Source organism: Ranitomeya variabilis, chromosome 1 (assembly GCF_051348905.1).
Source record: "Ranitomeya variabilis isolate aRanVar5 chromosome 1, aRanVar5.hap1, whole genome shotgun sequence".
Lineage (NCBI taxonomy): Eukaryota > Metazoa > Chordata > Amphibia > Anura > Dendrobatidae > Ranitomeya > Ranitomeya variabilis.
The window spans coordinates 1,058,247,536-1,058,319,624 of NC_135232.1; positions in this window are offsets into that span (position 1 = coordinate 1,058,247,536).

Consider the following 72,089-nt stretch of genomic DNA (forward strand, 5'->3'; position numbering starts at 1 on the left):
GCGCTGCCCATCTTCTGACATCATTTAATGTCGGCCGGTGCGTTTCGCGATGACCATGAATCCCAGCCCCGCAGTGTCTTAACATTGTCAAAACACTGCGGGGCTGGGATTCAGGGCCTGGCGCAGCACATATGTTGGCCTCTCACACTCGGGTCCTTACACCCGCTTCAGACTGTGCGGCGTCATCTGATCCCTTATCGCATGCCACGGCCATGAAGCCGCACAGTCCGAAGAAGGCGGAAGGAGAGGAGGGACAGGCGAACTGATGCACTGATCCTGCCCATCAATCACACCCTCGCAGTCCCAATAAATAAGACACCGAGGGGCGTTGTGTGGGTCAGGGCGGCCGCAGAGGCGCAGCCAGCCAAACAATGATGCCAGAAGACGGGCAGCGCTACCAAGGGGGTTGCAGCGTGTCATTACAAAGGAAAGTCACACCACCGGGACGGTTAAATGGTCACACAGAGGACACATTGCAGACGTGTTTTCAGTTCCACATGTGCGAGGAGAATACGTTTCTGAGCCACCTTGCACACATGCAGCATTACCGCTGTACAAGGTGGCTGGATAACGTAAAAACGCCTGGGGGAGGGGGGACAGGTTCCCTTCAATTTCAGTTCTTGTGTCTGCGTGGCTTTTGCAGGACACGTTGCCGGCTGCACAGCAGGGGAACAGCTGGCGGTGCTGGACCCCACTGACACATTGGCTGGTGTTTTTCTCTGTGCAGCTAGCACATCTGGGCCCCAACTGGCGGTTTGTTAGAGCCCAGGGTCAGCAGGAGGAGGAGGAGCAGGAGCAGGGGGAGGGGAGTGTAGGCCGAAGCCTGCACTGGCGGCAGCTTTGGGTCTGTTGTGTCTGCGTGGCGGTCGCAGGACACGTTGCCGGCTACACAGCAGGGGAACAGCTGGCGGTGCTGGACCCCACTGACACATTGGCGAGGTGTTTGGCTCTGTGCAGCCAGCACTTCCGGACAGCAACTAGCGGTGTTGGAGCCCGGGCTCTGCAGGGGGAGCAGAGTGTAGGCCGAAGCCTACTTGAACCAATTTCAAAGGTAACCTTTAACCCCCCCTCAGGGGTTAGAAAGTAGAAGAGCCACAGCTTATGCAGCAGTAGTGCTGCACAAGTCAAAGGTTGCTCTTTTAATTTCGCTCCTTGCACACGCTGAATGAAACACGTATAACATTTAGCCCTTTATACAGTCAAACTGTGTTGGAGGCGCGAGTTCCCTTTGTAATGAGACGCAGCACAGATGTCAAGAATCCCACCTTGGTGCTGGGTGCAGCCTCCTGAGCGTTGTTATTTGCTGTACAGGAGTCTGCGCTGTCGTGTTATCCCCTGGCCTAGCGCTGTTAGCGCTGCCCATCTTCTGACATCATTTAATGTCGGCCGGTGCGTTTCGCGATGACCATGAATCCCAGCCCCGCAGTGTCTTAACATTGTCAAAACACTGCGGGGCTGGGATTCAGGGCCTGGCGCAGCACATATGTTGGCCTCTCACACTCGGGTCCTTACACCCGCTTCAGACTGTGCGGCGTCATCTGATCCCTTATCGCATGCCACGGCCATGAAGCCGCACAGTCCGAAGAAGGCGGAAGGAGAGGAGGGACAGGCGAACTGATGCACTGATCCTGCCCATCAATCACACCCTCGCAGTCCCAATAAATAAGACACCGAGGGGCGTTGTGTGGGTCAGGGCGGCCGCAGAGGCGCAGCCAGCCAAACAATGATGCCAGAAGACGGGCAGCGCTACCAAGGGGGTTGCAGCGTGTCATTACAAAGGAAAGTCACACCACCGGGACGGTTAAATGGTCACACAGAGGACACATTGCAGACGTGTTTTCAGTTCCACATGTGCGAGGAGAATACGTTTCTGAGCCACCTTGCACACATGCAGCATTACCGCTGTACAAGGTGGCTGGATAACGTAAAAACGCCTGGGGGAGGGGGGACAGGTTCCCTTCAATTTCAGTTCTTGTGTCTGCGTGGCTTTTGCAGGACACGATGCCGGCTGCACAGCAGGGGAACAGCTGGCGGTGCTGAACCCCACTGACACATTGGCTGGTGTTTTTCTCTGTGCAGCTAGCAGTACCGGGCCCCAACTGGCGGTGTTAGAGCCCAGGGTCAGCAGGAGGAGCAGGGGGAGCGGAGTGTAGGCCGAAGCCTGCACTCGAGCAAGTTGAAAGGAAACCTTTAACCCCCCCCCCCCAGGCGTTTGTAGCTGAAAGAGCCATTGTGTACAGCACTAATGCTGGAAAAGGTAAACTTAGCTCTTTTAATTATGGTCCTTGCACATGCGGAACCTAACAGTTATGAAATGTGTCCCCTCACAGCGTTAAACCGTCCGGTAGGTGGAACTTTCCTTTGTCGTGTGACGCAGCACAGCCATCATTTTTACCCCCTTGGCGCCGTGCGCCGCCTCCTCAGCGTTGTTTGAATCTGTCCCGGAGCCTGCGCTGTTAGGTTAGCCCTTGGCCATGCACACATTTTGCGCTGCCCGTCTTCTGACATCATTTGGTGTCAGGCTGGCTGCGCCTGTGCGGGTGCGCTGGCCGAGATCCCGCCTCGCAGTGTCGTCTAATGTAATCCCACCGCGGGCCTGTGATCCGTGCCCGTGCGCAGTGCATATCCTCGCCTCTCACTCCCCTCCCTACGGCTTTTTCAGACTGTGCGGTGTCACGGCCGTGGCATGCTATTAGGGACCAGCTGACATCGCACAGTCTGAAGAAGCCGTAGGGAGGGGAGTGAGAGGCGAGGATATGCACTGCGCACGGGCACGGATCACAGGCCCGCGGTGGGATTACATTAGACGACACTGCGAGGCGGGATCTCGGCCAGCGCACCCGCACAGGCGCAGCCAGCCTGACACCAAATGATGTCAGAAGACGGGCAGCGCAAAATGTGTGCATGGCCAAGGGCTAACCTAACAGCGCAGGCTCCGGGACAGATTCAAACAACGCTGAGGAGGCGGCGCACGGCGCCAAGGGGGTAAAAATGATGGCTGTGCTGCGTCACACAACAAAGGAAAGTTCCACCTACCGGACGGTTTAACGCTGTGATGGGACACATTTCATAACTGTTAGGTTCCGCATGTGCAAGGAGCACCACGAAAAGAGGCACTTTTTCCCTTTGCATCATTGCTGCTGCACAAGGTGGCTCCTTCAGTAACAAACGCCTGGGGGGGGGGGGGACAGGTTCCCTTAAAGTAAACTTGTTGTGACTGCGTGGCGGTCGCAGTACACGTTGCCGTATACACAGCAGGGGAACAGCTGGCGGTGCTGAACCCCAATAACACATTGGCGAGGTGTTTGGCTCTGTGCGTACAGCACTTCTGGACGGCAACTGGCGGTGTTGGAGCCCAGGGACAGGTGGAGGAGGAGGAGGAGGTTGGAGGAGGTAGGAGGGATTGCCACACACACAGCAGGGGAACAGCTGACGTTACTGAACCCCAATAACAGAGGAGGGACTGTTGACTGTGCGTACAGCACTTCTGGACGGCAACTGGCGGTGTTGGAGCCCAGGGACAGGTGGAGGAGGAGGAGGAGGTTGGAGGAGGTAGGAGGGATTGCCACACACACAGCAGGGGAACAGCTGACGTTACTGAACCCCAATAACAGAGGAGGGACTGTTGACTGTGCGTACAGCACTTCTGGACGGCAACTGGCGGTGTTGGAGCCCAGGGACAGGTGGAGGAGGAGGAGGAGGTTGGAGGAGGTAGGAGGGATTGCCACACACACAGCAGGGGAACAGCTGACGTTACTGAACCCCAATAACAGAGGAGGGACTGTTGACTGTGCGTACAGCACTTCTGGACGGCAACTGGCGGTGTTGGAGCCCAGGGACAGGTGGAGGAGGAGGAGGAGGTTGGAGGAGGTAGGAGGGATTGCCACACACACAGCAGGGGAACAGCTGACGTTACTGAACCCCAATAACAGAGGAGGGACTGTTGACTGTGCGTACAGCACTTCTGGACGGCAACTGGCGGTGTTGGAGCCCAGGGACAGGTGGAGGAGGAGGAGGAGGTTGGAGGAGGTAGGAGGGATTGCCACACACACAGCAGGGGAACAGCTGACGTTACTGAACCCCAATAACAGAGGAGGGACTGTTGACTGTGCGTACAGCACTTCTGGACGGCAACTGGCGGTGTTGGAGCCCAGGGACAGGTGGAGGAGGAGGAGGAGGTTGGAGGAGGTAGGAGGGATTGCCACACACACAGCAGGGGAACAGCTGACGTTACTGAACCCCAATAACAGAGGAGGGACTGTTGACTGTGCGTACAGCACTTCTGGACGGCAACTGGCGGTGTTGGAGCCCAGGGACAGGTGGAGGAGGAGGTTGGAGGAGGTAGGAGGGATTGCCACACACACAGCAGGGGAACAGCTGACGTTACTGAACCCCAATAACAGAGGAGGGACTGTTGACTGTGCGTACAGCACTTCTGGACGGCAACTGGCGGTGTTGGAGCCCAGGGACAGGTGGAGGAGGAGGAGGAGGTTGGAGGAGGTAGGAGGGATTGCCACACACACAGCAGGGGAACAGCTGACGTTACTGAACCCCAATAACAGAGGAGGGACTGTTGACTGTGCGTACAGCACTTCTGGACGGCAACTGGCGGTGTTGGAGCCCAGGGACAGGTGGAGGAGGAGGAGGAGGTTGGAGGAGGTAGGAGGGATTGCCACACACACAGCAGGGGAACAGCTGACGTTACTGAACCCCAATAACAGAGGAGGGACTGTTGACTGTGCATACAGCACTTCTGGACGGCAACTGGCGGTGTTGGAGCCCAGGGACAGGTGGAGGAGGAGGAGGAGGTTGGAGGAGGTAGGAGGGATTGCCACACACACAGCAGGGGAACAGCTGACGTTACTGAACCCCAATAACAGAGGAGGGACTGTTGACTGTGCGTACAGCACTTCTGGACGGCAACTGGCGGTGTTGGAGCCCAGGGACAGGTGGAGGAGGAGGAGGAGGTTGGAGGAGGTAGGAGGGATTGCCACACACACAGCAGGGGAACAGCTGACGTTACTGAACCCCAATAACAGAGGAGGGACTGTTGACTGTGCGTACAGCACTTCTGGACGGCAACTGGCGGTGTTGGAGCCCAGGGACAGGTGGAGGAGGAGGAGGAGGTTGGAGGAGGTAGGAGGGATTGCCACACACACAGCAGGGGAACAGCTGACGTTACTGAACCCCAATAACAGAGGAGGGACTGTTGACTGTGCGTACAGCACTTCTGGACGGCAACTGGCGGTGTTGGAGCCCAGGGACAGGTGGAGGAGGAGGAGGAGGTTGGAGGAGGTAGGAGGGATTGCCACACACACAGCAGGGGAACAGCTGACGTTACTGAACCCCAATAACAGAGGAGGGACTGTTGACTGTGCGTACAGCACTTCTGGACGGCAACTGGCGGTGTTGGAGCCCAGGGACAGGTGGAGGAGGAGGAGGAGGTTGGAGGAGGTAGGAGGGATTGCCACACACACAGCAGGGGAACAGCTGACGTTACTGAACCCCAATAACAGAGGAGGGACTGTTGACTGTGCGTACAGCACTTCTGGACGGCAACTGGCGGTGTTGGAGCCCAGGGACAGGTGGAAAAGCAGAGGAACACAATGTAGGCCGAAGCCTGAGAAAGTCGAAAGGGAACCTTTAACCCCCCCCCAAGGCGTTTGTAGCTGAAAGAGCCAGCTTGTGCAGCACAAAAGATGCAAAAGGAAAAGGTGGCTCTTTTCATCATGCTCCTTGCACACGCAGAACTAAACACTTATAAAATGTGTCCCCTGCAACCGTAAAACCGTCCCGGAGGTGGGACTTTCCTTCGTAATGTGACGCAGCACAGCCGTCATTCCTACCCCCCCGGCGCCGCGCACCGGCTCCTCAGCGTTGTTTTATTCCGTCCCGGAGCCTGCGCTGTTATGTTATCCCGTGGCCAGGCACACTTAGCGCTGCCCATCTTCTGACATCATTTGGTGTCAGGCTGGCTGCGCCTGTGCGGCCGCGCTGGCAGAGAGCCCGCCTCGCAGTGTCTTCTGATTTAATCCCACTGGGGGCCTGGGATCCATGGACATGCGCAGTGCATATCCTCGCCTCTCACTCCCCTCCCTACGGCTTCTTAAGACTGTGCGGTGTCACGGCCGTGGCATGCTATTAGGGACCAGCTGACACCGAACAGTCTGAAGAAGCCATAGGGAAATGAGTGAGAGGTGGAGGTTCAGATATGCACTGCGCATGTCCATGGATCCCAGGCCCCCAGTGGGATTAAATCAGAAGACACTGCGAGGCGGGCTCTCTGCCAGCGCGGCCGCACAGGCGCAGCCATCCTGACACCAAATGATGCCAGAAGACGGGCAGCGCTAAGTGTGCCTGGCCACGGGATAACATAACAGCGCAGGCTCCGGGACGGAATAAAACAACGCTGAGGAGCCGGTGCGCGGCGCCGGGGGGGTAGGAATGACGGCTGTGCTGCGTCACATTACGAAGGAAAGTCCCACCTCCGGGACGGTTTTACGGTTGCAGGGGACAAATTTTATAAGTGTTAAGTTCTGCGTGTGCAAGGAGCTAAACAAAAATAGCTACCTTTTCCTTGTGCAGCATTACTGCTGCACAAGGTGGCTCTTTCAGTAACAAACGCCTTGGGGGGGGGGGGACAGATTCCCTTACATTTCAGTTGTTGTGTCAGCGTGGCGGTCGCATGACACATTGCCGGCTACACAGCTGGGGATCAGCTGACGTTACTGAAACCCAATAACACTGGGTCGTATGTTTTGACTGTGCAGACGGCACTTCTGAGCCTCAACTGGCGGTGTTGGAGCACAGGAATTTAAGTTCAGGTGGTAGAAAGATGAACACAACAGGAGACCTGGATAACGTATACAGTGACCTAATTATTTAATCAGGAGGAGGAGTGGCAAATTCCTGCGAGATCCAGGCCTTGTTCATTTTCAGGAAAGTAAGCCGGTCAACGTTATCGGAGGATAGTCGCATGCGACGGTCAGTTAGTACACCACCTGCAGCACTAAAGACACGTTCCGATAATACACTGGCCGCAGGGCAAGACAGCACCTCCAATGCATACTGGCTTAGCTCTGGCCATGTATCCAGCTTTGAGACCCAAAACTTGAAAGGGGAAGAGCCGTCTGGGAGTACAGCAAGAGGGCAAGACATGTAGTCTGTCACCATCTGACGGAACCGTTGCCTCCTGCTGACTGGAGCCGTCTGTGATGGTGTAGACTTTTGTGGGGGGCACAGAAAACTGTGCCACAGTTGGGCCATACTGGTCTTGCCTTGGGCAGAGGCACTGCTTCTGCTCCCTCTTTGTGCAGAGCCTCCACCACTGCCTGGACGCACTGAGCTGCTTTGGAATGCACTAGCAGCACTTCTCTCAGTTGGAATGGAGAAGATGATGGAATTGACCAGTGTGTCTTGGTACTCCCGCATTTTTCGCTCACGGTTCAACGGTGTGATGAGGCTTTCTACGTTGTCCCGGTAGCGAGGATCGAGGAGGGTGAACACCCAATAATCAGACATGTTGAGAATGTGGGCGATGCGGCGGTCGTTTCTCAGGCACTGCAGCATGTAATCCACCATGTGCTGCAGACTGCCAACTGCCCAAGAAACGCTGTCCCCTGCTGGAGGCGTGATCTCTGCCCGCTCGTCATCACCCCACCCTCGCTGTACACACTGAGTACTGGACAATTCGGTAACTCCCTCCTCTGGACGGACGTCTTCCTCCTCCATTGACTCCTCCTCATCCTCCTCACAAACTGTCCCCTGCCTAAGCGTTTGTGAGGAACCACGTGGCGCTGACTGTCCAGAAGATGATGGAAATGGTGAATCCTCATCCTCCACCTCTTCCACAACATCATCCCTTAGCGCTTGCAGTGATTTTTCAAGCAGGCAGATAAGGGGGACAGTCATGCTGACTAGTGCATCATCTGCACTCGCCATCCGCGTGGAATAATCAAAGGGACGCAAAACCTGGCAGACGTCATTCATAGTGGCCCACTCTGTGGTTGTGAAGTCTGTACGGCGCTGAGTGCGACTTCTTTGCGCCTGAAGCAGCTGGTACTCCATTACAGCTTGCTGCTGCTCACACAACCGCTCCAACATATGTAACGTGGAATTCCACCTGGTAGGTAGGTCACATATGATGCGATGTTCCGGCAGGCGGTGTCGGCGCTGCAGAGCCGCAATGCGCGCTTTTGCCGTGCTGGAACGCCGCAAGTGAGCACACTCTAGGCGGACCTTGTGCAGCAGTGCATCAAGATCCGGATAGTCCCTCAAAAAGCTCTGCACGACCAAATTGAGCACATGTGCCAGACATGGGATGTGAGTGAGGTTGCCGAGGCCCAGAGCTGCCACCAGATTTCGGCCATTATCACACACTACCATGCCTGGCTGGAGATTCGCTGGCACAAACCACACATCGCTCTCCTGCTTGATGGCATTCCAGAGCTCCTGCGCTGTGTGGCTACGATTCCCCAAAAAAATTAATTTCAACACGGCCTGTTGACGTTTGGCCACGGCTGTGCTCATGTCGGTCGTAACAGGTACACGTTCATCACGGGTCCATGTGGAGGTGGACTGTGACGGCTCCTGCAGCGATGATTCTGAGGAACTGGTGTAAGAGGAGGAGTCAATGCGTACAGAATGGATTCCTGCAATCCTTGGAGTGGGCAGGACACGTCCTGCGCCACTCGCACGGTCTGTACCCGGCTCAATGACATTAACCCAATGGGCAGTGAGGGAAAGGTATCGCCCCTGTCCATGTTGACTGGTCCACGCATCGGTGGTGAGGTGGACCTTGCTACTGACGGCGTTCAGTAGCGCGTGTTTTATGTGTCCCTCCACATGCTTGTGCAGGGCAGGGACGGCTTGTCTGCTGAAGTAAAAGCGGCTGGGCACATTGTACTGTGGGACTGCCAATGACATCAAGTCACGGAAGCTGTCAGTCTCCACCAGCCTGAATGACAGCATTTCCAGTGACAGAAGTTTGGCAATGCCTGCAGTCAGAGCCTGTGCTCGTGGGTGGTTTGACGAGAAAGGCCGCCTTTTCTCCCATGCCTGTACTACCGATGGCTGTAGACTGGGCTGGGAGTGTGTGGATGACTGGGAAAGTGGTGCTGCGGGTGGAATTACAGCGGGTCTCTGGACAACAGGGCCAGAGGTTCTTCCACGGCGATCCTGGGAGGAAGCCGAACCAGCTGCGTGTGAGCTAGAGGAAGAGGCAACACGAGCTGAAGAGGTGGTAGCTGCCGCTGTTGGTTGGCCTACCTCTTCAGTGTGTTTTTCTAACAACGCCGGGTGCCTGGTGCGCACATGTTTCCACATGTTGGAGGTATTGAGGCTGCTGACATTTCGACCTCTTTTGACTTTGTGATGACACACGTTGCATCTGACATAGCAAATGTCATCTGCAACTGTGTCAAAAAAGGACCAGGCACTGCAAGTCTTGGGAGCGCCCTTTTTGGCTTTTGGAAGAGACATGCTCCTAACGGGTGCCAAAGCGGAGGCTGCAGGATCCGCAGTCTTCCCCCTCCCTCTCCCTCTTTGGGCCATACGGGGAATCTCTTCCTCAGAGCTGCTCCCACCACCTTCCTGTCCCTCACGCCAAGATGGGTCGAGGACCTCATCATCTACACTACCCTCTGCCCCCAACTGCTCCTCCTGGGTAGTCTCAGCAGCAGAGCACGCACCAGTAAGTGGCACCTGAGTGTCATCATCAGCTGATGCGGCCTGCGATGTGGTGACCGGAGCCACTGGCCCACCCGCCTCTTCAGAGGAAGACAGAAAAAGCTGTTGGGCATCACTGCACCCTGCCTCTTCTTCCATTTCTCCAATGCTGCTTGGCTGGCCCCCTGTTTCCAAGCCAAGAGATTCAGAGAACAGAAGTAGAGACGGCTCCTGTCCTGGGCTCTCTGTCTGCCTGGGCAATTTGGCAGGTGGTGAAGAGACAGATGGCTGCTCTCCAGTGCTCTGTGTCTGAGAGGATGTGGCACTAATGGAAGTTGATGCATTAGCTGCCATCCATCCGACAACGGCTTCAATTTGGTCTTCACGCAGCAGCGGTGTACGGCGCTCTGACACAAAGCTGCGCATGAACGACTGTTGCCTGGTGAAAGTGGGTGCTGATGAGTCACCGGTGCCCGCAGCAGGCACAGAATCCCCACGTCCCCTCCCTGCTCCGCGCCCACGCCCACGTGCCTTACTCACTGCCTTCTTCATCTTGGTTGACTGATAAAGATAAGCAGAAAAGTACTAACGGATTTGTGTGCTTATTCCTGAGCAACTCCTCCTAACAGGTATAAGAAACACTAATTTTCTAAAGTGTGGACTAGACTTTAATATGAGCTAATGTGGCCTACACAAATGTAAAGTGGTGTAACTGGTGTGTTTGGTGAACTTTATTATTTATTTCTTTTTTGGGGGCTGAACTGACAACAGATAGAGCTGCAGTCACACAGAGACCGTGCAGACAGACGTAAACGGCGCTGCAAGGCCCAAAAACCCTCCTCTACTTTATCCTATGTAGTGTTTTTCCACAAATTAGCTGGAGACGGGTGGAAAGACACTAATAGGATTTTTTTAAATTAATTAGCAGCAGACTACACTACTTGAAAAAAAATTAAAATTGATTTGGCGGTATGACGCAGTGAACAACCCTGAGCTGGAGACAACCAGGCTACGGCTGCTCACAGACTACAGGGCGAGCTGCAGTCACACGGAGACCATGCAGACAGCCGTAAACGGCGCTGCAAGGCCCAAAAACCCTCCTCTACTTTATCCTATGTAGTGTTTTTCCACAAATTAGCTGGAGACGGGTGGAAAGACACTAATAGGATTTTTTTAAATTAATTAGCAGCAGACTACACTACTTGAAAAAAAATTAAAATTGATTTGGCGGTATGACGCAGTGAACAACCCTGAGCTGCAGACAACCAGGCTACGGCTGCTCACAGACTACAGGGCGAGCTGCAGTCACACGGAGACCGTGCAGACAGCCGTAAACGGCGCTGCAAGGCCCAAAAACCCTCCTCTACTTTATCCTATGTAGTGTTTTTCCACAAATTAGCTGGAGACGGGTGGAAAGACACTAATAGGATTTTTTTAAATTAATTAGCAGCAGACTACACTACTTGAAAAAAAATAAAAATTGATTTGGCGGTATGACGCAGTGAACAACCCTGAGCTGCAGACAACCAGGCTACGGCTGCTCACAGACTACAGGGCGAGCTGCAGTCACACGGAGACCGTGCAGACAGCCGTAAACGGCGCTGCAAGGCCCAAAAACCCTCCTCTACTTTATCCTATGTAGTGTTTTTCCACAAATTAGCTGGAGACGGGTGGAAAGACACTAATAGGATTTTTTTAAATTAATTAGCAGCAGACTACACTACTTGAAAAAAAATAAAAATTGATTTGGCGGTATGACGCAGTGAACAACCCTGAGCTGCAGACAACCAGGCTACGGCTGCTCACAGACTACAGGGCGAGCTGCAGTCACACGGAGACCGTGCAGACAGCCGTAAACGGCGCTGCAAGGCCCAAAAACCCTCCTCTACTTTATCCTATGTAGTGTTTTTCCACAAATTAGCTGGAGACGGGTGGAAAGACACTAATAGGATTTTTTTGAATAAATTAGCAGCAGACTACACTACTTGAAAAAAAAAAAAAAAAAAGAACAGTATGAGGCAATGAACCACCCTCCCTGAACTGAATACAACCAGCTATGGATGGCCTATGTGGCTGCACTCAGACTAGAGAGTGGGCTGCACTCACACACACACACACATACCTTGCAGATCGCTGTGAAAACAGCGCTACAAGGCAAAAGCAAGGTGAATAGTAGGTGAACACAGCGGTTGCTAAATTAGCCTTTGGAAAGCACAAAGAAGCAAATCGCTATCTCTAAACTGTCCCTCAGTCAGCAAACAGCGTCCTGTCACTAACTGAATTCACAGCAGAGTGATCGGAAAATGGCGCCAGCGACTTTTAAACTGCATCATGACATCATTTCAGCAGCCAATCACAGCCTTGCCAGTAGTTTCATGCCCTCCATGCTAAACAGGATGTGCCCACACTTGGAATCATTCTCATTGGCTGAATTTCTGAATTTTGAATCTTGGAACTTCCGATTCCGGTATCCGATACGCGGCAAGTATCGGAATACCGGTATCGGAATTCCGATACCGCAAGTATCGGCCGATACCCGATACTTGCGGTATCGGAATGCTCAACACTAATTACCGCGCATGCGTGGCATCTCATAGCAACGTTACATGTAGCTGCCACCAGGAGCAGACATATCATTAGTGCAACAGGGGCCCAAGAGGTAAGCGGACCCATTTCTACCTCCAAAATAGGAGCAATTTTGCATTTTTAGGAGCTGTTGGGCTGCAAAGGTCCCATATTTTGTTCTTGCACAGGGGCCCTTTTCTGTGTCCGCCAGTGGATTGCAACCTTGTTACCATGACATTTAGCAGGATTACTAAGGTAATGATTTAAGCAATAAGAAAAAGTTACATTTTATTATATATGTAATGTTGTCAATAAGGTTAATAAACTATTCCTTCTTCATAGACAAACTATAGTAGGGCATTATGGATATTTGGGATAGTGGCAATTCACCCATACCATATTTCGAACACTTCCAAAAACCAATGGCTTTAATGGGGGCAAAAAGACACCCCTCCAGGTATCCATGCCCTTACCAAAAAACCATAAAGGTAATTCTGGCTGTGTATAATGCCCATCTATGTCCTAATCTAGCCCCCTGTTGTAAATCACGCCAAAACATTTTTTATAAAAATAATTTTGGGTTATTGGCTGACAGGCTGTAGCAGCAGAAAAATATTTTTTTCATAAGAAAAATATTTTTACAGAAAAAGTTTCTTCAGGAACTTTTTTCTAAATATAGCAATGCAGCTTCCTGAATGAGTAAATTTCCTCAAAGTGATTTTTCATATATAGGTGATTCATACATAGGTGATTCATCTGTGAAGATAAAATATTTGCATTTTAAAATTATTTTTAAGAAAACGAAAGAAAGGAAAACATAGTTATCTTATAAAGGATGCTACCAACATTCTTAGGTGGTCTCATGATCCCCACTACACCTCTGAGGATCAAATACATCATTCTATTAATTCACAAATCCCTAGAGAATCCCCCGAGAAGTCCTATAGTTTCAGGGGTTGATTCAGTATTCAGCAGAATAGGAGTATTTTTAGACAAGATCCTCAACCCTATAGCAAAAAATACTACATCATTCATGCAAGACCCTACAAAACTTTAAAAAATAAACCTGGAAAAGTAATAATGGCGTCTTTTGACGTCTCATTATATATATTGATAGATCATGAGAGAGGTATCAAAGCTGCGGAGAAAAAGTTATCTCAAATTATGACAGAAAAGGTTAGAACATTTATAATAAATATTCTAGAGATTATATTGAGACAAAATTATTTTTTATTCGATGACAAATTTTATTTACAGCAACGTGGTACTGCCATGGGTACCAACATGGCACCTGTGTACGCAAGCATAGTAATGAGTACCCTAGAGGAGGACCTAGTCTGTGTGTCCCATTACTACCAATATCTATTGGGGTGGTGGAGATACATAGATGACGTCTTCTTCCTGTGGACAGAAACTCAGGAAGAACTAATTGCCTTCCATTAAAATCTAAACATGATAGCTCAAACCATAAAATTTATTCTGGTATCTTCTACATCAAGTATACAATTCTTGAATGTTTTAATAACACAAGAGAATAATAGGCTCAACACATCTCTCGATGTGAGAGATAGATAGGAATGATTTATTACTGTACAATGGTCATCATCCACAAAAAATTAACAAATCGATACCATTGAGCCTATTCTTTGGAGAAAGACGAATAACAAATGAAGAAAAATTCTAGATGGAGCTTTAGATCTGTTGGTAAAAAAAAATTAGGGACAGGGGATACCCCAAGAAATTACTGACAGTACATAAAAATAAGGTAAAAATCTAGATAGAAATTCACTACTACACCTTAAACAAAAAAAAGGATTGTTGAGAATACGGATAGTAACTACTTATATGGAAGAGAGTAGAAGCATAGCGGAGGTAATAAGAAAGCACTGGAATATGCTAACTAAATGCCTTCCAAAAGTTGAGGAGTTTAAATATCCCCCAATGTTCTTATACAGATGGAGTTGAAATCTAAATGACCAATTGATACAATCAGATATAGGATTCTTTAAGAAAGCATCACAAAGATACCTAACTGGAGCAAAAAGAAAAGGATGTTTTCCATGTTTGGCCTGTGTGAATTGTCCTCTGATGATAAAAGGTCTAACATTTTCCCATCCAACCACTCAAAAAGAATATAAAATAGAACATTACATAACCTGTAATTCAGAGTACATTGCTTAATTGCTACAATGTCCGTGTTCCCTATTGTATGTCGGTGAAACCACCTGTGACTTTAAAACCCACATAAAACACCACCGCTATGCAATACGGAAGAAGAGACAGGACCTCACCGTATCGAAACATTTTGTAGAAATGAACCACTCTGAAAAATAACTGAAATTTAGGATAACTGATGTAGTACCTTCACAGAGAACAGGGGGAGATAGTGTCCATATCTTAAAATGGAAAGAGCTTCAGTGGATTTATAGATTAAATACACTTAAACCAGCAGGCTTAAATGTTGCTGTCAGGGCAGGAAGAGGAGGAGGGTGACTCCAAGGGCAAGGAATGTGATAACACAGAGGATGATGATGAGGTGCTAGATCCCAGTTGGCGTGAACATAGAGGTACACAGCTGAGTAGGTAATCTGAGGAGGAAGACGAGTAGGTTACATTGTGCCGTACATCACAGACACGTAGGGATGCAGCCACTATGAGCAATGCATCCTTAGTTATCAAAACTTGATTCCAGGTCACCCAGTTGCTCTATGCTCCTGGGGATCAGACACCGGCCTCGCCTTGGCCTCACATCAAGGCTAATGGAAAAAAATGGTGTCCGGTTCAACATGACTGGATTTTCCTTTTCTTTTTATTCTTCAAAAGAAAATATGCAAAAAAAATTACATGGTCGACATGGTCCAGTTGACGCGTTTCGACGGCACTAGGCAGTCTTACTCATGACTTGAGTAAGACTGCCTAATGCAGTCGAAAAGCGTTGACTGGGTCATGTCGACCATGTAAATTTTGCTTCTGTATGCACCATATTTTCTTTTGAAAAAGAAAAAGAAAAGGAAAATCCAGTACTGTTGAGCTGGACTCCAATTTTTTCTATTTTTTCTATTATCCTTAATGCATGGACTGCAGCTCACAGGGGTGGCAAGGGTGGCCTACCCTGTGCCATTTTTGACCCTGCAAACGATGAGCCAACTCATGTAATCTGCCAACTTTGCAAAAAAAAACTGAGCAGGGGTAAAAAGTGCAATAATTTGACTATTACATCTACGAACCTTCACATGCTCAATCAACATGTGTTACTCTGGGAATCCCACTTTGACAGCAAAACCTCGGGTTCTTTTCCAGCTCCAGTCACACAGACTGAGAGCCCGCCATCAGCTGTAATGGATAAGGATATGCCTGCTGCTTTAGATCCATCTCAGAGAAAGAGCACACCACAACTTTTGCAATCCACCACAACATCTCCTCCTGCACCTCTCTCACGGTCCAGCAGTTTGTCCGGTTCAAAATAAACTGCCCTCCCTCAGCACTGCAGCCAGCCCACGGTATGGCAGTTGTGGTCATGTAAAACATTGTTTCCTCCAATGCATGGCAAAGCTAAGAGTTTGAACTCCACCATCTCCAATTTGTTGGACACAAAAATGCTGCCTTTCCACTTGGTAGATATAGACTGTTTCTGAAAGCTGATGGCCATCACAGTCCCCCAGTACCAATTGCCCAGTCACCATTACTTTTCTACGAAATCTGTGAATGCCATGTGGCAGGCAACATCACTCATTCCTTGACTAAATCTATGTCTGCCAGCATGCATTTCACCACAGACACTTGGACGAGTAAGCATGGCCAAGGGCCAGAGCAGGAGCAGGAGGTAGAGGAGGATGCAGAAGGGATAATATTGTCTATAAGTTCCAGACTGTCAACAAACAGGCAGATGCCAAAGGAGGGTTGATTACTGCGAACAAGGGGGGCTGGTAATAACAGATGATCTGTTATCGAAGGTGCAAGATCCGAAAAATAAATGGAGGAGGAAGAGGTGATGGGTGAGCAACTGTCAGATGAAGAGCATAATCCTGCCCTCTCTGTTGTTTGTGATTGGAGGGAGGGGACGGAGGAAACAAGCATCATTGTTAATCAGCCACCAACACATCATGGGCTTGGAGTTTCCTCTCCTTCAGACCCTGGGAACCATCCAGGATACCTTCCGATACTTGTGTCCCATTGACTTGCATTGGTATCGGGTATCGGTATCGGCGATATCCGATATTTTTTGGATATCAGCCGATACCATCCGATACCGATACCTTTGAGTATCGGAAGGTATCGCTCAAAACTAGTCACAAAGCTTTCACTCATTTCTCATTTATTCTTTTAATTGTCTGTTTGTGTCCTTTGTTTATTATTATGGAACTTTTACAGTAGTACATCCTATAAGTAAACTGATTCCAAGCAGAACAGTGGCTAATTAATACAATGTGAAAAATGCAATTAATCTTACAAAATGTTCTTCATTTATCGAAAATTTCACATCTTGTTCTTGTTCTCTGTGTCCTATCTGACTAGAAAAATATTCATTATGTACCATTAACTAAGCAATTATGTTTTGCTTGTCACATACAGCCATTAAGCCACTTACATTGTCATCTAGTAAAAAAAAATACACTTTATAAAAATCAACAGGATAGCATGTTTTGCAAAGTGCTCAATGGACACAACTGCTATCTATATTTATCTCATAATTAGAGATACTTAATGTTGTGAATGATTTAATGTAAATTTAAAGCTTGGACAAAATGCTAAGGCATAAATATATGTATATATATAGATATCTCTACGATATAATTGTCTAAGGGTCACTTCCGTCTTTCTGTCTGTCTGTCTGTCTTTCACGGAAATCCGAAGTTGCTGATTGGTCATGGCCAAACGGCCATGGCCAATCAGCGACAGACACAGTCCGGCCGCGAAATGGCCGCTCCCTACTCCGTTATGCCTATGCAGCATCAATAGTAAAAAGATCTAATGTTAAAAATAATAAAAAAAATAAAAAATCATTATATACTCACCTTCTGTTGGCCCCTGGATACAGCCCAGGCCTTTCCCGCTCCTCGCGATGCTCAGGTCAATGCATTGCAGTCTCGCGAGATGATCACGTAGTGGTCTCACCAGACTGCAATGCACTCTTCGTCGCGAGGAGCATCGGTAAACGCCTGGGTTGGATCCGGGGGGCGATGGAAGGTGAGTATATAACTATTTTTTTTTTATTTCTAATTCCTTTTTTAACCGGGATATGGTGCCCACATTGCTATATACTACGTGGCCTGTGCTAGATACTACGTGGCTGTGGTATATATTACATTCTGGCTAGGCAATATACTACATCGCTGTGCTCTATACTACGTGGCCTGGGTTATATACTGCATGGGCAGTGTTATATACTATGTCTCTGTGCTATATACTATGTGGCTGTGCAATATACTACGTGGCTGTGCAATATATTATGTGGCTGGGCAATATACTATGTGGCTGTGCAATATATTATGTGGCTGTGCAATATACTACGTGTCTGTGCTATATACTAAGTGTTTGTGCTATATACTAAGTGTTTGTGCTATATACTGTGTGGCTGTGCTATATACTACATGGCTGTGCTATATACTATGTGGCTGTGCTATATACTATGTGGCTGGGCAATATACTACATGGCTGTGCAATCTACTACGTGTCTGGGCAATATACTACGTGTCTGCTATTTACTACGTGGGCTGTGTTATATACTATGTGGGCTGTATTATATACTACGTGTCTGTGCTATATACTATGTGTCTGTGCTATATACTATGTGGCTGTGCTATATACTAGGTGGCTGCGAAATATACTACATGTCTGGGCAATATACTACGTGGCTGGGTAATATACTACGTGGCTGGGAAATATACTACGTGGCTGGGCAATATACTACGTGTCTGTGCCATTTACTACATGGGCTGTGTTATAAACTACGTGGGCTGTGCTATATACTACGTGGGCTGTGTTATATGTTACTGTACTTGGCTGTGCTATATTTCTCTGCTGTATCTGTGCAACACGAATCGTGGTATGTGTTAAAGAGGGGGGCCCACTGCGACTCTTTTGCCCGGGGCCCTCAAAAACCTGGAGCCGGCCCTGGCTTCACTGATTGGTCAGTCGCAGTCCACCCGCGAATTGGCGCGGAATTTGAACTACGCTTCGCTAATTGGTCGCGGCCGGCCGAATCATTTCTATAAATTGCATTATTCTGAAAACGTCATAAATAAACTACGTACATATTCTAGAATACCTGATGCGTTAGAATCGGGCCACCATCTAGTATATATATATATATATATATATATATATATATATATATACATGTATATATACGTTCTTCTCCTTCTTTGTTGTCCTTTCTCATTGTCGCGTGCTCTACCAGAGGCCTGGCAGGTTGAGGGTACTGCACAGGATCTTAGTTGTTCACAGCACTGCGCTTTTCTGGACAGAGACATCAGATGTTGCTCCTGGAATCGGTTGTAGCCATTGTTCTAACTAAGGCTTCTTTCACACTTCAGTTGTTTGGCGTCAGTCTGCTCCGACATAGTGACGGATCGGCGGATCCGTCAAAATTGTTGAGAAAACGGTTCTAACGGGTCCGTTTTTTTAACAGATCCGTTACATGGATGCATAAAAAAATGGATCCATTAGAACCGTTGCGACCGTTTTTTCATCCGTTGGAACCGTTTTATGACGGATCCGTTTTTTAAAAACCGAGGATCTCAATGTGATTGGCTAATACAAAGTACTTGGAAATGTGACTGACTACTGGAATCTACTGGGAAACTATATATACAGTGTATTTACACCACATCTTTGAAAGGTTGTAGAGAAAGATGGAAGGAGTACTGGCGAATATTGTGAAGATATGTGCGGATTTCACTTTTGAGGCTAATCGGTTGGCAGTCATCGTTCGGGACAAGGAGTGGAGGAAGAAAGACTGCGCATTCTGCGGCAGCGACGGAAGAGTATACTGTGGATCCATCCTATCACAGCCCAACGCATGACCCGTGGTGTTTATTCCACACTGTATATTGAATTGAGGGAAAATCCTGAAAAATTGCTGGCAGGGTCTGTCTTGATGGCTGCTGGCAGGGTCTGTCTTACTGGCTGGCACTGTGTTCTCTCTCTGCTTCTTCTCTGCTTGATGGCACATTAAAGAATGAAGCCCACCTGTCCTGTTTATATAGTTTTGGGGTTGTCTGGGAAAAGTATCTACTTTTTGGAACATGCTCAATTGAAAAAGCGGATTGGGGCGACGGATCCGACAAATGACGGATCCCGACGGATCCGTCGCCCATAGGCGGCCATTCTAGGGAATGGGGGACGCAACGGATCCATCGCGAACCGCCATTTCGGCGCAGACAAAAAAACATTATAATGTCCGTCAATGTCAAGATGATGTCCGCCAAATCTCGACGGATCCGTCACATGGCGGATTGAACGGACGACCATCCACAACAATCCGACGCTAATGTAAATCTATGGGAAAATAGCGGATCCGCCAAAAAAAAATGGAGGATCTGCTATTTGACGAAAACGGCGGATTCAAACTGATGTCAAAAGACTGAAGTGTGAAAGAGGCCTTAGAGTTCACTGCTCCAAGTGCTCCTATCATCTCCTGACCTCAATATCATTAAGCCACTCTGGGGAGATCTCAGGTTTGCAGTTCATGCCAGGCAGCCAGGAATTTAGAGGAACTGGAGTTTTTTTGCCAAGAAGAGTGGGCAGCTTTACCATCTGAGAAAATAAAGAACCTCATTCACAACTACCACTAAAGACTTCAAGCTTTCATTGATGTTAGAGGGGGCAATACATGGTATTAAGAAATAGGGTATGTGAACTTTTGACCAGGGTCATTGGAATGTTTTGGGATGTCATTATGATTTAAAAAGAGAAAACATAGTAGTTTGACAATAAATGGCTTCACCCAACCACTAACCATGAGTAGAGAAAAAGTTTTGGTGTTATCGTTCATATTCTCTGAAAAAAAAAGAAAAAGTAAATTTTTTTGCATAACTGTAACTAATATTTGTGGGTCCCACCTCTTGGATCTGCACCTATTCTCAGAACTGTTGCTTACCTCCTGCCTGTCCTGCAGTGAAAGGATATGTTGCCATGCATGTAACAGTTCTCTCCATTCACTATTATGGCAGTTCTGCATGCAACTGACTGCACTTCCTTGGCTGTGTTTGGAACTCAGGATTGCCAACCGTCCACAAATTTCATGACCATCTGTAAAAATAGGGCCCTTTTCTGCCTTGTCCATAAAAAAAGTTAAGTCGTGTATGATTTTTTTGAAGTTGAAGAAACATACTGATTATTTTGACTGTAATTTTCATCATGTTACAGTTTACAGTAATAACAGCTAATGTCTTCATATTGTATGGCAGTAGATGTGTATCATGATTATAATAATTTTTTATGGTTTTACAATGCGTAAGTAAATAATCTTGTCTGTCCGTGATTATTTGATATGCCACCCCAAAAAAAATAAAAATTGAAATTGGCTTCCCTGTTGGAATAGCAAAAGAAGTGAATGAAGAGGTCCTTCTCTCTCTTTCTCTACAATAAATAGGGACCTTCTGCATACTGATTGCCTGGAACAAAAGTCACAATTCTTCATAGGATGGGGTCAGGCTTAAAAGGATGGTCCAAAATAAACTTAATTTTCATCCTAAATCCTAAATTACAGTGCCTTGCAAAAGTATTGGGCCCAATAGAACTTTTCAACCTTTTCCTACATATCATTCTTCAAACATAAAGATACTAAATGTACGGTATATTTTTGGTGAAGAATCAACAACAAGTGGAACACAATTGTGAAGTTGATGAAATGTATTGGTTATTTAAAATTTTTGTGGAAATTCAAAAACTGAAAAGTGGGGCGTGCAATATTATTCGGCCCCTTTAACTGAATACTTTGTTGCGCCACCTTTTTCTGCGAGTACAGCTGCAAGTCGCTTGGGGTATGTCTCTATCAGTTTTGTACATCGAGACACTGAAATTCTTGCCCATTCTTCCTTGGCAAACAGCTCGAGCTCAGTGAGGTCTGATGGAGATCGTTTGTGAACAGCAGTTTTTTGGGATTGAGGTCTGGACTTTGACTTGGCCATTCTAACACTTGGATACTTTTATTTGTGAACCATTCCATTGTAGATTTTGCTTTATGTTTGGGATCATTGTGTTGATGGAAGACAAATCTCCATCCCAGTCTCAGGTCTTTTGCAGACTCCAACAGGTTTTCTTCAACAATGGTCCTGTATTTGGCTCCATCCATCTTCCCAACAATTTTAACCCCTTCCCGACATGCGCCCCTTGTGGTCGGCGCAAATAACAAGGCTACATTTCTGCTGCATAGCAGCGATCTGATGATCGCTGCTATGTAGCAGAGCCGATCGAGTGGTGCAAGAAAAAAATTTGAAATGCCAGAATTACGTTTTTTTGTCGCCGCGACATTGCATTAAAAAGAATGCATCAGCACAAATCTGGTATCATTAAAAACGTCAGCTCATCACGCAAAAAATAAGCTCTCACCCGACACCAGATCACAAAAATGGAGACACTACGAATATCGGAAAATGGCCCTTTTTTTTTTTCTTTTTTTTTTTTTTTAGCAAAGTTTTGAATTTTTTTTCACCTCTTAGATAAAAAATAACCTAGACATTTTAGGTGTCGATGAACTCGTAATAACCTGGAGAATCATAATGGCAGGTCAGTTTTAGCATTTAGGGAAGCTAGCAAAATAGCCAATCAAAAAACAAGTGTGGGATTGCACTTTTTTTGCAATTTCACCGTACTTCAAAAGTACAAAAAATAAGCCCTCACATGACCATATTGATAGAAAAATAAAAACATTATGGCTCTGGGAGCGAAAAATGAAAGCGCAAAAACGTAAAAGGGCCGCGGCGGGAAGGGGTTAATCATCTTCCCTGTCCTTGCTGAAGTAAAGCAGGCCCAAACCATGATGCTGCCACCATCATGTTTGACAGTGGGAATGGTGTGTTCAGGGTGATGATGTTAGGGCTGGCGGAACACACCGAGTAAATATAGAAATAGACTAGGTGTGTTCACAGCCTGGGGTCCACCGTGCAGGAGTGGAACCTGCTGCTAGTAAATGGCAGCAGTATATGGCGGTACTACACCTGAATAGACACGGGTTACGTCGCTCGGTCTGTATAGGAGCGAACTCTGTTACTTCACAGAGTCGCCAGGATTAAAGATGATGCTGTGACCTGTTAACCTCTCAGGGGATTAAAGCTCACTAATGGAGCAGGTAGCTTACAGTGGTTATACAGTCAGCAACAGCACTCAAACAACTCCTCTCTGGAGGAGCCGGAATTCTAGTGGCTATACGCCAGCCCTGAATTCATACACACAAACTCCTCTCTGGAGGTGACGGAATTCTAACGGCTTACAGCCGACCCTGAGCACATTCTGACACAGACCACAAAGTAGCTAAGTTCGTACTCTCATGAATTAAAGTTGATACTAGTGCATGGCCACGTGGCCATGCAAACATTTATAGAGGAAGCTCTCCAGGACCTTCCTAGTGGTCCAATAGAAACTGCTTCAGGACCTGAGCAAGTGACCCCTGACCTCCAATGAGAGGTTGTGCCTTAGGCATGCTCAATAAAGGAAAAGCAGGACTTATTCCCAGGAGCATCTGCTCTTCGCAGAACAGTGCTGGTTACAATGGCTGAGCCTGGAAGATCAGCAGTAACCAAGCGCACAGTATCTGCCTGAGCCAGATGCTGGGACTGACGTCTCCGCTGAGCAGGCTCCACTGCAGCTGAAGAAGAATGGGAGACCGCAGTGGAGGTGGCTCGAGATTCCCCCTGTGCAGTGGCTGGGACTCGCCACCTAACAGATGAGCTGTGCTGCCTTTACGCCAAACATATCGTTTGGCATTGTTGCCAAAAAGTTCTATTTTGGTTTCATCTGACCAGAGCACCTTCTTCCACATGTTTGGTGTGTCTTCTAGGTGGCTTGTTGCAAACTTTAAACTACACTTTTTATGGATCGCTTTTAGAAATGGCTTTCTTCTTGCCACTCTTCCATAAAGGTCAGATTTGTGCAGTGTATGACTGATTGTTCTCCTATGGACAGACTGTCCCACCTCAGCTGTAGATCTCTGCAGTTGATCCAGAGTGATCATGTGCCTCTTGGCTGCATCTCTGATCAGTCTTCTCCTTGTTTGAGATGAAAGTTTAGAGGAAAGGCCAGGTTTTGGTAGATTTGCAGTGGTATGATACTCCTTTCATTTCAATATGATCGCTTGCACAGTGCTCCTTGGAAAGTTTAAAGTTTTGGAAATAATTTTGTATCCAAATCTGGCTTTAAAACTTCTCCACAACAGTATCACGGACCTGCCTGTTGTGTTCCTTGGTCTTCATGATGCTCTCTGTGCTTCAAACAGAACCTTGAGACTATCACAGAGCAGGTGCATTTATACAGAGACTTGATTACACACAGGTGGATTATTTTTATCATCATTAGGCATTTAGGACAACATTGGATCATTCAGAGATCCACAACGAACTTCTGGAGTGAGTTTGCTGCATTGAAAGTAAAGGGGCCGAATAATATTGCACGCCCCACTTTTCAGTTTATGAATGTCCACAAAAATTGAAAATAACCAATACATTTCGTTCAACTTCACAATTGTGTTCCACTTGTTGTTGTTTCTTTACCAAAAATGTACATTTGGTATATTTATGTTTGAAGCATGATATGTGGGAAAAGGTTGAAAAGTTCCAGGGGGCTGAATACTTTTGCAAGGCACTGTAAGTTTCAATTTGGACCACCCCTTTCAAGCAAAGGGCTCAAATATGTGTCATGCTTACTGTTGGACTCAAATCAGCATATATAGCTTTTTTTGGTGGGACACTGGTAAGCAGACATCAGATGGCATTGTATTAACTTTTATAGTTTGTTTAAGTTCATGTAGTTCCTCTGGACTGCATTGTGTGATGTCTCAGTTTTGTTTCTGTCAATTCACTTCTTGTCATCTTTCATGTTTGAAGGTGACAAAGATAATGATTGCTCTTTGTGTCAAGTAAAAAATCATTTTCCCACAATGTATGAATACTGATTGATTCCCCTGTAGAAGGTTGGCTCACTTAGCTGCCCTTGAGGTAGACACGGCCACACGTCTGGATAAAGTCTCTGGGTGGTTTATTGCATCATAACCAAAAAAATACTCAAACTTGTAACAGATAACCGCCTGTCCAGCTCAAATTAAAATACAAAGTTCATATACAGTCCTGCCCAGGTCCTCTGGGACAACACATATGGCAGCTCTCCTAGGAGCTAGCAGTCAGGAGGCTTCCTACATCCACCCAACACAGACAGAGAAGAAAAAACTGGCTGGACATTTATTTCCCCAGCCACACCCTTGAGGTGGAGATTTGGTGAGTAGGCGTCCCACCCATCTCTTATCTACTCACCTAAAAACCCACTCATAGCATGGTCCCTTAACTCCTTCACCACATAGCATACTGAAAAGAAACTTATGGGTTTCTAGATCACGGAGGAAAGCAATCTCTGAGACACATATCTCCCCTCACATACAGTGCAAGTGATCCTGTCACACGCTGAAAATTAAATCTACAACTCTTCCCTGAAGAGTATAGTAGTTTATTTTCCCGTTATGTCTCTCCTTGAACTGCACCCAGATTATGTGATATTGCACAGCTAACCCTGCTATTTGCCTAGTTTTATCCCTCCCACCAAAAGGCCAGCCTGAAGGAACTAGAACTTAGTATATCTGTCAATATTCAAATTAAGCTCTAGTTATTCTAGTTCTCTAGAACCCAGACGATAATAAGCGGAAGTTATTTAAAAAAAATTCTTACCTCACCGCTTACCTCTCTGGCTTCCCTTCTGCATGCTGACTGTCATCTGGTCCGACACCTGCTGTATCTCCGGCATCATCATTACAGGCTAAAACTTCTGACTGCAAGTAACTTTAGAGGTCATTGAATGGCATTGGTTGCAAGGCATGTCATGACGGCATGACCATATGACATGTAATGACCTCTGAGGCCTGAAAGTGGCCATAAGTTCTGGTCTATAGTGATGAAAACAGTGTTGCACGATGTTACAGTTGAAAGAAGAGGCCCTGAAGATCGGACTTCAGGGGAAAGGTCATTACCTCAATTGGGAAAGAAGTAAAAATAATGGATGTCATATGAGAAGATGATAGGTCAGAAAACAAAGGATACCGCTTTGGGCAACCTTTGATCACAGCTTTAATGTAGTTGTTACTTTTTCCACTTATATAAGTATTATTCCTGATATAATAATACACCCCATAATACACTAGTAACCATAAATGGTGGTTGCCTCTTGTACATTTATAATGTGTCCTGTCACACTGTAAATACTGCTTAGGAATGGTTTGGGGAACATGACAAAGAGCTCTTGCAGATCTTGTTGACTCTATGTCTCAACAGTTTAGAGGCGTTTTGGTGACAAGAGTGGGGTCTACACAATTTTAGACAAGATAGTGTTAATTATGTATATTCCAAGCTACACCAGTGCATGGTGGATAAAATTCTCATTTTTTACACAAATTTGAGAGCTCCAGTTCTTTTGTCAAGTAAATATACTGTAAGTAATATATATTTACAAATTTATAATACAATCATTTTCCATATGAACATTTCAACAAATTAACCCCTTAAGCCCCGAGGGTGGTTTGCACGTTAATGACCGGGCCAATTTTTACAATTCTGACCACTGTCCCTTTATGAGGTTATAACTCTGGAACGCTTCAACGGATCTTGGCGATTCTGACAATGTTTTCTCGTGACATATTGTACTTCATTATAGTGGTAAAATTTCTTCAATATAACTTGCGTTTATTTGTGAAAAAAACGAATATTTGGCGAAAATTTTGAAAATTTCGCAATTTTCCAACTTTTAATTTTTATGCCCTTAAATCACAGACATATGTCACGCAAAATACTTAATAAGTAACATTTCCCACATGTCTACTTTACATCAGCACAATTTTGGAACCAAAATTTTTTTTTGTGACGGAGTTATAAGGGTTAAAAGTTGACCAGCAATTTCTCATTTTTACAACACCATTTTTTTTTAGGGACCACATCTCATTTGAAGTCATTTTGAGGGGTCTATATGATAGAAAATACCCAAGTGTGACACCATTCTAAAAACTGCACCCCTCAAGGTACTCAAAACCACTTTCAAGAAGTTTATTAACCCTTCAGGTGTTTCACAGGAATTTTTGGAATGTTTAAATAAAAATGAACATTTAACTTTTTTTCACACAAAATTTATTTCAGATCCAATTTGTTTTATTTTACCAAGGGTAACAGGAGAAAATAGACCCCAAAATTTGTTGTACAATTTGTCCTGAGTACGCTGATACCCCATATGTGGGGGTAATCCACTGTTTGGGCGCATGGCAGAGCTCGGAAGGAAAGGAGCGCCATTTGACTTTTCAATGCAAAATTGACTGGAATTGAGATGGGACGCCAAGTTGCATTTGGAGAGCCCCTGATGTGCCTAAACATTGAAACCCCCCACAAGTGACACCATTTTGGAAAGTAGACCCCCTAAGGAACTTATCTAGATGTGTGGTGAGCACTTTGACCCAACAAGTGCTTCACAGAAGTTTATAATGCAGAGCGGTAAAAATAAAAAATCATATTTTTTCACAAAAATGATCTTTTCGCCCCCAATTTTTTATTTCCCCAAGGGTAAGAGAAGAAATTAGACCACAAAAGTTGTTGTGCAATTTGTCCTGAGTACGACGATACCCCATATGTGGGGGTAAACCACTGTTTGGGCGCATAGCAGAGCTCGGAAGGGAAGGAGCGCTATTTTACTTTTCAATGCAAAATTGACTGGAATTAAGATGGGATGCCATGTTGCGTTTGCAGAGCCCCTGATGTGCCTAAACATTAAAACCCCCAACAAGTGACACCATTTTGGAAAGTAGACCCCCTAAGGAACTTATCTAGATGTGTGGTGAGCACTTTGACCCAACAAGTGCTTCACAGAAGTTTATAATGCAGAGCTGTAAAAATAAAAATTCCTTTTTTTTCACAAAAATGATTTTTTAGCCCCCAGTTTTGTATTTTTACAAGGGTATCAGGATAAATTGGACCCCAAAAGTTGTTGTCCAATTTGTCCTGAGTATGCTGATACCCCATATGTGGGGGGGAACCACTGTTTGGGCGCATGACAGAGCTCGGAAGGGAAGGAGCGCCATTTGGAATGCAGACTTAAATGGATTGGTCTGCAGGCGTCACGTTGCATTTGCAGAGCCCCTGATGTACCCAAACAGTACAAACCCCCCACAAGTGACCCCATATCGGAAACTAGACCCCCCAAGGAACTTATCTAGATGTGTTGTGAGAACTTTGAACCCCCAAGTGTTTCACTACAGTTTACAACGCAGAGCCGTGAAAATAAAAAATCTTTTTTTTCCCACAAAACTTATTTTTGGGCCCCCAGTTTTGTATTTTTCCAAGGGTAGCAGGAGAAATTGGACCCCAAAAGTTGTTGTACAATTTGTCCTGAGTATGCTGATACCCCATATGTGGGGGTAAACCACTGTTTGGGCGCATGGGAGAGCTCGGAAAGGAAGTAGCACCGTTTGACTTTTCAATGCAAAATTGACAGGAATTGAGATGGGACGCCATGTTGCGTTTGGAGAGCCACTGGTGTGCCTAAACATTGAAACCCCCCACAAGTGACACCATTTTGGAAAGTATACCCCCTAAGGAACTTATCTAGATGTGTTTTGAGCGCTTTGACCCACCAAGGGCTTCACAGAAGTTAATAATGCAGAGCCGTAAAAATAAAACAAAAATTTTTTCCCACAAAAATTATTTTTTTAGCCCCCAGTTTTGTATTTTCCCGAGGGTAGCAGGAGAAATTGGACCCCAAAATTTGTTGTCCAAGTTGTCCTGAGTGCGATGATACACCATATGTGGGGAGAACCACTGTTTGGGCGCATGGGAGGGCTCGGAAAGGAAGGAGCGCCATTTGGAATGCAGACTTAGATGGAATGGTCTGCAGGCGTCACATTGCGTTTGCAGAGGACCTAATGTACCTAAACAGTAGAAACCCCCCACAAGTGACACCATGTTGGAAAGTAGACCCCCTAAGGAACTTATCTAGATGTGTGGTGAGCACTTTGACCCACCAAGGGCTTCACAGAAGTTTATAATGCAGAGCCATAAAAATAAAAACAAAAATTTTTTCCCACAAAAATTATTTTTTAGCCCCCAGTTTTGTATTTTCCCGAGGGTAACAGGAGAAATTGGACCCCAAATGTTGATGTCCAATTTGTCCTGAGTGCGCTGATACCCGATATGTGGGGGGAACCACCGTTTGGACGCATGGAAGGGCTCGGAAGTGAAGGAGCGCCATTTGGAATGCAGACTTAGATGGAATGGTCTGCAGGCGTCACATTGCGTTTGCAGAGCCCCTAATGTATCTAAACAGTAGAAACCCCCCACAAGTGACACCATGTTGGAAAGTAGACCGCCTAAGGAACTTATCTAGATGTGTGGTGAGCGCTTTGACCCACCAAGGGCTTCACAGAAGTTTATAATGCAGAGCCGTAAAAATAAAACTAAAAATTTTTCCCACATAAAATATTTTTCAGCCCCCGGTTTTGTATTTTCCCGAGGGTAACAGGAGAAATTGGACCCCAAAAGTTGTTGTCCAATTTGTCCTGAGTGCGCTGATACCCCATATGTGGGGGGAACCACCGTTTGGATGCATGGGAGGGCTCGGAAGGGAAGGAGCGCCATTTGGAATGCAGACTTAGATGGAATGGTCTGCAGGCATCACATTGCATTTGCAGAGCCCCTAATGTACCTAAACAGTAGAAGCCCCACACAAGTGACCCCATTTTGGAAACTAGACCCCCCAAGGAACTTATCTAGATGTGTTGTAAGAACTTTGAACCCCCAAGTGTTTCACTACAGTTTATAACGCAGAGCCGTGAAAATAAAAAATCTTTGTTTTTCCCACAAAAATTATTTTTTAGCCCCCAGTTTTGTATTTTCCCAGGGGTAACAGGAGAAATTGGACCCCAAAGGTTGTTGTCCTATTTGTCCTGAGTACGCTGATACCCCATATGTTGGGGTAAACCCCTGTTTGGGCACACGGGAGAGCTCGGAAGGGAAGGAGCACTGTTTTACTTTTTCAACGCAGAATTGGCTGGAATTGAGATCGGACGCCATGTCGCGTTTGGAGAGCCCCTGATGTGCCGAAACAGTGGAAACCCCCCAATTATAACTGAAACCCTAATCCAAACACACCCCTAACCCTAATCCCAACAGTAACCCTAACCACACCTCTAACCCTGACACACCCCTAACCCTAATCCCAACCCTATTCCCAACCGTAAATGTAATCTAAACCCAAACCGTAACTTTAGCCCCAACCCTAACCCTAACTTTAGCCCCAACCCTAACTGTAGCCTTAACCCTAGCTCCAACCCTTGCCCTAACCCTAGCCCTAATGGGAAAATGGAAATAAATACATTTTTTTTTTCCTAACTAAGGGGGTGATGAAGGGGGGTTTGATTTACTTTTATAGCGAGTTTTTTAGCGGATTTTTATGATTGGCAGCCGTCACACACTGAAAGACGCTTTTTATTGCAAAAAATATTTTTTGCGTTACCACATTTTGAGAGCTATAAATTTTCCATATTTTGGTCCACAGAGTCATGTGAGGTCTTGTTTTTTGCGGGACGAGTTGACGTTTTTATTTGTAACATTTTCGGGCACGTCACATTTTTTGATCGCTTTTTATTCCGATTTTTGTGAGGCAGAATGACCAAAAACCAGCTATTCATGAATTTCTTTTGGGGGAGGCGTTTATACCGTTCCGCGTTTGGTAAAATTGATAAAGCAGTTTTATTCTTCGGGTCAGTACGATTACAGCGATACCTCATTTATATCATTTTTTTATGTTTTGGCGCTTTTATACGATAAAAACTATTTTATTGAAAAAATAATTATTTTTGCATCGCTTTATTCTCAGGACTATAACTTTTTTATTTTTTTGCTGATGATGCTGTATGGTGGCTCGTTATTTGCGGGACAAGATGCCGTTTTCAGCGGTACCATGGTTATTTATATTTGTCTTTTTGATCGCGTGTTATTCCACTTTTTGTTCGGCGGTATGATAATAAAGCGTTGTTTTTTGTCTCGTTTTTTTTTTTTTTTTCTTACGGTGTTTACTGAAGGGGTTAACTAGTGGGCCAGTTTTATAGGTCGGGTCGTTACGGACGCGGCGATACTAAATATGTGTACTTTTATTGTTTTTTTTTATATATTTAGATAAAGAAATGTATTTATGGGAATAATATATTTTTTTTTTTTTCATTATTTTGGAATATTTTTTTTTATTTTTTTTTTACACATTTGGAATTTTTTTTTTTTTACTTTTTTACTTTGCCCCAGGGGGGGACAATACAGATCGGTGATCTGTCAGTTTGCATAGCACTCTGACAGATCACCGATCTGAGAGAAGTGCAGGCTGCTTCACAGTGCCTGCTCTGAGCAGGCTTCTGTGAAGCCACCTCCCTCCCTGCAGGACCCGGATCCGCGGCCATCTTGGATCCGGGTCTGGAGCAGGCAGGGAGGGAGGTAAGACCCTCGCAGCAACGCGATCACATCGCGTTGCTCCGGGGGTCTCAGGGAAGCCCGCAGGGAGCCCCCTCCCTGCGCGATGCTTCCCTGCACCGCCGGCACATCGCGATCATGTTTGATCGCGGTGTGCCGGGGGTTAATGTGCCGGGGGCGGTCCGTGACCGCTCCTGGCACATAGTGCCGGATGTCAGCTGCGATATGCAGCTGACACCCGGCCGCGATCGGCCGCGCTCCCCCCGTGAGCGCGGCCGATCGCGTATGACGTACTATACCGTCGGTGGGAATTAAGGCCCACCCCACCTCGACGGTATAGTACGTCAGATGGGATTAAGGGGTTAATGTAGTCTCTTTGCACAGAATGCTATCCATGACTTTGAGAAGTATGTTAAATAAGAAATATACTATTTAAGATCAATGAGTTTACATGCTTGCAGCAACATTTTTTTATAAAATGAAGAGAAACAATGGAGGCAACTCCTTCATATTATGGTTTCCTCCATATTCTTGAATGCTTTCGAAAAAATGTAGCAAGAGTTCAACTGTGAATTACAATCATGGTACACATGTAACATTATTAGTGATGAGCGAATATACTCGGCACTATTTGTTACTCGCACGAATAGTACGATATTCGCATTATTTGTTACTTGGCGGGTAATTAGGTATTCACCTTGGTATATTCGAGTGACCCGCCTAGCATGTTTGGTGCTTTATTTGCAGCCAATGAACATGTTGGACTGGCTTGCCAATCACAGTAATGCTGGCGCCATCTTTGGTGTGGCATTACTGTGATTGGCTGGCCTTCTAGCATCATAGGGAGTATTTAAGGGCTGCCAGCTCCATCTTGCACACATTGCATCTGGAAACAGCATAGGCACAGCATAGTTTCAGTGTAGGGACAGTGAAAGTAGTGTTGAGAAAGTGATAGCGTTATTTCTTTCAAAAAGTTCTTTTAAGAACTGATGATTTAATAGGAGGGAGTGTGGGTGAAAGGCAGGCAGGCAGGTAGGCACCTGGGTGTTCTCATCATTGGAAACAAATGCTGCAGCTCTCTGCTATTTTCACTTAAAATACCTAATATTTGTCTAGCAGTTGTGCAACTAGCGCAATCTGGATAGAGATAATAGTACATGACAATTTAGCAGGGGCAATAATCTTCATTACTCCACTGTTGGAGTGTGTCAGCAAGGGAATCGATAGGGAGTACAAGTTTCACCCTGGCACAATGTGCCAAGCTTTCATAAAGTACAAAACATTAGCCACTTGGGGTATACATACATGACTATTGAGTACTTGTTGCAGGAGGAGGAGGTGATTTCATGAACAAAATGGGTTTAGATGATAAGGGATGGATGGTAAGACAACTTTCCAAACAAAATATTTGGGCTGCTTTTAAATTATTTTGCTATCATCCATAGAGCTTACAAAGTCCCCAGAAATCCAACCCTTGTTCAATTTTAGAAGAGTCAGCCTGTCTGCATTTTCCATTGACAGGTGTGTGCGCCTATCTTTTATGATTGCTACAGCCAAGCTAAAAACCCGATCAGACAACACACTTGCAGCCAGGCATGGTAGCACCTCCAAGTTGTAGAAGGAGAGTTCAGGCCAAATGTGGAGCTTGGACAACCAATAGTTAAAGGGCACTGAAGAATAAGGAAGGATGCTGATATGGTCAGTTAAGTAGTCCTTCACCATCTTGGTCAACTTCTCCCTCCTCATCATAGTTACACCCACAGATATCCCATGCTGATGGGACGGTCTCGTAAAAATGTCAGTTGGTGGACATTCACCCCCCAAGTTGCACCTGGTGTGTGTGGCCTTCCCCTATAATCCATGTGAATGAAAAGAGCCAGTACCTCTACCAGCAACCTTGTCTGAGGGTAAAATTTTTAGCAAGTCTTCCACAGCGGCCCTCTGTCATGCATGCCCTGCAAATGGCATGTCTACCTCCGACATGAGAGAAGGAAATTTCTCCTTGTACTGTGGGTCAAGAAAGGTGCACAGCCAGTATTTCATGTTGGACAAAATGTCTTTCATGCAATGATCCTGGGAAATGCATCTGGACATGAACTCTGCCATGTGTGGCAGACTACAGAGAGTCAAACGTTTGGTGTCCTCACCAGGAAGAACACTGATCATCCTTTCCTCCTTACGAAGCATAGCCTCCTCCTCCACCTCTTCAGGCCATCCATGCTGGACAGACATGAAGCTGGGATTGGGAGTCCCCTCTGTAGCGCAGACCAAAAACTCCCGTTCTGCCTCCTCCTCCTTCTCCTCCTCTTGTTCCTTGTCATCACTCAATGTGGCTTGGGAATATTGTGTGAAGCTGGGCTGTGTGGTATCAGCCACTGTAAAATCTTGCTCCTTAGCCATCTGCTTGGCATTCAAAGCTTCCTCTTTGAGATTCTGCAGCAAATGTTTTAATAGATAGAGAAGCGAGATGGTTACTCTGACAATAGAGTCATCAGCACTCACCTCACATCTTGGTGTAGTACTCAAAAGTTTGAAGAACCTCAGATATGTCATCGATCCACACCCACTCATCAGTTGTTATGTATAGGGGCTGAGTGCTACTCTGACGGGCATTGAGAAGCTGGAATTCAGATGCTACTCTCTGCTGCTCACTAAGCCTTGCCAGCATATGAACCGCCTACTGCCTCAACACATTTATGTAACTATCCCTGTGTTGCACATTCAAAGTTTTCTTCATAACCAGGATCCTTGTATCTTGTTCTCACACACTTTAGGCATTTAATAGCCCCCTGTGTCTGAACTTTTACACATACTGGTTGGTAACCGGTTCATGCAGCATTACATGAACACCCGATTTCTTACATTATGGCTGGTAAGAACAATGAAAGCAATTGTTACAATCCACCTTTCATGTTTCCCCTATTTCCTCATAGATTGTAAGCTTGTGAGCAGGGTCCTCATTCCTCTTGGTATCTGTTGTTTATGTGATTACTGTTATTCTGTAATGTCTTTTATTGTCTGTACAAGTCCCCTGTACAGGTCAACACATGTAACCACCGGAAGAACGCTGGCATGCTCACGTCACAGCATAGTGACTGTTCCTACCAATGGATATTGGCATGATTCTCACCACGTCACCCTGAACATTGGGACTTTTTCAACATATTTACATACAAACTTCCTTGATAAAGGCGATGGTGCCGAAACGTCAGATGGCTTGATGTCTGTTTTCCCAGTATGTTGGCTGTTCATTAAATTGCAAATTATTTGAAACTTCAATTTCTTTGTGACTTTATTAGAGGGCCAAAGGTCATCATTTTATATTGTATCTTTTTTCCTACGAGCACAACTCTCCTATATACAGAGTGCACCACTTCTGACTGGCTCTATTTGCTTATATAAAGCGCTGTCGACACACCGAGAAAAATAGTGTTGAATGAAAAGCGAGTACCGTGGGGCTGCCACCGCCATGAGGTCGAGGAAAGACTCAGTTCCCAAAAATTGAAATGGCATTTCAAGGGCTACCAATCTGGCTATGTGGGTGTTTAATGTTTAGGCCTGTGGGTGGGTTGGTCAATATTTTTGCTTTCTGTTAAATGTCTGGGGCAGGGACAAATGAACGCTGTGCTGGGACAACAAACTAGAAGTGGTTTTCTAACTGTTGTGTCTGTGCACCTGCAGGTTGTGGGCAGGAGGCATCAGTGCCTGCATCATGGACAGCAGATTGGGAAGGCTGTAACAAGGGGGAAGGGGCAGTGGTTTCACCATCAGACAAAGTTTTTATACCCAGGCGTTCCGCCCACCTACAGGGCTTGGCTGGCATGTGCTTCTGCATGCTGGTAGTGATCAGGTTGGCAGTATTTTTGCCTCTTCTCAGGTTTGTATGGCAGATGCTGCAAATTACAGTTGTCTTGCCTGATCTAATTTCAGAACAAAAACTGCCGTACAAGGGAACAATGCACCCTTGGCCTGTTATCTAGCCGAGTGTGGGAAGCTCTGCTGAACAGTTGACCGAGTTCCCCCTCTGGTCAAACCACTACCTCTTCTTGCCTGTCTTTGTGCTACCGACCAATCCCTGTCTGCACTGCTGTGCTTGCTAGGCATGCCTCTGTGCCAGGTTGGATCAGTTGCAGCATCATCGACCACTTCATCTTCCAATTCCTCAATCTGATCCTCTGTCTGAGTTTTAGGCTGATGTGATGGCAACTGTGCATCATGATTATCCTCCCCCTCTTCATACATGAATTGACCTTCTCCAACTTGGCTTTCTCCTGGCTGTGGGTGCTCAAATATTTGTGCATCACTGCACTCCACCTCCTCATGATCCTTTTTAATGGTGCACGTTGAGAGGCCTGACAAATTACAAGGGAACATAAACAGTTCCTCAGAGTGCCCAGCGTTAGGGTCATTTGTCTGGGACTCTTGATGGTGGGAGGAAGGAGGACCAGGTTGAGGATTCAGAGGCCCGGCCTCTTGGCTACTGAGACTGGACTGTGTGGAAGACTTTGTGGTGCTACTTGTCAACACACTGGAGCCTTTGTCTGCCATCCAACTCACAACATCCTGGCAATTGTCTGGGTTTGTCAGTGGTGTACCGCACTGACCAAGTTTTGACAGGAAGCTAGAACAAGATCCAGTCACCTTCTGATCTGTAATATGGCCTTGGCGGGCACCACCACAGTCATGTCCCTTAACATCACCTTTTTTCACATTGAATGCTTTATGCTTATGAAAAAAAAATTCCTGGCTTTAGTTTTGACAAGTACCCTCACAGAGGTGTTATGTACAAAATCAATACATCTAGCAATGTGTGGCAATTTTTTTAAGATATCAGCTTTATTACACAAGACAACAGCAGACTCACGAAAATTAGAGATAAATAGTTATGTTTGCGTATCTCTGCAGGCTTTGCACCTGTTGCACAACTGGCAGATAAAGATATGCTATTTATTAAACTAATAGAAAATGCGTAGACTTGTGCAGATTGGTCAATGAAACTCCTGTCTCTTTCCCTTGAGGAGGCTGCTTCCAAGTAAAATGAGGCTTGTACATATTCCTGACATGATTTTTAGATCTGACAGACTAACCTCATACAGGCCCTCACTTGCATACACTGTATTCAGAATTTAATTCTCATGCTTTTGGTGTCTGGTAGAATCCAATTTAATGACATTGAGCATACAGTTCCCCCAACTCCGATATTGTATTCACCTTACAGCGGCTATGGCAGTGGTTCCATTGGGATCTGGTGGCAAAAATGAACTGTTAACCTTACAAAATGCAGGTTTCACAGCATCTGCTGGCTCTGTGAAAATTAAAAGTGAGGCCCGCATAATGACATGGCAGGGGACATGGTGGTGGTGGCTGGCAAAGCCCGAAATTCTAATGGGCATGTTTTAGCTGGCATTGTAAAGTTACGGAGAATATGTATTCCACTATCTAGCTATTTGATATGAGGGAAGGACCTCCCAAAAGCAGGATTGAGAGCTCTCCCAAATGTATGATACAGTGCCACCTGAGGGCCCTTACAAAACTCAGGTTTCACGGAACCTGCAAGCACACTGCTAATTGTCAGCGAGGACTGCATAATGACATGGTGGTGGACATGGTGGTGGAGGCAAGCAAAGCCCAAAATTTAAAAAATGGGCATGTTTGAAATGGCATTGTAAAGGATGGGGAATACGTATTCCACTATCTTGCTATTTGGCATGAGGGGGGGTTCTCCCAAATGAAGAAGGGGGAGCCCTCAAAGATATTAAAGTAAAAAATAAAGCCAAAACACTCCATGTGAACGTATGCTAAAGGGGAGGGTTTTTTTTTTCATTTTTATTTTGCATTATATACATGTAATTATGAAGGAAATAATGTTTCTAAGCATTTTTCCTTTCAAAAAATTTTTTGTTTGGTTTGGTAGGTCTTTGTAAAAATCCATAAAACTGGCGCAATAGTCTGACAACATTATTCCCAGTTACCATATGTAAGTCAGAAAAGCATCTTCTGCATGCTGTTCCCATTTAGTTTTAGCTCTTTCCCATCAATTTCACCTTTTTTCCTATGCCCCTAGACCTGTTTGTTGGGTCCAGCAGAAAAATATTTGGCTTTCCCCATGAGTTGCATTGGATTCGTTATTCGGTACGAATACACGGATATTAGAAATTATTTGTGATGATTTTCCGGAATCCGAATATTTCACTATTTGATCATCACTAAACATTATATATCATAGATAGACAAATAGATTGAAACATAGAGAGATAAATAGATAGATATTAGTATGTATCATGCGCAATGCTAATGGTTTTAACCAAATACTGTATATCTATGCAAACTCTGGTCAAATATTAATGCTATTAATTAATATTAGAGCCCCATATATAAAGACTGGTGTTTTTGCATGTCATTATAAATAATGAACGTGAAGGACTAAGATTCATAAAAGTAATTAAGAGTTGTATTCTTTTTAATGAGTTTGGTGCATCTTTCAGTTGGTAGTGCAGTTACTTTTGTGCCATAACTCATGATGAATTTGTTGGTTCCACTAAGTAATGACCTCTCCATATTAAGCTCTGCCCAAATTTTAAAAACTTGCATAGCCAACTGGGATACTCAGCACCCAATGATTCTGGCGACAGAAGAGTCAAAGAGGTCAAGGATGATGATAGACTGTGGCAGTAAGGGTATGTGCACATGTCCGGATTTCTTACAGAAATTTCCTGAAGAAAACCGGAAATTTTCTGCAAGAAATCCGCATTTTTTTTTTGCGTTTTTTTTCCGTTTTTTTCGTGGTTTTTTTAGCATTCTGCAAGCGTAATTAGCTTGCAGAATGCTAAAGTTTTCCAAGCGATCTGTAGCATCGCTTGGAAAACTGACTGACAGGTTGGTCACACTTGTCAAACATAGTGTTTGACAAGTGTGACCAACTTTTTACTATAGATGCTGCTTATGCAGCATCTATAGTAAAAGATAGAATGTTTAAAAATAATAAAAAAAATAAAAAAATGGTTATACTCACCCTCTGCAGACAGCCAATCTCCTCAGCGGCGTCCGTTCCTATAGATGCCGGTGTGGTTCAGGACCTTCGATGACGTCGCGGCTTGTGATTGGTCGCGTGAGTCGCATGAGCGGTCACGCGACCAATCACAAGACAGCGACGTCATCACAGGTCCTGAACCACACCATCTATAGGAACGGAAGAGACAGCATGCACCGGAGAGTCGGGAACACTTCGGGGGCCATCAGAGGGTGAGTATATCACTACTTTTTATTTTAATTCTTTTTTTTTACCAATTATATGTGTTACGGTCTGGTGATTAAGGAGCGACATGCGACTAGCTCTGAGCAGGTGGTAACTATACCGACCGCAGTTCCTGATCTTAACACAGACACTAGCAGTAGCCGTGGGATGTTCCTGTCACTCCCTGGACACCTCGTCACAGCCGGAGATCTAGCTACCCCTAAAGGTAGAAGCAGGAAAGCTATCTTGCCTCAGAGAAAATCGCCAAAGGATAGGACAGCCCCCCACAAATAATGACTGTGAGAGGAGAAGGAAATGACATACGTACTATGAAACAAGATTTAGAAAAGGAGGCCACTACTAGCTAGAAAGAATTAGTACAGGACAGAACACTGTGCGGTCAGTAATAAAAACTAGAAAAAGTCCACCGCAGAGAAATGCAAAAATCTCCACACCTGACTAAAGGTGTGGAGGGCACACTCTGCTGCCCAGAGCTTCCAGCTTAGCTGACTAGATACATACTGATAAGCTGGACAAATGAGCAAAACATAGAAAGTGCTAAACAACAAAGTCCACAACAAGTGAACTGCAAAAAGACAAGCAAGGACTTAGCTTTGCTGAAATGGTCAGAGTGACAGGGAAATCCTCCTGGCCATAACCCTTCCACTTGACAAGATACTGAAGCCTCCGCCTCGAAAAACGAGAATCCTAAATTTTCTCAACCACATATTCCAACTCCCCCTCAACCAACACCGGGGCAGGAGGATCAACAGATGGAACAACGGGTACCACATATCTCCGCAACAAAGATCTATGGAAAACATTGTGGATGGCAAAAGAGGCTGGAAGGGCCAAACGAAAAGACACTGGATTGATAATCTCAGAAATATTATAAGGACCAATAAACTGAGGCTGGAACTTAGGGGAAGAAATCTTCATAGGAACATGACGAGAGGATAACCAGACCAAATCCCCCACACGAAGCTGAGGACCAACACACCGACGGCGGTTAGCAAAATGCTGAGCCTTTTCCTGAGAGAACGTCAAATTGTCTACCACATGAGTCCAAATCTGCTGCAACCTGTCCATCACAGAATCCACACCAGGACAATCAGAAGGCTCAACCTGCCCTGAAGAAATACGAGGATGGAAACCAAAATTACAAAAGAAAGGCGAAACCAAAGTAGCCGAACTGGCCCGATTATTAAGGGCAAACTCGGCCAACGGCAAGAAAGCCAATCATCCTGATCAGCAGACACAAAGCATCTCAAATAGGTTTCCAAGGTTTGGTTAGTTCGCTCAGTTTGGCCATTTGTCTGAGGATGGAACGCCGAAGAAAAAGACAAATTAATGCCCATCTTAGCACAAAAGGCCCGCCAAAACCTGGAAACAAACTGGGAGCCTCTGTCAGACACAATATTCTCTGGAATGCCATGCAAACGAACCACATGCTGAAAAAATAATGGAACCAAATCAGAGGAGGAAGGCAATTTAGGCAAAGGTACCAAATGGACCATTTTAGAGAACCGGTCACAAACCACCCAGATAACAGACATCCTCTGGGACACAGGTAGATCCGAAATAAAATCCATGGAAATATGCGTCCAAGGCCTCTCCAGGACAGGCAAAGGCAAAAGCAACCCACTAGCGTGGGACAACAACCTCACAAGAATGAAGTATAAACAAGCTCAAAAGAAATTTTATAAAAAACTAAAGTTTATTAAATACACCACTAAAATTACAACAAAATACAAATATTAATAAATAATAAAGTACTATAGAGTGCTTAAAGTATTGGGTACAGGTGCACCAAAAATACACGCAAGGTGTCACATTATGGAAAGAAGGAAGAAAATGGAGGGTATAGTCACATGAGTACTGATCTCAGTAAAAACCAATTTTGGCTCATATGACTGTTAGTCTTAATACAGAAACCCACCACTACACTATATTGCCAAAAACCCTATGCAACGGTCCAGTGACCAAAAAATTCTCCAAATGCAGGGGGGACAATTCATCTCCTACTTAAATCTTACCCTTTTCCTTCTCCATAATGAAGACACACGCCGCTACGCGCGTTTCGCCCACTGCTTCGTCTGGGGGCCCGCATGGTGTCTACGTCTCCCAATATCCTGCTTTTATATCACTCATCGCCACTAACTAGCGGCGCGTGCTGCTGACAAATCCGGGCGCCTATTGCCGCATCATCTCATGCGCCAACATGACGGTGCGGGTCACCGGGAAATCCCGGATGACGTCAGTGGCTCGCACACGTCATTAATAGGCGCCGGAGAAAATGCCGCGGCCATTGCCCGTGTCAGGAGCATGCGCACTAGTGGCAGCCCCTTCATCTACAATGCCCAATGCTGCTGCTGCGGCGTGAATCTGTTCAACTACCCGGATCTATCCTGTAGCCCTCACAATATAGATGGAATATCACCTAACGTGAGTTTAATATACTATAAGTATAGATATCTAACAAGGACTCATCCCAATAGATTAAATATTAAACACAAAATAAGATTAGTGTAGTAGTGATAATTATTACAATTATTATAATCCATACATATCTCAAATATAAAAAAATCAATCCATATGACAATACAATCTAGTGATAATTAATAATTAATAAGATGGACATGTATGTTCATCACATACATAACCCATAATATATAAAAAATGCCAATACATAGTGACAAAATTAAAGTGACAAAGTGCGAAATAAGATACACACAAATAAGTGTTGCAACAATCAATACAATATAAGACATACAATACAATAGTGATTATTGTGATGAACATATATGTCCATCACATATAAAAGATATATATACCTATTACATAGTGAAAATATATATACACACATATATTAATAATGAAGTGACATAGTGCAAATTTAAAAAGTTCCATCCATCGATATGAGGGAAGAAGACTCCGGGATCCACATCCAGATGGAATTTTTTCGAAGAAGCGTATGAGTAACAATAATTCATAATTTATTATAATACTGAATAACTACAAAAAGAAACAAACTAGAGAAACAGGTTAAAAACAGGATAAAAATATATGTAAAAACAGTGATTCAGAATCCAGAGACGACCCAAAACTACAGAAATGATGAAAAACTTAATTGCTCATTCAGTCCAAATGGAACCATTGTATTAAGGTTTACTATCCATCTGCATTCCTTTTGCATAAGGATCCTTACAGCGTCACCACCTCTACTCCCCATGTGGACACAATCAATTTCCCAGACTTTCAATTCTTTAGAGTTGCAATTATGTTTAAGCTTGAAATGTCTGGGGATTGTTTTAAGAGACTCCACATCATCCTCATCACGAGCGGCCTCAATATCTCCCACGTGTTCACGAGTTCTAACCCGTAACTCACGTGAGGTGAGTCCTATGTATATCAGGCCACAACTACACATGGCGTAATATACGACATGGGTAGTCGTGCACGTGATATATTCCCTGATTTCAAATGTCTTGAGGCCGCTCGATGATGCGAAGGACGTGGACCTCATATGGTTCTTACACGCTTAACAGTCTCCACAAGGAAAGAAACCTTTTCTCCTATCCTTGATACCAAAAAGGGGGGTAGATTTTGAAATATAGTGTCTTGACACAAGAATATCCCTTAAATTACGGCCTCTCCTAGCTGTCATAAGGGGTACCGGAGTCAGATGTTTATTCAAAACTGGGTCAGTTAGAAGGACCGACCAATGTTTCTTCAAGATGGTTCTCATCAGGTCCCATTGCTGGTTATAAGTAGAGATGAATCGTACACCCATATCTCCTACTTTTTTCTTCTTCTTCCCTACACTTCCTTCCCGTGGAGCCAAAAGGTCCGCTCTTTTAGTATTTTTGGCTCTTCCGTAGCCCTTCTTAATGCTCCTGTTGCTATAACCACGATCTCTAAACCTCTGCCCAAGGTCACTGGCCTGTCCCTCAAACAACGCATCTGTGGTGCAGATTCTACGAGCCCGGAGGAACTGACCAGTTGGTATAGCATTGATCATGGAGCCCAGATGTGCAGAGGATGCATGTAATAAAGCATTTACAGATGTTTCCTTACGATACATATCAGTATGTATCGATCCATCCTCCTGCACTCTGAGCTCCACGTCAAGGAAGGAGACCTTTTTTTTGTCATATGTATACGTCAGTCTGATGTTGGATTCATTGCGATTCAGACCCACCATGAATGTTTCTAAATCTGTAACAGAACCTTGCCAGATGAACAGGATGTCGTCAATAAAACGAAACCATCCAAGGACTTGGGGAGCGGCTTGCGCACCATCCCAAAACAAACCCCTCTCCCAAAAACCGAGAAAGAGGTTTGCATAGGAGGGCGCACAAGCCGCCCCCATCGTGGTCCCCCGTTTTTGCAGGAAGAACCGGTCCTTGAATGTAAAAAAGTTATGGGTGAGAATGAATCGCAACAAATCCAACACCAGCTCCCTCACATCAGCATCCAAATTACTATTCTCCAAAAAGAACCGAGATGCTTTTAAACCCTCCTTGTGTTGAATACTCGTATAAAGAGATTCGACATCCGCCACCACAAGAAATGCGTCATGGTCCAGGGACAGGCCATCAAACCGCCTCAGGACGTCTGTAGTATCCCTGACATAGGAGGGCAGTGTCTCCACCTGAGGGTGCAGATAATGTTCAATAAATTTACAAACAGGATCACACAGCCCTCCAATGCCAGAGACAATCGGACGCCCCGGGGGGGAGACCGGATCTTTATGGACCTTGGGCAGAAGGTAGAACGTGGGTACAACAGGGCATTTAACCATAAGACCTACCAAAACCTTTTTGGTAATAATGCTCCTCTCAAATGCTATCTCTAGAATATAAGCAAGTTCCTCTTGAAAGGAGGATAACGGATTCTGCATTAGCTGAGTATATGTCTGTCTGTCTCTTAATTGCCTGAAGGCCTCTTTCTCATACTTCTCTACCGGCCAAACTACCACATTCCCCCCCTTGTCAGCTGGCTTGATAATAACGTCATCTAATTGACTCAATTCCTCCAAAGATCTCCTCTGTAGAGGAGTAAGATTGTCCCTATTCCTCCTATTCTGAACGGTTTTAAATTCTTCTGTTACCAATTTGGTAAAGATGTCAACCTGCGGACATAAGGACAGGGAGGGGAAAGTGGTAGACTTGGAAAAAATTGGCGGCAGAGAAGTACCTGTAGTATCTGAACTAGATTCTCGCTCCAATTCCTCCAGAGCTTCAATTGCTTCCTGTTCCGTCACATATCCATCCCTCTGACCAAATGTTGGTTTGGAGTGAAGTTTACATAACACCAGTTTTCTAGAGAATAGGTGAAGGTCTTTCAGTGCTAAAAAGAAATTAAAGTTGTTAGTAGGGGAAAATGACAATCCCAAACTCAATACATCTTTTTGGGTTTGGGACAGTACATGAGAGGATAAATTAATCACCTCCAATGTATTAGTTTTTGCCTTCTTGTCCATCGGAGGTGAGATGGATGTCTTACGTTTCTGATTTCTTTTCCCTCCCCCTCTTGAACGATTTTCTCTAGGGAAGTCTCTTCTCTCCCACATTGTTTTATAACTCTCAGGGCCCCGGGTTTTATCTTCAGCCGAAGACATGGATGAAATTGATGTTGATCGTGCCCGTGAGTATGACCTTTGACCCATTCCTTTTCTTTTCCACTTATAGACCTGATCATTCTGAAAATCTAATTGATCCCGCTGGTATTTCTTAGTTTTAGTTTCCACAACATCTTTTTCCCATTTTTGTTGTTCCAGATCTAATTCCATCTTAAATTTAGCTACTTTTTCAGGGGATAGATGTGCATTAATATTATCCTGCACATTTTTCAGTTCCGTGTCAATTTCTGTCAAGGACGCCTCATTAGACCGTACCAAAAGTTCCAAAAATGTTTTGGAGCAATTTGAGGAGGCCCCTTCCCATTCCTTGATAAATTCATCACTATTCATAGGGAAGGAGGGAAAAACTTGGATCCTCAAACCACGTGGAATAAGGCCACATCCAATATACTTTTCTAGGAATGCCTTGTTCCACCACAAGCGGGTACGTTTTTTAAGCAAATCTTTATACTTCTTAATCAGCTCTACATCATCTCTGGATCCCGAATCACATGGAGCACCCAAACCCTCATCAAACACTCTGTTCAATTGTGTCCGCCACGTCTTTTCACGTTCGCGGAAATCCATCTGACCTGAGATGGATGCTGTAGAGACACAGAAAATAATCAGAAACAACGACCCAGGTCCAGAAAACATAATCACAAGGTGATCCTACCAGGATCACTCTAAGTCAATTGGGATAGTACCCTGAGATACTTCCTAGATAGATAACAACCTCACAAGAATGAAGTATAAACAAGCTCAAAAGAAATTTTATAAAAAACTAAAGTTTATTAAATACACCACTAAAATTACAACAAAATACAAATATTAATAAATAATAAAGTACTATAGAGTGCTTAAAGTATTGGGTACAGGTGCACCAAAAATACACGCAAGGTGTCACATTATGGAAAGAAGGAAGAAAATGGAGGGTATAGTCACATGAGTACTGATCTCAGTAAAAACCAATTTTGGCTCATATGACTGTTAGTCTTAATACAGAAACCCACCACTACACTATATTGCCAAAAACCCTATGCAACGGTCCAGTGACCAAAAAATTCTCCAAATGCAGGGGGGACAATTCATCTCCTACTTAAATCTTACCCTTTTCCTTCTCCATAATGACGACACACGCCCCTACGCGCGTTTCGCCCACTGCTTCGTCTGGGGGTCCACATGGTGTCTATGTCTCCCAATATCCTGCTTTTATATCACTCATCGCCACTAATTAGCGGCGCGTGCTGCTGACAAATCCGGGCACCTATTGCCGCATCATCTCATGCGCCAACATGACGGTGCGGGTCACCGGGAAATCCCGGATGACATCAGTGGCCCGCACACGTCATTAATAGGTGCCGGAGAAAATGCCGCGGCCATTGCCCGTGTCAGGAGCATGCGCACTAGTGGCAGCCCCTTCATCTACAATGCCCAATGCTGCTGCTGCGGCGTGAATCTGTTCAACTACCCGGATCTATCCTGTAGCCCTCACAATATAGATGGAATATCACCTAACGTGAGTTAAATATACTATAAGTATAGATATCTAACAAGGACTCATCCCAATAGATTAAATATTAAATACAAAATAAGATTAGTGTAGTAGTGATAATTATTACAATTATTATAATCCATACATATCTCAAATATTAAAAAATCAATCCATATGACAATACAATCTAGTGATAATTAATAATTAATAAGATGGACATGTATGTTCATCACATACATAACCCATAATATATAAAAAATGCCAGTACATAGTGACAAAATTAAAGTGACAAAGTGCGAAATAAGATACACACAAATAAGTGTTGCAACAATCAATACAATATAAGACATACAATACAATAGTGATTATTGTGATGAACATATATCTCCATCACATATAAAAGATATATATACCTATTACATAGTGAAAATATATATACACACATATATTAATAATAAAGTGACATAGTGCAAATTTAAAAAGTTCCATCCATCGATATGAGGGAAGAAGACTCCGGGATCCACATCCAGATGGAATTTTTTCGAAGAAGCGTATGAGTAACAATAATTCATAATTTATTATAATACTGAATAACTACAAAAAGAAACAAACAAGAGAAACAGGTTAAAAACAGGATAAAAATATATGTAAAAACAGTGATTCAGAATCCAGAGACGACCCAAAACTACAGAAATGATGAAAAACTTAATTGCTCATTCAGTCCAAATGGAACCATTGTATTAAGGTTTACTATCCATCTGCATTCCTTTTGCATAAGGATCCTTACAGCATCACCACCTCTACTCCCCATGTGGACACAATCAATTCCCCAGACTTTCAATTCTTTAGAGTTGCAATTATGTTTAAGCTTGAAATGTCTGGGGATTGTTTTAAGAGACTCCACGTAATCCTCATCACGAGCGGCCTCAATATCTCTCACGTGTTCACGAGTTCTAACCCGTAACTCACGTGAGGTGAGTCCTATGTATATCAGGCCACAACTACACATGGCGTAATATACGACATGGGTAGTCGTGCACGTGATATATTCCCTGATTTCAAATGTCTTGAGGCCGCTCGATGATGCGAAGGACGTGGACCTCATATGGTTCTTACACGCTAAACAGTCTCCACAAGGAAAGAAACCTTTTCTCCTATCCTTGATACCAAAAGGGGGGTAGATTTTGAAATATAGTGGCTTGACACAAGAATATCCCTTAAATTACGGCCTCTCCTAGCTGTCATAAGGGGTACCGGAGTCAGATGTTTATTCAAAACTGGGTCAGTTAGAAGGACCGACCAATGTTTCTTCAAGATGGTTCTCATCAGGTCCCATTGCTGGTTATAAGTAGAGATGAATCGTACACCCATATCTCCTACTTTTTTCTTCTTCTTCCCTACACTTCCTTCCTGTGGAGCCAAAAGGTCCGCTCTTTTAGTATTTTTGGCTCTTCCGTAGCCCTTCTTAATGCTCCTGTTGCTATAACCACGATCTCTAAACCTCTGCCCAAGGTCACTGGCCTGTCCCTCAAACAACGCATCTGTGGTGCAGATTCTACGAGCCAGGAGGAACTGAGCAGTTGGTATAGCATTGATCATGGAGCCCAGATGTGCAGAGGATGCATGTAATAAAGCATTTACAGATGTTTCCTTACGATACATATCAGTATGTATCGATCCATCCTCCTGCACTCTGAGCTCCACGTCAAGGAAGGAGACCTTTTTTTGTCATATGTATACGTCAGTCTGATGTTGGATTCATTGCGATTCAGACCCACCATGAATGTTTCTAAATCTGTAACAGAACCTTGCCAGATGAACAGGATTTCTTCAATAAAATGAAACCATCCAAGGACTTGGGGAGCGGCTTGCGCTCCATCCCAAAACAAACCCCTCTCCCAAAAACCGAGAAAGAGGTTTGCATAGGAGGGCGCACAAGCCGCCCCCATCGCGGTCCCCCGTTTTTGCAGGAAGAACAGGTCCTTTAATGTAAAAAAGTTATGGGTGAGAATGAATCGCAACAAATCCAACACCAGCTCCCTCACATCAGCATCCAAATTACTATTCTCCAAAAAGAACCGAGATGCTTGTAAACCCTCCTCGTGTTGAATACTCGTTTAAAGAGACTCGACATCCGCCACCACAAGAAATGCGTCATGGTCCAGGGACAGGCCATCAAACCGCCTCAGGACGTCCGTAGTATCCCTGACATAGGAGGGCAGTGTCTCCACCTGAGGGTGCAGATAATGTTCAATAAATTTACAAACAGGATCACACAGCCCTCCAATGCCAGAGACAATCGGACGCCCCGGGGGGGAGTGTTGTGAACTGTGTTTTCAGGCTCCCTCTTGTGGTCACAGGTGGTATTGTGTGACTTTTGTTTTGGGCTCCCCCTGGTGGCTTTGTTTGTTATCCTGCGGGTCTGTGGCTGATCAGCTGCCTCGTTATTCACTTGGGAGTTTCCTATTTAGCTCTGTTTCACTTCCACTTGTTGCCGGCTGTCAATGTACTCAGTGCTATTCTGATTACTCCTGATTATCTTCGGTTTCAGTCTCTTCAGGAGAAGCTAAGTTCTGTTTAATTATTTTTTGCTCATCAGTCTGCAATATGATTTCTGTGTATGATGAGTTTAGTCCAGCTTGCTAATATGTGATTTCTTCTGCTGGTTTGCTCTGGGGTACAGAGTTGCTTCCCCCACACCGTTAGTTGGTGCGGGGGCTCGAGCGATCTCTGCGTGGATATTTTGAATAGGGTTTTTAATTGACCGCACAGTTCCCTTTCTATTTTCTGCTTTCTAGTGTTAGCGGGCCTCATTTGCTAAATCTAATTTCATCTCTGCGTTTGTGCTTTCCCCTTAACTCACCGTTAATATTTGTGGGGGGCTATTCTATATCTTTGGGGTCATTTCACTGAGGCAAGTGAGGACTTTTGTTCCCTCTAGGAATAGTCAGTTTCTCAGGCTGTGAAGAGACGTCTAGGATTTTCAGGTAACGTTCCACGGCTGCCTATAGTTGTTTGCGGATAGGATCAGGTTGCGGTCAATTCAGTTACCACTTCCCCAGAGTTTGTAGTCGGTTTAGTTACTTAGCTAGTCCTACTTGTGATCCTTGCCACTAGGATCATAACAGTACAGCCGGCCGGTAAATTGTTAATTGCATGGCAGAAGCAGGAGAAAAGAAGCCTTGAGAATTTTTTTTTTTTTTTTTGCCGTGTGTCTAGCTGCTGTGTGTCTAGCTTCTCTCCTCCTCTTAATCTTGGTGTGGCTCTGAACTCAGCTGCTGATATGGATATTCAGAGTTTGGCCTCCAGTGTAGATCATCTTGCTGCAAGGGTACAAAGTATTCAGGATTTTGTTGTTCACAGTCCTATGTCAGAGCCTAGCATACCTATTCCGGAGTTATTTTCTGGAGATAGATCTAGGTTCCTGAATTTTAAGAACAATTGTAAATTGTTTCTTTCTTTGAAACCTCGTTCCTCTGGTGATTCCGTTCAGCAAGTTAAAATTATAATTTCTTTCTTGCGTGGTGACCCTCAAGATTGGGCCTTCGCATTGGCGCCAGGGGATCCGGCATTGCTCAGTGTTGATGCGTTTTTTCTGGCCCTTGGATTGCTCTATGAGGAACGTAATCTTGAGAACCAGGCTGAAAAAGCGTTGTTGGCCCTCTCTCAGGGGCAAGAAGAAGCAGAGGTGTACTGCCAGAAATTTCAGAAATGGTCGGTGCTTACTCAGTGGAATGAGTGTGCCCTGGCTGCAAATTTCAGAAAAGGTCTTTCTGAGGCCATTAAGAATGTCATGGTGGGGTTCCCTACGCCTGCAGGTCTGAATGAGTCAATGACTCTGGCCATTCAGATTGATCGGCGTTTGCGGGAGCACAAACCTGCGCACTATTTGGCGGTGTCTTCTGAACAGACACCTGAGTCTGTGCAATGTGATAGAATTCTGACCAGAAGTGAACGGCAAAATTATAGACGGCAAAATGGGTTGTGCTTTTACTGTGGTGACTCAGCTCATGTTATCTCAGCATGCTCTAAGCGCAAAAAAAAGGTTGATAAATCTGTCACCATTGGTACTATACAGCCTAAGTTCATTTTGTCTGTTACCCTGATTTGTTCCTTGTCATCTTACCCGGTTATGGCTTTTGTAGATTCAGGTGCTGCCCTGAGTCTGATGGACTTGTCATTTGCCAGGCGCTGTGGTTTTGTTTTGGAGCCTTTAAAATTCCCTATTCCACTAAGGGGAATTGATGCTACGCTATAGGCTACGAATAAACCTCAGTACTGGACACAAGTGACCATGTGCATGACTCCTGTTCATCAGGAGGTGATTCGCTTTCTTGTGCTGCATAATTTGCATGATGTTGTCGTGTTGGGTCTGCCATGGTTGCAGACTCATAATCCAGTCCTGGATTGGAAAGCAATGTCTGTGTCAAGTTGGGGTTGTCAGGGAATTCATGGCGACGCTCCTGTGGTGTCAATTGCTTCATCCACTCCTTCTGAAGTCCCTGCGTTTTTGTCAGACTACCAGGATGTATTTGATGAGCCCAAACTCAGTTCTCTACCTCCTCATAGGGATTGTGATTGTGCTATAAATTTGATTCCTGGTAGTAAGTTTCCTAAGGGACGACTTTTCAATTTGTCAGTGCCAGAGCATGCTGCCATGCGGAGTTATATAAAGGAGTCTTTGGAGAAAGGACTTATTCGCCCCTCCTCCTCCCCTCTTGGTGCGGGGTTCTTTTTTGTGGCTAAGAAGGATGGTTCTCTGAGACCTTGTATTGATTATCGCCTTCTAAATAAAATCACGGTCAAATTTCAGTATCCTTTGCCATTGTTATCTGATCTGTTTGCTCGCATTAAGGGGTCTAGTTGGTTCACCAAGATAGATCTTCGTGGTGCGTATAACTTTGTGCGTATTAAGCAGGGTGATGAATGGAAAACTGCATTTAATACGCCCAAAGGCCATTTTGAGTACTTGGTGATGCCTTTTGGACTTTCTAACGCTCCTTCTGTCTTTCAGTCTTTTATGCATGACATCTTCCGCGAATATCTGGATAAATTTATGATTGTGTATCTGGATGATATTCTGTTTTTTTCTGATGATTGGGAGTCCCATGTTAAGCAGGTCAGGATGGTGTTTCAGGTCCTGTGTGCCAATGCTTTATTTGTGAAGGGCTCAAAATGTCTTTTTGAAGTCCAGAAGGTTTCTTTTTTGGGTTTCATTTTTTCTCCTTCTACTATTGAGATGGACCCAGTCAAGGTTCAGGCTATTCATGACTGGACGCAGCCTACATCTGTTAAGAGTCTTCAGAAGTTCTTGGGTTTTGCTAATTTTTACCGTCGCTTCATCGCTATTTTTTCTGGTGTTGTTAAGCCTTTGACGGATTTGACCAAGAAAGGTTCTGATGTTACTAACTGGTCTCCTGCGGCTGTGGAGGCCTTTCGGGAGCTGAAGCGCCAGTTTTCTTCGGCTCCGGTCTTATGTCAGCCAGATGTCTCTCTTCCTTTCCAGGTCGAGGTTGATGCTTCCGAGATTGGAGCGGGGGCTGTTTTGTCGCAGAGAAGCGCCGATGGCTCTGTGATGAAGCCATGTGCTTTCTTTTCAAGAAAGTTTTCGCCTGCCGAGCGGAATTATGATGTCGGTAATCGGGAGTTGTTGGCTATGAAGTGGGCATTTGAGGAGTGGTGACATTGGCTCGAGGGAGCTAAGCATCGTGTGGTGGTCTTGACTGATCACAAGAATCTGATTTATCTTGAGTCGGCCAAGCGGCTGAATCCTAGACAGGCTCGTTGGTCGTTGTTTTTCTCTCATTTTGATTTCGTGGTCTCGTACCTGCCTGGTTCGAAGAATGTAAAGGCTGATGCTCTTTCTAGGAGTTTTGTGCCTGACTCTCCTGGAGATTCAGAGCCGGCTGGTATTCTCAGAGAAGGGGTGATTTTGTCTGCCATCTCCCCAGATTTGCGACGAGTGCTGCAGGAGTTTCAGGCGGATAGACCTGACCGTTGTCCACCGGAGAGAATGTTTGTCCCGGATAGATGGACCAGCAGAGTTATTTCCGAGGTTCATTCTTCGGTGTTGGCGGGCCATCCTGGAATATTTGGTACCAGAGATTTGGTGGCCAGGTCCTTTTGGTGGCCTTCCTTGTCGTGGGATGTGCGTTCCTTTGTGCAGTCTTGTGGAATTTGTGCTCGGGCTAAGCCTTGCTGTTCTCGTGCCAGTGGTTTGCTGTTACCTTTGCCTGTCCCGAAGAGGCCTTGGATGCACATTTCCATGGATTTTATTTCAGATCTCCCTGTCTCTCAGAGAATGTCTGTCATCTGGGTGGTGTGTGATCGTTTTTCTAAGATGGTCCATTTGGTGCCCTTGCCTAAGTTGCCTTCCTCCTCCGAGTTGGTTCCGCTGTTTTTTCAAAATGTGGTTCGTTTGCATGGGATCCCTGAAAATATTGTTTCCGACAGAGGATCCCAGTTTGTGTTTAGATTTTGGCGGACCTTTTGCGCTAAGATGGGCATTGATTTGTCTTTTTCGTCGGCCTTCTATCCTCAGACGAATGGCCAAACCGAACGAACTAATCAGACCTTGGAGACCTATTTGAGATGTTTTGTTTCTGCTGATCAGGACGACTGGGTGACTTTTTTGCCGTTGGCCGAGTTTGCCCTTAATAATCGGGCTAGTTCTGCTACTTTGGTTTCTCCTTTTTTTTGTAATTCGGGGTTTCATCCTCGTTTTTCCTCGGGTCAGGTGGAGCCTTCTGACTGTCCTGGAGTGGATGTTGTGGTGGATAGGTTGCATCAGATTTGGAATCATGTTGTGGACAATTTGAAGCTGTCACAAGAGAAGGCTCAGCGCTTTGCCAACCGCAGTCGCTGTGTGGGTCCCCGACTTCGCGTTGGGGACTTGGTGTGGTTGTCTTCTCGCTTTGTTCCTATGAAGGTCTCCTCTCCTAAATTCAAGCCTCGGTTTATCGGTCCTTATAAGATTTTGGAAGTCCTTAACCCTGTGTCATTTTGTTTGGACCTCCCAGCGTCGTTTGCTCTTCATAATGTGTTTCATCGGTCGTTGTTGCGGAGGTATGTGGTGCCTGTGGGTCCTCCGGTTGAGCCTCCTGCCCCTGTGCTGGTTGAGGGAGAATTGGAATACGTGGTGGAGAAGATCTTGGATTCTCGTATTTCTAGACGGAGGCTTCTGTATTTGGTTAAATGGAAGGGCTATGGTCAGGAGGATAATTCCTGGGTTGTCGCCTCTGATGTTCATGCGGCCGATTTGGTTCGTGCCTTCCATGTGGCTCACCCTGATCGCCCTGGGGGTTTTGATGAGGGTTCGGTGACCCCTCCTCAAGGGGGGGTACTGTTGTGAACTCTGTTTTCAGGCTCCCTCTTGTGGTCACAGGTGGTATTGTGTGACTTTTGTTTTGGGCTCCCCCTGGTGGCTTTGTTTGTTATCCTGTGGGTCTGTGGCTGATCAGCTGCCTCGTTATTCACTTGGGAGTTTCCTATTTAGCTCTGTTTCACTTCCACTTGTTGCCGGCTGTCAATGTACTCAGTGCTATTCTGATTACTCCTGATTATCTTCGGTTTCAGTCTCTTCAGGAGAAGCTAAGTCCTGTTTAATTATTTTTTGCTCATCAGTCTGCAATATGATTTCTGTGTATGATGAGTTTAGTCCAGCTTGCTAATATGTGATTTCTTCTGCTGGTTTGCTCTGGGGTACAGAGTTGCTTCCCCCGCACCGTTAGTTGGTGCGGGGGCTCGAGCGATCTCTGCGTGGATATTTTGAATAGGGTTTTTAATTGACCACACAGTTCCCTTTCTATTTTCTGCTTTCTAGTGTTAGCGGGCCTCATTTGCTAAATCTAATTTCATCTCTGCGTTTGTGCTTTCCCCTTAACTCACCGTTAATATTTGTGGGGGGCTATTCTATATCTTTGGGGTCATTTCACTGAGGCAAGTGAGGACTTTCGTTCTAGGAATAGTCAGTTTCTCAGGCTGTGAAGAGACGTCTAGGATTTTCAGGTAACGTTCCACGGCTGCCTATAGTTGTTTGCGGATAGGATCAGGTTGCGGTCAATTCAGTTACCACTTCCCCAGAGTTTGTAGTCGGTTTAGTTACTTAGCTAGTCCTACTTGCGATCCTTGCCACTAGGATCATAACAGGGGAGACCGGATCTTTATGGGCCTTGGGCAGAAGGTAGAACGTGGGTACAACAGGGCATTTAACCATAAGACCTACCAAAACTTTTTTGGTAATAATGCCCCTCTCAAATGCTATCTCTAGAATATAAGCAAGTTCCTCTTGAAAGGAGGATAACGGATTCTGCATTAGCTGAGTATATGTCTGTCTCCTAATTGCCTGAAGGCCTCTTTCTCATACTTCTCTACCGGCCAAACTACCACATCCCCCCCCTTGTCAGCTGGCTTGATAATAACGTCATCTAATTGACTCAATTCCTCCAAAGATCTCCTCTGTAGAGGAGTAAGATTGTCCCTATTCCTCCTATTCTGAACGGTTTTAAATTCTTCTGTTACCAATTTGGTAAAGATGTCAACCTGCGGACATAAGGACAGGGAGGGGAAAGTGGTCCACTAGCGTGGGAACAGCAAGGCTTAGCCCGGGCACAAGTCCCACAGGACTGCACAAAAGAACGCACATCCCGCGACAAGGTAGGCCACCAAAAGGACCTAGCAACCAAATCTCTGGTACCAAAAATCCCAGGATGACCGGCCAACACAGAACAATGGACCTCAGAAATTACCTTACTTGTCCATCTATCAGGAACAAACAGCTTCCCCACAGGACAGCGGTCAGGTTTATCAGCCTAAAATTCCTGAAGCGCCCGCCGCAAATCAGGGGAGATGGCAGACAGAATCACCCCTTCCCTAAGAATGCCAACCGGCTCAAGGACTCCAGGAGAATCAGGCAAAAAACTCCTAGAGAGGGCATCCGCTTTAACATTCTTAGATCCTGGAAGATATGAGACCACAAAATCAAAACGGGAGAAAAACAGGGACCACCGAGCCTGTCTAGGGTTCAGCCGCTTGGCCGACTCGAGGTAAATCAGATTCTTATGATCGGTCAAGACCACAATGCGGTGCTTGGCTCCCTCAAGCCAATGTCGCCACTCCTCAAATGCCCACTTCATAGCCAACAACTCCCGATTGCCGACATCATAATTGCATTCCGCAGGCGAAAACTTTCGGGAAAAGAAGGCACATGGCTTCATCAAGGAACCATCAGAATTCCTCTGTGACAAAACGGCCCCTGCCCCAATCTTAGAAGCGTCAACCTCAACCTGAAAAGGAAGAGAAACATCCGGCTGACGCAAGACAGGGGCAGAAGTAAAACGGCGTTTAAGCTCCTGAAAGGCCTCAACAGCCTCAGAGGACCAATTAGTCACATCAGCGCCTTTCTTCGTCAAATCGGTCAGGGGTTTAACCACACTAGAGAAGTTGGCAATGAAACGGCGATAAAAATTAGCAAAGCCCAAAAATTTCTGAAGGCTCTTCACACATGTGGGTTGAATCCAGTCATGAATGGCTTGGACCTTAACAGGATCCATTTCTATAGACGAAGGAGAAAAAATAAACCCCAAAAAAGAGACCTTCTGAACTCCAAATAGGCACTTAGACCCCTTCACAAATAGAGCATTATCATGAAGGATCTGGAATACCATCCTGACCTGCTTCACATGAGACTCCCAATCATTGGAAAAAATCAAAATATCATCCAAATACACAATCAAGAATTTGTCAAGATAATTGCGGAAAATATCATGCATAAAGGACTGAAATACAGAAGGAGCATTAGAAAGCCCGAAAGGCATCACCAGGTATTCAAAATGGCCTTCGGGCGTATTAAATGCAGTTTTCCATTCGTCACCCTGTTTAATACGAACAAGATTATATGCCCCTCGAAGGTCAATCTTGGTAAACCAACTAGCCCCCTTAATCCGAGCAAACAAATCAGAGAGCAAAGGTAAAGGGTATTGGAATTTGACCGTGATCTTATTAAGAAGGCGATAATTAATACAGGGTCTCAAGGAGCCATCCTTCTTGGCAACAAAAAAGAATCCCGCTCCCAATGGTGACGAAGACGGCCGAATATGCCCCTTCTCTAAAGACTCCTTTACATAGCTCCGCATGGCGGTATGTTCAGGCACAGACAGGTTGAAAAGTCGGCCCTTAGGGAACTTACAGCCAGGAATCAAGTCAATAGCACAATCACAGTCCCTATGTGGAGGAAGGGAACTGGACTTGGGCTCATCAACTACATCCTGGAAATCTGAAAAAATTCAGGAACATCAGAAGAGGGGGAAGAGGAAATTGACATTAAAGGAACGTCACTATGTACCCCTTGACAACCCCAACTAGTCACAGACATTGATTTCCAATCCAACACTGGATTGTGTACTTGTAACCATGGAAAACCCAGTACAACAACATCATGTAAATTATGCAACACCAGAAAACGGCAATCTTCCTGATGTGCTGGAGCCATGCACATAGTCAGCTGAGTCCAATACTGAGGTTTATTCTTGGCCAACGGTGTAGCATCAATACCCCTTAAGGGTATGGGACTCTGCAAAGGCTGCAAAGAAAAACCACAGCGCCTAGCGAATTCTAAGTCCATTAAGTTCAGAGCAGCGCCCGAATCCAGAAAATGCCATGACAGAAAAAGATGACAATGAGCAAATCAGGGTCACAGACAGGAGAAACTTAGGCTGCACAGTACTAATGGTAACAGATCTAGCGACCCTCTTAATACGCTTAGGGCAATCAGAAATAGCATGAGCAGAATCCCCACAGTAAAAACACAGCCCATTCTGACGTCTGTATCCCCTCTGTTCCGCTCTAGTCAAAATCCTATCACATTGCATGGGGTCAGGACTCTGCTCCGAGGACGCTGCCATATGGTGCACCACTTTGCGTTCGCGCAGGCGCCGATCAATCTGAATGGCCAGAGACATAGATTTGCTCAAACCAACAGGCGTGGGGAACCCCACCATAACATCTTTAAGGGCTTCAGAAAGACCCTTTCTGAAAATTGCTGCCAGAGCGTCCTCATTCCATTTAGTGAGCACAGACCATTTTCTAAATTTCTGGCAGTATAATTCTGCCGCTTCCTGACCCTGACACAGGGCCAACAGTGTTTTCTCAGCATGCTCTACAGAGTTAGGTTCGTCATACAACAATCCAAGCGATTGAAAAAATGCATATACATTAAGCAATGCCGGATCCCCTGACTCAAGAGAAAATGCCCAGTCCTGAGGGTCACCACGCAGCAGAGAAATAACTATTTTTACTTGCTGAATGGGGTCACCAGAGGAACGGGGTTTCAGAGCAAAAAACAATTTGCAGTTATTTTTAAAGTTCAAAAACTTAGATCTATCCCCGTAAAACAAATCTGGAGTAGGAATTCTAGGCTCTAAGGCCGGAGTCTGAACAACATAATCTTGAATACTCTGTATTCTTGCAGCAAGCTGATCCACACGAGAAAACAACCCCTGAACATCCATGCCCGCATCCAAATCCTGAATCACCCAGAGATTAAGAGGAAGGAAAAAGACAAAACAGACTAAAGAAAAAAAAAATGGCTCAGAACTCTTTTTCTTTTCCTTCTTTTGAGATGCATTCAGCTCATTTTTGGCCAGTTGTACTGTTATGGTCTGGTGATTAAGGAGCGACATGCGACTAGCTCTGAGCAGGTGGTAACTATACCGACCGCAGTTCCTGATCTTAACACAGACACTAGCAGTAGCTGTGGGATGTTCCTGTCACTCCCTGGACACCTCGTCACAGCCGGAGATCTAGCTACCCCTAAAGGTAGAAGCAGGAAAGCTATCTTGCCTGAGAGAAAATCCCCAAAGGATAGGACAGCCCCCCACAAATAATGACTGTGAGAGGAGTAGGAAATGACATACGTAGTATGAAACAAGATTTAGCAAAGGAGGCCACTACTAGCTAGAAAGAATTAGTACAGGACAGAACACTGTGCGGTCAGTAATAAAAACTAGAAAAAGTCCACTGCAGAGAAATGCAAAAATCTCCACACCTGACTAAAGGTGTGGAGGGCAAACTCTGCTGCCCAGAGCTTCCAGCTTAGCTGACTAGATACATACTGATAAGCTGGACAAATGAGCAAAACATAGAAAGTGCTAAACAACAAAGTCCACAACAAGTGAACTGCAAAAAGACAAGCAAGGACTTAGCTTTGCTGAAATGGTCAGAGTGACAGGGAAATCCTCAGAGAGCCATGACTCCAAGCTCAACAATTGACAACTGGCATTGAATTAGGGAAAAGGCCAGACTAATATAGCAGAGCCAGAAAGACGATCAGTGAAAACAGCTGCTGATGCTAAATCCAAGAAGCAGCCATACCACTCAAAACCACAGGAGGGAGCCCAAGAGCAGAACTCACAAAAATGCTACTTATAACCACCGGAGGGAGCCCAAGAGCGGAATTCACAACATATATGGTGCCCAGTCCGTGGAGGAGAGTCTCCTCTCCTCCACCCTGGGTACCAACCGCACATAATCTGCTTACTTCCCGCATGGTGGGCATAGCCCCGTGCGGGAAGTAAGCAGATCAATGCACTCCTAGGTGTGCGGAATCGCTGCAATTCCGCATTTTTAATGAACACGTTGCTTTTTTTTCCACGATGCGATTTTTTCGCGGAAAAAAATGCAACATTTGCACAAAAAATGCGGAATACCCTGTAAATAATAGGTGGCATATGTAAGCGTTTTTTTCTCGTTTTTATCACGTTTTTATAGCGAAAAAACACGAAAAAAACACGAAAAATCCTGAACGTGTGCACATGGCCTCAGACAGGTAAAGGCAAGGTGAGTATTTTTTTCATCTTATGTTTATTCTGCTCTGGATTCCGGAGAGACCCCATAGCAGAAATAGGAAGATTTCATTCACATTGAATAACTTTTATGCAAATCGAATTTCCTGTCGAAGTTCGAGTGAACTTCCAAATTTATAATGCGGAAAATTAGCACATTGTAACTAAACACTAAAGATGAGCAAACTTGTTTGGCAAAAGTTTGCCAATCTCAAATTCGTCACAAACGTTGCAGATTTAGATTCGTTTTCAGATTCCTGAGCATTTTCCGGAAAATCATAAAAATTTGGTTAAGGATCGAGTTTCCACTAATGCTTTTGTTATGACTTTTGCTAAGATAGTGGTGCTGTATGATGAGCGGTAGAAGGAGTGTTTGATGAGGGGAGGGGGTGGTGAGAGGTCAGATGAGCGGCGGACTGTTATTCTTTTTTTTTAATTAACTTAATGTGTGGAGATTCCAGCAGCCAATCAGGGTGCAGAAACTATCCACAATTTCCAAGCACAAGGACTTATGTCATTGGCTGCCAAAGTCACATGTCTCTCTTCATATTAAAAGCAGTCAAGTTTCTTCCACACCATTTTGTCAGTGTAACAGCATAGTAAGGCTGCTGCTGCAAATAATCAAAAAATTAGATAGGCGGTTTATTGTCAGCTAGTTTAGATGGATATGATCCTGAGCAGCGTCACTTCTTCAGGATGCCGGCGGCAGAAGTGTGGCGGCGTCTTGGCCCGGTGTCTATGGCGAGCAGAGTGCATCACCGGTTTCCCTGCGGCCATCTTTCTGAAGCCGTAGGCTGCCGGGAAATCTTTTGTGTTAGTTGTGTTGCCCAGACACCAGTCCACATTTCAGCATCTAACTCCTTTTTGAGGCATTGAGTGACTCTGGTGGTTGTGGGGGCAGTTGGGTAAGGGGCTACTCCACAAGTCTTGGGCTCACTGCAATCAAGTAGTTTTACATTTTTTTTACCTTAGAGACCGCAATTACACAGTTCAAGAGTCATGGACAGCAATCCAGGCTGAATTTTAGCAGTGGCAGCCCTATGCCGGGGCAACCTCATACACGTGTGGAGCACCCGATAGGACAGTGGGGTACTCAGTACCAGGTCAGCACTGTTCTTAAAGGGGTGGTCATGGCGGCAGTGATCCGGTCCGTAGCCCTGGGCATCCAATAAGAGGGGAATCAATGTAAATGGAAATAAAGTCTAATGTAGTTGTGTTCGTGATGCCACCTGTAGTACTCAGCCAGGGGTGGCCGACACTGCTTAACCCCTTAAGCCCGTATGACGTACTATCCCGTCGAGGTGGGGTGGGCCTTAATTCCCGGTGACGGGATAGTACGTCATACGCGATCGGCCGCGCTCACGGGGGGAGCGCGGCCGATCGCGGCCGGGTGTCGGCTGCATATCGCAGCTGACATCCAGCACTATGTGCCAGGAGCGGTCACGGACCGCCCCCGACACATTAACCCCCGGCACACCGCGATCAAACATGATCGCGGTGTACCGGCGGTACAGGGAAGCATCGCGCAGGGAGGGGGCTCCCTGCGGGCTTCCCTGAGACGATCGGTACAAGGTGATGTACTCACCTCGTACCGAACGTCTTCTCCCTGCAGGCCCCGGATCCAAAATGGCCGAGGGGCTGTATCCGGGTCCTGCAGGGAGCACTTCCGGGTCGGAGCAGGCTGCAGATGAAAGCTGCAGCCTGCTCCGATGAAAGTATGATCGCGGATCTGATAGAGTGCTGTGCACACTATCAGATCTGCGATCTGTGATGTCCCCCCCTGGGACAAAGTAAAAAAGTAAAAAAAAAAATTTCCACATGTGTAAAAAAAAAAAAAAAAAAATTCCTAAATAAATAATAATAATAAAAAAAATATTATTCCCATAAATACATTTCTTTATCTAAAAAAAACAAACAAAAACAATAAAAGTACACATATTTAGTATTGCCGCGTCCGTAACGACCCAACCTATAAAACTGGCCCACTAGTTAACCCCTTCAGTAAACACCGTAAGAAAAAAAAAAAAAAAACGAGGCAAAAAACAACGCTTTATTACCATTCCGCCGAACAAAAAGTGGAATAACACGCGATCAAAAAGACGGATATAAATAACCATGGTACCACTGAAAACGTCATCTTGTCCCGCAAAAAACGAGCCGCCATACAGCATCATCAGCAAAAAAATTAAAAAGTTATAGTCCTCAGAATAAAGCGATGCCAAAATAATTATTTTTTCTATAAAATAGTTTTTATCGTATAAAAGCGTCAAAACATAAAAAAATGATATAAATGAGGTATCGCTGTAATCGTACTGACCCGAAGAATAAAACTGCTTTATCAATTTTACCAAACGCGGAACGGTATAAACGCCTCCCCCAAAAGAAATTCATGAATAGCTGGTTTTTGGTCTTTCTGCCTCACAAAAATCGGAATAAAAAGCGATCAAAAACTGTCACGTGTCCGAAAATGTTACCAATAAAAACGTCAACTCGTCCCGCAAAAAACAAGACCTCACATGACTCTGTGGACCAAAATGTGGAAAAATTATAGGTCTCAAAATGTGGAGACGCAAAAACTTTTTTGCTATAAAAAGCGTCTTTTAGTCTGGTTTCACACTTGCGTTTTTATCTGCATGCGTTTTTTAAAAAAAACGCATGTGTGAAAAAATGCATGTAAACGCGGTAAAACGCATGCGTTTTTATAGAAAAACACAAGAAAACAAGAAAAAAACAAAAAACCCTAACCCTACCCCTAACCCTACCCCTAACCTGAAATACGTGGCACTGAAATACGTGGCACTGAAATATACGTTTATATACGTATATACGTATATAAGTGCCACGATATTTCAGTGGCCACGTATATAAGTGCCACGTATTTAAGTGCCACGTATTTCAGTGCCACGTATTTCAGTGCCACGTATTTCAGTGCCACGTATTTCAGTGCCACTTATTTCAGTGCCACGTATTTCAGTGCCACGTATTTCAGTGCCACGTATTTCAGTGCCACGTATTTCAGTGCCACGTATTTACGTGCCACGTATTTACGTGCCACGTATTTACGTGCCACGTATTTACGTGCCACGTATTTTTCAGTGCCTGAAATACGTGGCACTGAAATTCGTGGCACTGAAATTCGTGGCACTGAAATATCGTGGCACTGAAATATCGTGGCACTGAAGTATTTACGTGCCACGTATTTTTCAGTGCCTGAAATACGTGGCACTGAAATACGTGGCACTGAAATACGTGGCACTGAAATATCGTGGCACTGAAATACGTGGCACTGAAATACGTGGCACTGAAATACGTGGCACTTAAATACGTGGCTCTTAAATACGTGGCACTTATATACGTGGCACTAATGACTGTCAGAAAATGTTCAGTAAACGGTTAGGGGTGAGGTTAGGGGTAGGGTTTCAGGTAGAATTGGGGAGCTTCCACTGTTCAGGCACATCAGGGGCTCTCCAAACGCGACATGGCGTCCAATCTCAATTCCAGCCAATTCTGCGTTGAAAAAGTAAAACAGTGCTCCTTCCCTTCCGAGCTCTCCCGTGCGTCCAAAAAGGGGTTTACCCCAACATATGGGGTATCAGCGTACTAGGGACAAATTGAACAACAACTTCTGGGGTCCAAGTTCTCTTGTTATCCTTGGGAAAATAAAAATTTGGGGGGCTAAAAATCATTTTTGTGGGAAAAAAAATATGTTTTATTTTCACGGCTCTGCGTTGTAAACTGTAGTGAAACACTTGGGGGTTCAAAGTTCTCACAACACATCTAGATAAGTTCCTTGGGAGGTCTACTTTCCAATATGGGGTCACTTGTGGGGGGTTTGTACTGTTTGGGTACATCAGGGGCTCTGCAAATGCAACGTGACGCCTGCAGACCAATCCATTTAAGTCTGCATTCCAAATGGCGCTCCTTCCCTTCCGAGCTCTGTCATGCGCCCAAACAGTGGTTCCCCCCCACATAGGGGGTATCAGCGTACTCAGGACAAATTGGACAACAACTTTTAGGGTCCAATTTATCCTGATACCCTTGTGAAAATACAAAACTGGGGGCTAAATTTCATTTTTGTGAAAAAAAAAAAAAATAATATTTTCACGGCTCTGCGTTATAAACTGTAGTGAAACACTTGGGGGTTCAAAGTTCTCACAACACATCTAGATAAGTTCCTTGGGGGGTCTAGTTTCCAATATGGGGTCACTTGTGGGGGGTTTGTACTGTTTGGGTACATCAGGGGCTCTGCAAATGCAACGTGATGCCTGCAGACCAATCCATTTAAGTCTGCATTCCAAATGGCGCTCCTTCCCTTCCGAGCTCTGTCATGCGCCCAAACAGTGGTTCCCCCCCACATAGGGGGTATCAGCGTACTCAGGACAAATTGGACAACAACTTTTAGGGTCCAATTTATCCTGATACCCTTGTGAAAATACAAAACTGGGGGCTAAATTTCATTTTTGTGAAAAAAAAAAAAAATTATTTTCACGGCTCTGCGTTATAAACTGTAGTGAAACACTTGGGGGTTCAAAGTTCTCACAACACATCTAGATAAGTTCCTTGGGGGGTCTAGTTTCCAATATGGGGTCACTTGTGGGGGGTTTGTACTGTTTGGGTACATCAGGGGCTCTGCAAATGCAACGTGACGCCTGCAGACCAATCCATTTAAGTCTGCATTCCAAATGGCGCTCCTTCACTTCCGAGCTCTGTCATGCGCCCAAACAGTGGTCCCCCCCCACAAATGGGGTATCAGCGTACTCCAGACAAATTGGACAACAACTTTTGGGGTCCAATTTATCCTGATACCCTTGTGAAAATACAAAACTTGGGGGCTAAAAAATCATTTTTGTGAAAAAAAAAAATATTTTTATTTTCACGGCTCTGCGTTATAAACTGTAGTGAAACACTTGGGGGTTCAAAGCTCTCAAAACACATCTAGATAAGTTCCTTGGGGGGTCTACTTTCCAAAATGGTGTCACTTGTGGGGGGGTTTAATGTTTAGGCACATCAGGGGCTCTCCAAACGCAACATGGCATCCCATCTTAATTCCAGTCAATTTTGCATTGAAAAGTAAAATAGCGCTTCTTCCCTTCTGAGCTCTGCTATGCACCCAAACAATGGTTTACACCCACATATTGGGTATCAGCGTACTCAGGACAAATTGTACAACAACTTTTGTGGTCTAATTTCTTCTCTTACCCTTGGGGAAATAAAAAAATGGGGGTGAAAAGATCATTTTTGTGAAAAAATATGATTTTTTATTTTTACGGCTCTGCATTATAAACTTCTGTGAAGCACTTGTTGGGTCAAAGTGCTCAACACACATCTAGATAAGTTCCTTAAGGGGTCTACTTTCCAAAATGGTGTCACTCGTGGGGGGTTTCAATGTTTAGGCACATTAGGGGCTCTCCAAACGCAACATGGCGTCCCATCTCAATTCCAGTCAATTTTGCATTGAAAAGTCAAATGGCGCTCCTTCCCTTCTGAGCTCTGCCCTGCGCCCAAACAATGGTTTACACCCACATATGGGGTATCAGTGTACTCAGGACAAATTGCACAACAATTTTTGGGGTCCAATTTCTTCTCTTACCCTTGGGAAAATAAAAAATTGGGGGTGAAAAGATCATTTTTGTGAAAAAATATGATTTTTTATTTTTACGGCTCTGCATTATAAACTTCTGTAAAGCACTTGTTGGGTCAAAGTGCTCACCACACATCTAGATAAGTTCCTTAGGGGGTCTACTTTCCAAAATGGTGTCACTTGTTAGGGGTTTCAATGTTTAGGCACATCAAGGGCTCTCTAAATGCAACATGGCGTCCCATCTCAATTCCAGTCAATTTTGCATTGAAAAGTCAAATGGCGCTCCTTCCCTTCCGAGCTCTGCCCTGCGCCCAAACAATGGTTTACACCCACATATGGGGTATCAGCGTACTCAGGACAAATTGCACAACAATTTTTGGGGTCCAATTTCTTCTCTCACCCTTGGGAAAATAAAAAATTGGGGGTGAAAAGATCATTTTTGTGAAAAAATATGATTTTTTATTTTTACGGCTTTGCATTATAAACTTCTGTAAAGCACTTGTTGGGTCAAAGTGCTCACCACACATCTAGATAAGTTCCTTAGGGGGTCTACTTTCCAAAATGGTGTCACTTGTTAGGGGTTTCAATGTTTAGGCACATCAGGGGCTCTCCAAATGCAACATGGCGTCCCATCTCAATTCCAGTCAATTTTGCATTGAAAAGTCAAATGGCGCTCCTTTGCTTCCAAGCTCTGCCATGCGCCCAAACTGTGGTTTACCCCCACATATGGGGTATCAGCGTACTCAGGACAAATTGTACAACAACTTTTGGGGTCTATTTTCTCCTGTTACCCTTGGTAAAATAAAACAAATTGGAGCTGAAATAAATTTTGTGTGAAAAAAAGTTAAATGTTCATTTTTATTTAAACATTCCAAAAATTCCTGTGAAACACCTGAAGGGTTAATAAACTTCTTGAAAGTGGTTTTGAGTACCTTGAGGGGTGCAGTTTTTAGAATGGTGTCACACTTGGGTATTTTCTATCATATAGACCCGTCAAAATGACTTCAAATGAGATGTGGTCCCTAAAAAAAAATGGTGTTGTAAAAATGAGAAATTGCTGGTCAACTTTTAACCCTTATAACTCCGTCACAAAAAAAAATTTTGGTTCCAAAATTGTGCTGATGTAAAGTAGACATGTGGACAATGTTATTTATTAAGTATTTTGTGTGACATATGTCTGTGATTTAAGGGCATAAAAATTCAAAGTTGGAAAATTGCGAAATTTTCCAAATTTTCGCCAAATATTCGTTTTTTTCACAAATAAACGCAAGTTATATCGAACAAATTTTACCACTAACATGAAGTACAATATGTCACGAGAAAACAATGTCAGAATCGCCAAGATCCGTTGAAGCGTTCCAGAGTTATAACCTCATAAAGGGACAGTGGTCAGAATTGTAAAAATTGGCCTGGTCATTAACGTGCAAACCACCCTCGGGGCTTAAGGGGTTAAAGGGGTCCTCTGGGGGTGAAGATATTGCAGCAGAGATGGTCTAGTTCCCCACAGGTAGAACTTAGTCCCCAGGGCTCCCGGTGTAATTGGTGAGGATGATAAATGGCAAGGTGCAGTAAAAATTAGAGGACACAAGGTTTCAGTCTCTTTACCTTTTACTGGTAGAATGCAGGCACAGTCTAGGGTACAGGTAACAGGTGATGAGTTCCAGGCAGCCTGGAAGCGATTCAAAATCCCCCTAGCAAGGTGGGGTTGGAAGCCTTCCTTTCTGCTCTGTGTTCTAAGTTCCTTGCTTTCTGAGACTTCACACAAGATCCTCTCTTTCTCTCTGTCCCTTCAGGTGGAAACTACCCGCATGGCAGGCAACTTGACCCTTTTTATAGGTCTTCCTTCTCATGGTGACTCCGGGCTCTATCTGCTGCTGTCTCCACTGAACCTGGAACCAGAGAAGGCCGTGTGCGGTAATGGTGCAAGTCTGGTGGCAGCCCTATGCCGGGGCAACCTCACACACATGTGGAGCACCTGCTAGGACAGTGGGGTACTCAGTACCAGGTCAGTACAGTTCTTAATGGGGTGGTCATGGTGGCAGTGACCCGGTCTGTAGCCCTGGGCATCCCCAGGGCTCCCAGTGTAGTTGGTGAGGATGATAGATGGTGAGGTGCAGTAAGAATTAGAGGACACAAGGTTTCAGTCTCTTTAACTTTTACTGGCACAATGCAGGCACAGTCCAGGGTACAGCTAACAGGTGATGATGAGGTCAAGGCAGCCTGGAAGCGATTCAAAATCCCCCTAGCAAGGTGGGGTTGGAAGCCTTCCTTTCTGCTCTGTGTTCTAAGTTCCTTGCTGTCTGAGACTTCACACAAGATCCTCTCTTTCTCTCTGTCCCTTTCAGGTGGACACTACCCGCATGGCAGGCAACTCAAGCCTTTTTTATAGGTGTCCCTTCTCGTGGTGACTCCGGGCTCTATCTGCTGCTGTGCCTTCAGGTGTAATGGTGGCCAGGAGACTCGGAATATCCTGCCTGCTGGTTTCTGCTGTGGGGCATACAGTTACCCTCACAACCTCGGAATTCTGGCCTCCTGTTTCTGTGCTCATTCTGGAGTGAGCCCACTCACAGCTCCACTCCCAGTATCTTTCTTCTCCTTTGCCTCTTCTCCCCTCACAGTCTCTTACAATCTGGCTGACTCTCCTGTCAGGATCTGCAAAACCTCATGTCTGCACTATTCCAGCTCCCACGAACTGCTCACTAACTCCTCCTCCAGCCAGAATATATAGGGAAGCTACCCTCAAACTGGGTCTAGAGCACCCCCTTCTTCCTTGGAGTCAGAACAGTGTTGTGTGTACATGTTACCTGTTAAAGGGATCCCTGTCGCTTCCAGGCATGGCATCACCCTCCCCGTGAGGAAGGCAATACCACTGTAACAACCAGCTTCCTGGGGTGTTGCACATGCCTTGCAATACCAGCCTGGATGTGCTACTGCAGAAAGCATGGTCGCTTTTCGCACTTCCGCTATTCGCACCCCAAGTGTTGTCAACTTGCATCACTACAGAGGTCTTTCGGCCTATCGGATAGCCAGTTGATATGAACTATGCCGACAAAGAGGAATTACACTCTTCACAGACCTAGTTAAGTATGTCATTTTGCATAGCCTGGGCTTATGCAGTATGGACGTGGTGTAAATCACGCTTGCAGAGTGGGCAGTGACGAAGGACCTCTGCATCCTTCTGCACTGTTTTGAAATGGCTACTAAGATGATTAGCACTGATGAAGCCATCATTAGCATCACTATTCTGGTAATCTATATACTGGAGCACAGTTTGAATAGTCTGTGGGAGGAGGTGGTAGTCCCAGAGGAAGTGGAGGAAGCAGAGGAGCATGCAGAAAGAATAATAATATCTCTAAGTTCCAGTCTGTCATCGCATTGGTGGGTGCCATGGGAGGGTGGATTATAGAGATCGATGGGAGCTCATGGTACCAAACAAACTGTTAGTGAAGGTGCTGTAGCAAAGAAACAAATGGAGGAGGAAGGTGTGATAGATGTACAACAGTCAGGAGATGAAGAGGATAATGATCCTCTCACTGTTGTAGTGGGAAGCAGGAGGGGACATATGAATGAAGCTTGAGTGTTACCGCGCCACCAACACACCATGGACTTTGCCATTATGGAAGCACACAACACATGAGTGGCTTCTTCCTGCAACATGATGCCTGTATTGTTAGGATTATAAATAGTGCTGACTACTGGGTTGCCACTCAGTTAGATCCACGGTATAAGAGTAAATTTTGCCAGATGATTTCCCTCCGGGAAAAGGATGCGTGCATGCTGGAATATTGAAACACGCTTGTAGACAATCTTAAAAGTATTTTTTCCCAAGACAACAGTGAGGCACACAGTGTGCATAGCAGAAATACACTTCCAACCCTGAAAACATCCACTTGGCAACGCAAAAATAATAGCAGCAGCCGTAGTGTAAGTGGCAGAAGCAATTTCTGTCAGTTGTTTCACACATTTATTTAGACCAGCTCGTGCACCAGCAAAACAGAGTATAAGTCTGATACATAGTGAAAGACTGGAGAGGATAGTGCAGGGGTATCTCAAGCTCGATATCAATGCCATCAGGGAGGATTTGGACCTTTTACATTTTGGTCTTCAAAAATGCAAGAGTGGCCTGAGTTTACCTGTCACACCTTGGAGGTTTTGTCATGCCTGGCAGCCAACATTCTTTTAGAACGTGTCTTCAGTGCTGCTGGGGGTGTCCTGATGGATAAGCACCTCCAGCTGTCCCCTGAAAGTGTAGATTGCCTATCTTTCATCAAGATGAACAAGTCATGAATACCCAATTACTTTTACACTTCAGTCGCAGACTGGAAAGACTAGGGGTTGGTGTAGTTTTTAGTGTGCTTCACTGATTTCACAATAGTGCAGTCTATGCCACCTTTCTCAGGGCTTCTGTGGCTGCTGTTGCTATTGCTGCTGATGTTACTAACAATTTTTTTGAAATGTGGAAACTCCAAGTTGGGTCTCCTTCATGTGAGTTGATTATAGCAGTAGGGCTCCCAGACCGGCAGGCCTGCACTTACTTTCAGTCAACTATCTGTGTTACTAGCCTTACATTTTTCTCACAGTACTAATCTATGAATCTTATATATGTGCCACCTAACTGTGGCTGAGCAGAAAAGCAATTTGAGCTTTTGAATGAGTTGTCAGGGCTCCCAGCACAGCAGGCTTACACTGGTCCCTCACCCATGTCTTAATTTGAACTTAAATTCAAAACAGTAAATGCTGGCCCAGATACTGTCTCATGCATGGCCCATGCCTGACTGCTGCTGTGCCATTATAAAATTTCTACTGTGGGTCAATAGATGCCACTTTTCTTGGTGTCTGCCCCTAATTTGAGCTGTTTTGGCAGCTTTTTGGCACTGCTGCCCATTAAATTCAATATTATGTTATGTTCGACCAAGTGTTTGGCGAACATCGGGAAGTTCACCAATCCGATCCAAATCTTGAAAGGTTCTCTCATCTCTATTAAACACCTTTAAATAGAAAATCACACTGATTATAGTTAAGGACTATTTAATCACTGTAGTTTATTAACATAGCTGTTCTAGAATACTAGTAGGAAAATTGCAGTTGAATGCTCCACTGCTGTAACCTGGAAATAGCTTGACAGTACGTTGGATAAGTTATCCCAAGGTCACAGCAGTCAATCAGCATTCAAAAAGACAGGGTGGACAGCAGTGTGAGCTTCCTCTTCTTACCTCACTAGTCTTGGTATCTCCAGTATAAGATCAGAAAGGCAGGATAGAAAGCAGCGTGAACAGCCTTGCTTTACCTCTGCAGCCCTGGTATCTCGAGAATTAAATCAGAAAGACAAGTTGGAGAGCATTATGCATGTCCTCATCTTAGCTCAGCATTCCTGGTATGACCAGCAGAAAACTAGAAATACATGGTGGACAGCAGTGTGAAAAGCCTCTTCTTACCTCAGCACTTCTGAAATCTCCAGTGTTAGATCAATAAGACATGGTGGATAGCACTGTAAGTGGCCTCTTCTTTCCTCAGTATCCTTGGTATATCTAGTAATAGATCAGTAAGACAGTGAGGACAGCAGTGTAAGCAGTCTTTTCTGACATCAGCACTCTTATTATCTCCAGAATTAGATCAGATGGATAGCAGTGTGAGCAACCTTTTATCTCAGCATTTTTGTATCTCCAGTAGGGATGAGTGGACCCATGTATGTTCGGGATGTTCGGGTTCTGTTGAACTGTAGTTCAAAGTTTGTTCCATATCCAACAGTGATCCCAAACTTGACCTCAAACCCGTACCCAATAGAAGTCAATGGGGACCCAAACTTTAATGCTTTAACCCCTTAACCCCAGAGCTTTTTTCGGATTTGCGTTTTCGTTTTTCTCTCCCTTCTTCCCACAGCCATTACTTTTTTATTTTTCCATCCACATAGCCATGTGAGGGCATGTTTTTTTGTGGGACGAGTTGTAATTTTGAATGACACCATTGGTTTTACCATGTTGTGTACTAGAAAACGGGAACAAAATTCCAAGTGCGGAGAAATTGCAAAAAAAAAGTGCAATTCCACACTTGTTTTTTGTTTGGCTTTGTTACTAGGTTCACTAAATGCTAAAACTGACCTGCCATTATGATTCTCCAGGTCATTATGAGTTCATAGACACCAAACATGTCTAGGTTCTTTTTTATCTAAGCGGTGAAAAATCCAAACTTTGTTAATAAAAAAATTGTGCCATTTTCTGATATCCGTAGCACCTCCATTATTCATGATCTCAGGTCAAGTGAGGGCTTATGTTTTACAAGTGCAATAATCTGTGGGCCAATCTTTCTGTCTTTCTGTATACGGGTTGTGTAAGACCAAAGCCCAGGTTGTGTAATCTGCACTTTTTTGGTTAAAAACAATGGAGAGCATCAAATACGAGATGTGACCGCAATGGTGCAGCTGCTGTAGGAAGATAGAGGACAAAATTTAAAAAATACTTATACGCACCTTACCGCTCACCTTTCTGGCCTCTCTGGTCTTCACCATCACCAATCCAGTCCTCGCTGCGTCTTTTAATCACTGCGATCACAGAATTTCCAGGCTTCCTCAATCTAAGGCTACTTTCACACTAACGTCGGGCTCGGCCCGTCGCAGTGCGTCGGGCCGAGGTCACCGACTCTAGCGTTGTCTCCGCCGTACAATGGGGGCAGCGGATGCATTTTTCCAGTGCATCCACTGCCCCATTGTGAGGTGCGGGGAAGTGCGGGGAGGTGGGGGCGGAGTTCCGGCCGCACATGCGCGGTCGGAAAAAGCGGACCGTCGGGAGCAAAAAACTTTACATGTAACGTTTTTTGCTCCCAGCGGACCACCACAACACGGCGCAACCGTCTCACGACGGTTGTGACGTGTGGCAATCCGTTGCAATGTGTCGCTAATGTTAGTCAATGGAGAAAAAACGCATCCTGCAAGCACTTTTGCAGGATGCGTTTTTTCTGCAAAACGACGCATTGTGACGGATTGCAGTTAACGCTAGTGTGAAAGTAGCCTAAGCTATGACTTACAAATCTGGTGAAGCTCATGAGGGTTCTGCATATGCGTGCTAGGTCTCGGATCACATTATGACATTATGACCTAGTGCTCTTCTGTGCACTTGACCAGAACAATCTGGGTATTCACGCTGGCAATCAGAATATGCAACGAGGGCCAAACAGGTGATGATGAGGAGCGGTAAGGTTAGTATAATTTTTTTTTTTTTTGACATCTTGAACCTATCATGCTCAGACGTCTGGTGAAACCACAATATATGATAAGGGACATTCAATTTGTAGAGAATAACTTCTCTGCCAGTTGAATTTCCTGGGAAAATCTGTGCAGACAGATGAATTTTTGAATTTTACCTGATCCTCTCATTCCTAACTGAAACATGCAATATTGAATAAGAAGAAAAACAACTGGTCGGAAATGCAAGTTTATGCAAGTATCCATGCCATCAGTGTGAAAATTTAATACAAATCCAATTAGGCATAATGTAATTTCTACAAGGCAAGAGGCTGACTTCTACTTCAATTTACTCTGACGCCTTCAAGGAAAGTACAAATAGTAGGATAAGTGGTAAAATATTTATTAATCTAGTTACTGGAGACAAAATCAAATTTAATAATCCATCTTTCAGTAGTCGTCCTCACATATCTAGACAGAGGAATATCCGATTAAGAAAGTGGAATGTTTAAGTGATAAGCTTGAGTAAAACCTATTGTAACAGTAGCTGATCATGACATATTGCTACAAATATTTAATAATAAACTATATGGCTACAATATTATATCTAAATTAATTTTATTTTGATATTTATCTTTGCACTGTATTGATGAGAAGACTATCTAGCAATTGCAACATTTTAATTTGTATCCTGGCAATGATAATGACTTTAGAATTGCATATTCGCAGGCGTTAGAAAAATTGATGCCTTTTTTTCCATGAACACATTTTAATGCTGTGTGGCTTGTAACAGGTAATGTAGCTCAGCCACACTAACTTGAAAAAGCTGCAGTACCATGCATATCTTATGGACAAGAGTGGCACTGTTTTTGGTAAAAAGCAAATATATTCTCTATATTTTGCACAGCTATTTGATGAACCAACATGTATATAAAAACTAAGGGCTCTGCACAGAGGTTGGTTTATAATTAGTGATGAGCGAATATACTCGTTACTCGAGATTTCCCGAGCACGCTCGGGTGTCCTCCGAGTATTTTTTAGTGCTCTGAGATTTAGTTTTCATCGCCGCAGCTGAATGATTTACATCTGTTAGCCAGGCTGAGTACATGTGGGGGTTGCCTGGTTGCTAGGGAATCCCCACATGTAATCAAGCTGGCTAAGAGGAAAACTAAATCTCCGAGCACTAAAAAATACTCGGAGGTCACCCAAGCATGCTCGGGAAATCTAGATTAACGAGTATATTCGCTCATCACTATTTATAATAAAGAGCT